Raw genomic sequence first — 72,089 nt, 5'->3', positions numbered from 1 at the left:
ACTAGTGTGGCCATGTCTAGGGGCAGGTTCTGATTGGTTGTGGGTTGTATTTAAGGCAATGAGGTCTGCTGCCTCATTGCCGGTTATAGCTTCTGTGCTCCAGTCTGCTGACCTGCTTGTTCCAGTTCCTGTTTCCTGTATCTACGTTTTGACTTCCCATGTATGACCCTTGGCTTCGTATTTGACTTCGCTTGTGTTTCCTGTGACCCTGATCCTTGGCTCGTTTACCCGTTCTGCTACTTTGCCTGTGACCTCTGACCTCAGCTTGTTCATTATTGCTGTTACCTGCTGCCGACCTTTGACCTCTGCGTGGACCTGACTCTTCTTGCCTGGGTTCTCCCCAGCCGGTACACACTTCACGACCCTCTGTCATTCTGCAGCCCAGTCTGTCCCCACCATCAGGGGCTCCAGTGAACACCTGACTGGCAGAGTAGACTCCGGGTTGTGTTGTGCCGGCTGGAGGGGTTCCTAACACACAGTTAAAAAAATCTGCATATTGGGAGCCTGATTAATCTTCAGACACAACTCCATTTTTGTGGTGTATCTTGTGCGAATTATCTCTCTGCATGTGCCAGTATGGGATTAATGCCAATTAACACATTTGCATGCAGTTCATGTCTGCACGCAAATGAAGCTTACAACTGCCTGTAAAATGAAGGGCAGAATGGAGGTGGGAAAGGGTGTACTTGATAGCTTATTTGTACACTGAAATTTAAAGTTGATATTTGTGTGCTACATGAAAAAACAGGCAGTATTTAACTTATGTGCAAAACAGAATACTAATTTGCACCCCTTGCATGGTAACATGGTTTTGTCCAGGAGACTGACATAAGAAGTTTCTCAAGTTAAGATCCTTAATGAATCAGGCCCCTAACCATTAAAAATAAGGGTACTTCAGCAAGAAAAAGTCAATACATTACACAGAAAAGCACCAAATATTCACTTAATTGGAAACTATAGTTTAGCAATTTAGCAAATTCAAATTGATTCAAAAATAAAAAATTACAATACATGTCTGTTTTTTAAGACAATTTTTTATTTTTTTTAAACTTTTTATTTATAACAGCAGATATGTATAAAGCACAAAAGTACATGTCATACATAGTGTCCAAGTACTCGGATTACAGAATACAAAATTTACAGGTAAGAAAAGTAAAAAACTTATAGGAATAACATAAAAGATATGCAAATACTTTTCACATCTAAGTACAAACCGAGATGGAATTAGTTACAGATCTACAAAGTGAATGTTGAGATAGGAAATTAAACCTAATTCTAATTGTACGTCATGCACCATTGGACATATCCAGCAAATATAACAAGCTGCCATGAGTTTTATGTTTTTTGGGGAGGTACGGGGGGAAGGCAGGACAGGGAGGGAACAGAGGGGTATATGTGATCAGAGGGAACACAAAAAGAATAGGAGGAATAGAGTTTATAGAGAATGAAAAAAGATAAGAAGGAGAGATCAGCTAAGGCTTATGATAGACCTGGCATAGAGCTGTTGTTAAAGCTATACCAAGAATCCCATATTTTGTGAAACGCAGGAACTGTGTCATGGAGGAGACTAGTCACATATTCCATGGATGTCGTGTGCCAAGTTCTTTTCATAACACCCTCTCTAGAAGGTTCTGAGGCTTTCTTCCATTCACTGGCTATTTGTAGCTTAGCTGCATTATAGATGCATTATAGATGTGTTGGATCAGCTTATCTGATGTTTTGGTGATGCCCTTGATAGGTTGGTATAGGAGCACCGAAAGTGGATTCTTAGGCACATTAATTGAGGTAACCTGTCGAACCAATGTTATAACTTCGTCCCAGAATTTAGCTACCAAAGGGCAGTCCCACCAAATATGAAGGAAAGAGCCCACCGCCCCACAATCCCGCCAGCATAGATCTGAAGTTTGAGGAAAGATAGAATGGAGTTTTTCAGGTACCATATACCATCTGGTGTATAACTTGTATGCGTTTTCATGAATAGCTGTATTAATAGATGACCTCTTTCACGAATGAGCGACCATCCCTCCTCGTCTAGGGTCACCCCAAGATCCTGTTCCCAAGCCTGCTCAAACGGTTCCTTAGGAGAGGATGAGAAGGACACGAGAGAACTATACAAGATCGAAATATAGCCTCGGCGACCCGGGCTATAGATACATAGATCTCTCGAAGGGTGTTGGCAACCGCAGCCTAGATGAGTGGGTCTGGGCTTGAATAAAGCTTTTAATTTGCACATAATGGAAATAAAGGTTGCTTGGAAGTGCATGTCTCTCGCACAGATCTGTGAAAGAGCGTGGAGCATGCTCACCCATCAAATGAAAGAAACGGTCTAGCCCTGCCCTCCTCCATGGGTAGGCAAAAGCATTAATACACCCTTGTGGAAAACGAGGGTGTCTCCACAGCTGGGTGAGAGGTGAAGGGTATGGGGCTAATGTATATTTTTTGTTCAGTTTGTCCCATACCTCCAGCGAATGGAGGGCGTAACGAGGGCTGAGGCTGGTCTGACACTCCTAGGGATCCAAGGTAAAATCTCCTATATCTGGAGACAACAAATCTTCAATATCCACCCACCTCCTGGTTCCCAGTGGTGAGAGCCAAGAGATGAGATGAGTCAATTGTGTAGCTTGGTAATATTTGTCAAACAGGGGAAGGCCCACGCCACCATTGTATTTAGATTTAGCTAGACAAAGTTTACTGCGTCTGGGCCTCTTACCCTGCCACACAAACTCACTACATATAGATTGAATAGAGCTCAGGAAAGAGTCAGGGACTTTAACCGGAAGGGTCTAAAATAAATATAAGAGGCTGGGTAAGACATTAATTTTGATGGCATTGATCCTTCCGAACCACGAGATGTAAAGAGGACCCCAGGCCAGTAAGTTGTGTTTTATTGTGGACAACAAAGGGGGGTAATTAGCCTGAAACAAAGTTTTGTAGGAGCTTGTTATATAGACACCCAGATATCGGATTGCTCTGGGGCACCACTGAAACTCAAAATTAAGCTCTAAGACTTTCTTTATGTGAGGTGAAAGATGTAGCGCAAGCGCTTCTGATTTGGAGTTGTTTACTTTATATCCCGAGAGAAAACCAAAATTTTGCAGTTCAGCGAATAAATTAGGAAGGGAGGTTTGAGGTGATGATAATGTGAGAAGGACATCATCTGCAAACAGCGATATCTTATATTGACTACTCTTGACCTGGACTCCCCTCACATCCGGGTTCAGTCGAATCCGAGCAGCAAGTGGTTCAATGTATAGTGCATAGATAAGAGGGGAGAGAGGGCAACCTTGTCTCGTCCCATTCTCAATGCCAAACACGGAAGAGCTCAAACCATTTGTCGACACTGAGGAGGATGGGCTATGATATAAGGCTTGAATACCTTGAAGGAAATTGCCAAACAATCCAAAAGATTTGAGGGTTTGAAACATAAATGGCCAGGAGAGCCTATCGAAGGCTTTCTCTGCGTCTAGTGCCAGGACCACAGAAGGAAGTTTGGTTTGATTTATGTAAGAGATCAAATCTATGGTTCTCCTAGTATTATCTAGAGACTGTCTGTTTGGGACAAATCCAACTTGGTCTGGGTCTATAAGGTGCGGCAGATGGTTGTTCAATCTATTCGCCAGAATTTTGGCGAATAGCTTAATATCCACGTTTAGCAATGAGATGGGCCGATAGTTAGCACAAACTGTGGGATCCTTATTTGGTTTGGGTATTACTATAATATTGGAGCGTGTGGTGTCTCTGTGAAACTGCTCCCCCCGTAGGATTGAATTGAAAATAGTGAGTAGGTGCGGGGACAAAATCTGCTTAAAAGTTTTATAGTAAGAGGTGGTGAATCCATCAGGACCAGGGGCTTTGGAAGTCTTTTGGGATTTAAGAGCTGCCTTAAACTCCTCCTCACTGATGTCTTAGTTTAGTTTGGAAGCTATGTTCTTGTCTAGCTTTGGAAGGTGACATGTCTTTAGGAATTGGTGGATTATAGACGGTGAGGGGGGTACCGGGGCACCCTCTTTATTCAAATTATATAGAGATTTATAGTATCTGTAAAAAGAGTCGTTGATGACCTTCGGGTCGTAACTCAACATACCCTTTTTGTCTCTCACTGCCATTATTGCTTGCGCCGCTCGTTTTGCCCTCAATTTGTTTGCTAACATAGTGTCAGATTTGTTACTTTTCTCATAAAATTTTTGATTGAGCCAACGGAGGGCTCTCTCGGTCTTTTCCGCTAACAAAGATTGAATTTTACCTCTAATGGAGAGGATTTGCTTATAAACTAGTTTTGAATGATTTTGTTTCTGAGTACCCTCGAGCTGTTGCAACTGGGCAGTAAGAGAGTTTAGTCTCAAGGTTTGTTGCCTTTTACGAAACGAGGCGAACTTGATAATGGCCCCTCTGATGACTGATTTATGCGCCTCCCAAATCGTGGGAAGAGGGGTGTCGGGCGTTAAATTAAGATCAAAATATTCTTGGAGGCGAGACTCAATCTGTTCTTTAAACACGGGGAGCTTAAGCAGAGACTCGTTTAACCTCCAGGATGCATTGCTTTTAGACTTATCCAACAAATCAAACGAAGCTGTGATTATTGAGTGATCCGACCACGGGTTGACGAGTATGTCGGTATGAGTGAGAAGTTGTATAACTTTACTACAACCCATGATCATATCAATTGTGGAGTAAGAATTGTGTGGATGCGAGTAAAATGGATAGTCACGAGAGGAAGGGTTATGGGCTCTCAAGGAGTCGCACAGACCAGCCCCAGCCATATGTTTGATCAGCGCTTTTGTTTGGGTGGTAGGTGGGGAGACATGTCGCGTTCCTGACCTATCCAGAAAACTCAGAAAAAAAATTGTAAAAAAATCTAGATTGTCCTGTACTAGGGGCATACATATTCGCCACAGTAATAGTTTGATGTCCTACCTGATCCACCAATATGATAAAGCGGCCCTCTTGATCTAGACTAGACGCTGTAAGCTGAAAGGGCACAGAGTTCCTAATCATGATGGCAACTCCACACCTCTTGACTGGAAGGGAGGCATATTCCACAATGGGAAATCTACGGGAGGACAAGGAGGGATGATCGCTCTGCTTGAAATGAGTCTCCTGTAAAAAAACAAAATCAGCTTTCAAACCTTTAACGGTTCTATGTAGTAGTGATCTCTTTTGTGGTGTGTTGAGCCACTTAACATTAATGGAAGCAAAAGTCAAAGACATGATGCTCTGCTAAAGTATCCAGGGACGTACCCAGTTAATCAAGAAGAGCAAGAAGGAGCAAGTAAAGCTTAGGTAGTAAAGGAAGAAGAGAAAGAAGAGATAAGAAAGGGGAAGGGGGATTGCTGGTAAAGGGATAAGGGTAGTTAGTGGTCGACCACCTCGCCCAGCAAAGTGTGGGGTAAGAGGTGACCACTGAGGTTGAGCCCACAGAGAAGTGGGAATCCGAACCGGCTCAATAAGAGCGGGTCGGATGGGCTCAGGAGTTGGGTTTCAAGTTACTAAGATTAAGGTATTGTAAACAGGGAGATTATGAGGACTTATCTGTCCACACACTCCTATGACCCAATGTATATGGGGTGCGCGGCCGGGCTGAAGAACCTAGCCCAACCCACCCAAAATCAGGTATTACAAACAGAAACATAAATCCTTATAAAGAGTTACGATAAGACAATAACGTAGCTGTAAAAGCAATTTAAGCATTTTTAAAGACTTAGTCTAAAAAAAAAAAAAACGAAAAAAACAAACAAACAGAATTCCAGTGGACCTTAAGTCTCCAACCGAACTTTGGCATCAGGAGGCAGCCATGTCCCTCGAGCAGTCCAACTAAATTCAATGGCACCGACCGTAAACCAAGCCGTAGTGCCCACCAGGCACCATCACTCCCAATGTGTAAAACAGCAAGAAAGCTCAAGAGACATGGCCGTCCCTCATCTACAGGAAATTATCCTAGAGAACAATTTGAGAAACAAAATGTAAACAGAACTTGAACACATTTGACCGTGCAATGATAAGGATAACACACGAATATATAAGCAGCACGTCATATATGTCATATTTATATAACAGACTATCTAATATAAATTTAGTAGTTCAGGTTCTACTAATCAACTGCACATAGTTCCCTCCATTTGGAGATAACAAGGCCAGTGGTACCTGTCCAGGATGACCAAGTTCAGTTTATGAGGCCGTCACAATTACCAGGAATCCATCTGAACTCAGGCTCCGTTTCAGAAGACTAACGGATAGAATAAGCACCTGCTAACAAAAGAGGTGAGAAGCTTCTGTCACTGACTAGATATCGGATCCGGGACCGGGCAGCCCAGATCGAGTTTACGTAGCAAGTCCTTGGGCTAGATTTACTAAGCTGCGGGTTTGAAAAAGTGGGGCTGTTGCCTATAGCAACCAATCAGATTCTAGCTGTCATTTTGTAGAAGGCACTAAATAAATGAAAGCTAGAATCTGATTGGTTGCTATAGGCAACATCCCCACTTTTTCAAACCCGCAGCTTAGTAAATCTAGCCCCTTGCCTTCGATCGGATCCCTTATGGTGATTTGGCGACCACTTACTTCTACAATTAAGCGGAAGGGAAAACCCCACTTATATTTATATCCATGCTCTCGTAGAGATCTTGTGACGTCCTTTAATTCCCTGCGCTTCAAGATTGTAGAAGGAGCCAGATCTTGGAAGATTTGATTCTTGGAATCTTCAAATAGAACGTAAGGAGATATCCTGCTCGCTATTGTTATGCTCTCTTTGGTTTTAAAGGACAAGAACTTAAGGACCACATCCCTGGGAGGTTCTGAGTCTTTAGGCTTAGGGCGCAAGGCTCTATGTGCCCGTTCAATGCATATGGTTTGTTCTGAGAGCTCAGGAACCAATTTTTGTAATAAACGGACCAGATAGGGTTCCAACTGGTGATGGTCCACTGATTCCGGGATATTGCGAATCCGAAGATTATTCCGGCGTTCTCTATTTTCAAGATCTTCTGATTTCTCTTTATAGAACAATAGCTCCCTATTCAGGTAGTCAATATCTTGCGTTGTTTCCTGCAACACTTTAGAATTGGATTCCACTTTGTGTTCAATAGAGGCAGTACGCTTAGTCAACTGCGCAATTTCGCCCCGTAGATCCGCCGACAGTTTTTGAAATTCAGTTGTGAAGGTATTCTGGAGTGAAACCATCATAGCCTGAATGAATGGTGGCTAAAGCGTCTGCAGAATCAGTCGGATTTCCCCCATAGGCTTGGGGAGACGGAGGGGCAGAGGTGGTACGCACGGGAGAATCCTGTCTTGACATGTGTTGAAGGATACCCGACTGTGTCCCCCTTTTCCCTCTGGAGCTGTTTTTATGCATGATTAATAGCAGGATAGCAGGTAGGATTTATAGATAAGAACAAACATGTCTCCGGGCTGACCGGGCCAGATAGTGTTATTTAGGTGGTCATGCCGAGAAAACAAATGCCCACTCAAATATAGAAGGTAGGAGATGTTGTTTAAAGCTTGAGTGATTAAAAAGTCATTTGGTAGTGTTGCGCTCGCTTCGGTTGATCTTTCACTGTTTAGCCACTAGATAGCAGTATAGGCTAAATAACAGGAAATCTGTATTATACCCCAGGCAAATGACAACACTTTCAGTTGCAGATTTTGATTTAGACAGTAGAGGGTGGTAAATCCTCACACTTCTTATAGGAACACAATTGAATTGGATTTATTTAATGTTAACCTCTTAATGCCTTAGTCTTGTTTGTATCTGTGGACTTCGGGTAGCTGGTGCTACAGTTTCACTCAATCACACACTGAGGAGTTCGTACCAATTTGACTATTGACTGCACAAGCCCCTCTCCGTTAGTAGTTTTGTACAATATGCCCTGGTATGTTATATTTATCGGGCATCACCAAACATGTTTTCCATAATTTGGGCACACCTCACTGCTGCAGGCACAGAGCGTTAATTCCCCTGTCTCATCCCACTGAGGAGTTTTGCAAGTCTCGGTTATTATATTTTTAGGAGGTCACTGCTTGTGGAAAGTTAGTTATGTAGCCGCCGGTGCCGGCTAAAATCTGGTCTGACGGGGCCTGACTCCGTTTGGAGTGTATTAATGAGGACACATCTGAGCTTAGGGGGAGAGGAGGCATACACTCACCGCGCTGCCAGACTGCGTGTAGGCCCGCGCCGACCGGAAGTCACACCCCAAAAACCGGAAGTTCGGCCGGCCGGGTACCGATGGGGCTGGAGACCGCAGAAGAGGCGCTGGACGAGGGGTCACAGGTGGCGTCAGCACCGGATACAATGAGGGTCCGAGAGTGTGGGCACCAGGGCCTCCGATGGGGACAGGCAGCAACAGAAAAGAGCCAGATAGGCGGGGACCAGCTCCGGAGTTTCCCACTAACAATGTGCCGGGTACACAGGCAGGGATGGTTCACACATAGCCCCGAACTGCTCTCCAGGTATTCCAGACTTGCCGGTCACAATGAGGCAGGTATCTCTCTGAGGCCTCCGGCCACGCCCGACCAAAGCTGATGGCGCCTTCCCCGTTGGGTAATCCGGGTTACAAGTGGGTCTCTGTGTTCCCAGGAGGTTCTGAAGGCTGTATTGTCGGTCAGAGGAGCAGTTGAAATCGTTTTGGGGTCTAATTTAAACCAGCGTGCACGGAGCTCTCTTCAGCTGCTGCCGTTCACGATGGCTGCCAGGCCACGCCCCCCAGACTAAGACAATTTTAAAGTTAAATTATACAAATGAATATAATTTCAAAATTGTCATATGTGCACTAAGTAAAACATCACATTTATACATCTTACAAGATTCAGTCTTGTAAAAAGAAGTCCCATTACTTTCAGTGTGCACATATTGAATGGTAGCATCCTAGCAAAATAAAAATCAGCTACTGTAATTTTAATGTAACTTTTCAACACCATGTTATCTTTTGTGTGCATGCTGTAAATCATGCACTTTGTTTCTACTCCCCTTTCAGGTATCCTTGCTGAATTCCTTTTTCAGGCTGAATGTTTGCAGCCTCATTAGCTCCAAAGAGAAAAATTTGCTCCAAAGAGAAAAAACAAGTCCCCCAGCACTCAATTTACAGCTTCTTATATTTATAAAAGTGAAGAACATTTTACTAGATGTACATAAACAAATGAAAATATCCCCGGCACCACTGGATCACAGTAGAAAACAAATTCTTTCTTTGTCCATGTACACTAATTCATTCCACACAGGATCTTTATGAAACCAAAGGATATATTTATCTGAAACAAAATATTGGTAGTGTACTTGGGCAAGTGCTTCGTAAAAGTATAGTCTGCTCACACAGTAATTCCGTTTTCTCATCAATAATTTTTATTGAATAAAGCTTTGCAGGTTATTGGGGTACAGAAAAAAGAAAAGGGTACAAAACAAAGGGGCACTTGGGAGGGGTGACCCCTCACAGAGGGGCGGGGGGGGGGGGATTTGCTCAATGAATCTTACCATATAAGAATAAGTGATACATGTAACAATAGGATATACTAGACTATAAATTGGCTATTACATTCAGTATAGCTAAACCGGTTAGAGTGAACATTACTAGCAATGGGTATATTAAGTCTCCTGGAAGGCTTCATGTAGAGGTTATAGTGAGAGGGCCGGGGAAGAGGAGGTAGAGCCCTCAGTTGTATATTCATGCCACTTGAACCATTTCATTATGGGAGTTAAGGCTGATGTGGAATATGGCATATCAATCGTCTCCATCTCAAAGCTGTGCTGGACTTTGGATATGATTCGAGTTAGAGCAGGAGGACCAGGAGCTTTCCAATTTTGGGCTATGGCCGCTCTGGTTGCTATCAAAATGTGGCCCAGGAGGTAACAATCTTGCTTAGGAACTGATGTGGGATAGAGATGGAGCAAAGCCACTGCCGGGTCTAGGTCTATGGACAGCCTCAGTACCACCAAAATAAAATCAAACCCTTCCTGCCAGAGAGGTTGGATGCATGGGCATGCCCAGAAGACATAGAAAATGTCACAATATGGGTGCACTGGTGCCAGCAAAATTTGGATTGAGAGGGCCAAATAACATGGAGCCTGGCGGGTGTGAGGTAAAGTCTGTTAATTATTTAAACGTGCAACTCATTGTGATTTACACACCTAGACATACGATGGGAAGTGGTGTATATGGTTTCCCATTGCTGCGTGGAGAGAGAGAGAGATTAACATCTGACTCCCAGCGTGTCTGACAAGATGCTGTAGGGACAATAAGTAGGGATTGGAGGTGCTGGTACCAAAACATTATGCTGCCTCTAATAGAGCCTTTTGTCAATCTATCTAGCAACTGGGCCGCGGGCGATTACAAAGAATGGGGGGGGCTTGGAGACTGCTCCTATTCAGTGACGGATTTGGGCATATTTGAATAGGTTTTTAGAGGGTATATCAAAGCGTTCCTGGAGTAGGGAGAAGGGAAGAAAAAGATCTTGGGCGTACAGGTCTTTAAGAGCAGACAATCCTTTAGAACGCCTGGAGGCAAAATTAAGGTCTGGGATAAGTTTAGATAAAGCTTGAAGGGACATATTATGAGTAGGAAGTGAAAAATCCTTATGATGGGCCATTTGTCGGTCCCATGTCAGCAGAGTATCCGAGATGGAGAGGAGTTGGTGAGTAGGTACAGGATGTGCACTCTTAGGCAGAGCCGTAACTAGGGTGGTGCGGGCGGCGCAAGCCCGAGGGGGGCGCAGCAGCCGCCCGCTACCTTCCCTTCTGGCACAGAGTAAAAAATAAATTAAAAAAAAATAAAAATAAAAAATAATTGTGGCCCCTCCCCCGACTCAAGGCACCCCCCCCCCCGTGACTCGTGCGGGGGAGGGGGGGTGCCGCGAGTCGGGGGAGGGGGGGAGGTCTGATGCCGTGAGAGGGGGGAGGGGCTAGTGTGGTAGCTGGCTGACACATGACCCATGTGCTGCAGAGAGCGCGCGGCGCGGATTGAAGGTGAGTGTTATTAGTGTGTGTGTTTTAACGTGTACCTCCCATGGAAATACATGTACTGCAGAACTAGTGAGCTCACACATAGGATCAGATCATTTGTGATGATTCATCGCATACGCCAGTGTTACAATTTTATTAAAGTATGAAGAATTATACACGTAGCAGTACTTCATGCTTCATTGGGCCGTTTGCTTATTCCAGTAGGAAAATATATTTTTCACATTTACAAAGGGCTTTTGTAAATGATATAAGAGAAAATGTAAATGTTTATATTTCTGGACCAAAAAAGATGAATTGATTCAATTATGGGCCAGTATTTTGTGCCCAAACACCAGCCAAATTACAAGCAGATTAGAATTACAGACTAATCTAGTTGATAAAATGTCAAAATATTAAGACCATTCTGCATAAATTAGTAATTAAGCAATGGGCAACAGCTAGTTTTTTTTAAATCTCTACTTTCACATAACTGATTTGTTTAACTCTGTATAAAGTATAAACACTTCTATAATTTACCACAGTATTGGTGTGCTACATGAGTAGCAAATGTGTATACTTACTTCCCTCAATAGTGTAGAGAAAGCATATAGATTGCATAGACATGTGGGTTGACAGAATTAATAGTAAATGCTAAAGTTGCATTTCCCTATTTGTACACAATATAATAATGTAATTAAGGGGCCTATTTATCAAGCCTTATATCATGCATCAATGTCTGTTTCTGCATAGTTTAGGTAACATTATTTTACACAGGAGATACCAGAGATATCTACTGCATTAGGCAAACTACAGAACAATACCACAGGTTGCCGCGAGAGGGGGGAGGGACTAGTGTGGTGGCTGGCTGATGTGCACCACATGACCCATGTGCTGCAGAGAGCGCGCGGCGCGGATGGAAGGTGAGTGTTATTAGTGTGTGTGTTTTAGTAAAAAAGGGAAAATTAAAATATCTGTACAGTTGTAAATCCCATCTTATTCCCGCATTTGTGCACATTTATCCAAATAAAAATTGATGATTCTGTTGACAGCTGTTTAGTATTTTACAAGTTGATTGATGCTATCTATAGTTGTCCCATTTGATTGCTGATTGCATCAAATTCATTGTTTGATTGTTGCTTTTTTTTATATATAGATTGAGTGTTAAGTGTATAAAAAAACAGCAGAAAGAAAAAATTAAGTTTAAGTTTTATAATGGACATCACAGGTAATTTACTTACTTGTAAGATATGTAGCATACCTACTTTTCCACAAATATGTATATTTATTCGTAAACATAAGATCCATGCCAAAATTACGCATTTGGGAACTTCTTCCATGCACACATGAGTTCGCATGACCATTTCTGGCGTTGTGGCACGCATGGGATTGTGCATATTAAAAAAAAATACAAATGTCAGTTCTGCCTTCTTTATTAAATTTTCAGGTTTTCTCTTAAATAGCTGTGCGGATTGGTGTAAAAGGGAGGTTTTGAAGCTCTGTGAATGAAAAGAGAAGTTGATTATGTTATGTTTTGTCAATGCAGAGTGTGTGGTCAGCATATATATGTGTGTGTGTGGGGGTCAGTATATGAATGTAGCGTGTGTGGGGGCCAGTGAATTAATGCACTGTGTGGGGGGGGGGGGCAGTGAATTAATGCACTGTGTGTGTGTGGGCCAGTGAATGAATGTAGTGAGGGAGGGAGGGGGTCTTAATATAATGTAGGTAGGCTATTAATTTAATTGTGGAGTGCACGTGGCGGCTAATTATTGGGTGCTATTTTATTTGTGGGGTGATGGTGGGGCTATTTAATTTAATAGTGGGTCCTATGAATTTAAGATGGAGTAATTGGACCTTTAATTTAATGCTGGGGTGGTGAGCTATTAATTGATTGTGGGGCTGTTTGGGGAGAATGAGATCTATTTATTAAATGTGATTATTAATTATTTAATGCCTGGGATTGTTGTGGCAAATGCTATCTAATGTCAGGGTTGGTTGGAGAGAAAGAGATCTATTTAACAAATGTGAATATTATTATTTTAGTGTTGTGGCTGGAGGGAGGCCTAATTATAAAACATGAGTGCTATTAATTTAACACTGGGACTGTTTGCAGTTTTCTACATTTTATGTAGAATTTACCCATTTTTCCCCCCCCCAAATAGGGCCTCCAATATTCCAGAATGCAGACAACCAGCAAATGAGCTAAAGACACCAGCAGCCACAAGTGGTGACAGTGACAAGAACAGGTAGGAGAGAGCAGGACAGTCTTCCAACTGTCCTGAATCTGGTGGGACAGTCCCAAATTTAGATGACTGTCTCACTTAGAACAGTTGGGAGGTATGTCCCGCTTCACCGTGTACTGCTCGTGAAGGCAGAACTGTGCACCTAACAGTAGTGCACACTGTATTGCCTGTTTATTTGTCTAAAATGATAACCATGCTACATCATAGGAGCCCCCCTGCCTTAAGTCCCCCGGGCCCCCCAAAGCCTTAATCCAGCTCTGTATGTGAGGGGCCACTGTGTGTGTGTGTATTATGTGTATGTGAGGGGCCACTGTGTGTGTGAAGGGGGAGGCCCAAACCACTATCTTGCCTAGGGCCCCATGAGGTGTAAATCTGGCTCTGATAGATATATATATCATGCATTTGCAAATATGTGTAACAGAATTCTTTCAGTAAAGTTCTAGCCACACCCCCACATTAGGTTGGCCACACCCACTTGGCAAATGTCACTCCCACTTCGAAGGGGGGCGCCGGTGCCCTGTCTCGCCCAGGGCACCGAAATGTCTAGTTACGGCACTGCTCTTAGGGGTCCACAATAGATCTGGCAGGGGAAAGGCCGAGAAGGAGGCCTGTTGGAGGTCCACCCATGGCTTAGCATTAGGGGCGAGGAACCAATCCCTAAGGTGTGATAATTGACATGCTTCCTGATAGAGAGTCAAATTGGGAAGTTTTAGACCTCCCTGACCTCTTGGGAGAGTCATACGATGGTAAACCATTAGTGGGCATTTCCACTTCCAGACATATGCTATCATTAGTTTGTATAGTTGATCTAAGTATTTTTTTAGGAACAACTTAGGGCATGGTATGAAAAAGATACATCAATTTTGGGAGAAGCATCATTTTAATGGTGGCAATGTGGCCCAGCCAGAAAACCTCATAATTGAACCAGTTCTCACTTAGTGTAGTAAGATGCGTAATTAGCATTGCATAATTAGTCTCAAATATTTCAGCAGTAGTGGCCAAAATATGGATGCCCAAATAAGGCAAAGATTTTTGTACCCATATAAAAGGGAACTTCCTCTGTAGAGGTGTAAGAGTTGATAAGGGGATATTTATGGGCTCCGATTTAGTGATGTTGGGTTTATGAAAGGAGGCAGAACTATAGCAATCTAAAATGAGCTGGAGGCAGGCCAACGAGGTCCTCGGGCTGGTGACAAACAAGAGCACATCGTCCGTGTCAAATCTAATGTATGATATCCGTGGATTAATGCCGAGCCTATACACAATCAAAGGAAATCTTCCTGCATGCATGCATTACGATCGATCGGAGAACAGAATATACACAACATCATCTCTTCTGTATAGACTCTGCTCTGTTTTTAATGCATATCAGGTTATACATTTATAGTACTTTTGAGGAACTTGTTGATGTGCAAAAATAGTTGATGAATCACAAGATCAGTTTCCTGACAAGCCTGCAGTTGTACTTGTTCTAGCATTATGGTGCAATTTTCCAAGAAGCCTTAAGGTAGTACGTTATTTGTAATCAGCTACTTCTGCAGATGCCATTTTTACTTCTGCTTCTAAAATTCTCTGCAAAACATCTTATAAATTCTAGAATATATCCCTGAGCATATTAAAATGTGAAGCATTCTTAAAGGTACACTACATTTCATATAAAATACATTATCATTCGCAAAGAAACATAATTTGTGAGGGGAGAGTGATCCCTGGGAAGTCGGGTGCTGATCTAATTGTTTGGGCCAGGGGTCCAATAGAAAGTGCAAACATCAGAGGAGATAAAGGACAGCCCTGTCTAGTACCATTTGAGATGGAAAAGGGAAGGGATAAAAAGCTGCTACTAAAAATTCTAGCTGTAGGACCTTGATAGAGAGCTAAAATGGAATGAAGAATATCACCCTAGAAGCCAAACTTTACTAGGACTTCTTTCATATATAGCCAGTGAAGCCTATCAAAGGCTTTTTTCACATTTAAAGATAACAGAACCAGCTCTGTTGCGGAATCTTGTACTAAGTTTATCACATTTAAGATACGTCTGGTGTTATCTGATGCTTGGCGACCAGAAATGAATCCCATTTGGTCCAGATGGATAAGCTGAGGAAGGAATGGGTTCAGCCAAGTGGCGATTAGTTTAGCAAAAATCTTTAAGTCTGTGTTGAGTAAGGCAATGGGTCTATAGTTTTTACAATCTGTTTGATCCTTGCCTGGCTTTGGGATCGTAATGATCTGTGCCGCCAACATTTCTGCTGGGAAGTTATCCCCGTTCATCACCTTATTATACAGAGCCGTGAGTAGTGAAGCCAGGATCTCTCTAAATGTGGTATAAAAGGAGTTGATTTATCCATCCAGCCCAGGGGTCTTATCCTTCAGCAGTGTCTTAATGACTAGTTTGATTTCCTGTTGTGAGAAGGGGAGGTTAAGGGATGCCAGGTTATCAGCATCAAGGGTTGGATGGTGTAGATGTAGCAGAAAAGCAGCTATTAAAGTCGGTGTTGGTTGTGACAGACTAGGGTCAACTCGCAGGTTATAAAGGTCAATATATTATTTAGCAAACCGGTTCACTATGTCAGAGGGGTTGTATGATTTATTCCCATGGGAATCATTGAGCATTTTAATTCTATTACAAGCCTGCTTGCCTCTAAGTTTCTGCACTAACAGTCTACTGGCCCTATTACCTAAAGCATTGAAATTCTGTTGTAGTTTAGTTAAGGCAGATTTCATACATGAGACAAACAAGGTGTTGAGTTGCTTCCTAATACCACTCAATTATTTTTGGAGTGATCGGGATGGATTGTTCTGATTTTGGCACTCAAGGTGGGCCAGCCGGGATTCAAGATCTTTATGGCAGTGGAGATATTGCTTTTTCAAGCGGGCACCTATTTGGATAGCTTTACCCCTAACAACCGCCTTCAAAGCACACCAATGCGTAGAGTGGGATGTATCATCTGTACTGTTAGTCTGTAGGTAGAGCTCCAGGGCTTCTGAGAGGGTAACTCTGGGTTCCAGGGACTTAAGAAGGTAGGATGGCATTCTCCAGGGTCTAGGGAGAACCCTAGTTTGTTGGAGGTTCCAAGACCACTCTACTGATGCGTGATCTGACCATGTAATAGGAGGAATTTTCACCGAACCTTTATGTTGTAGGGTCCATTTGTCAGTCAAAATCAAATCAATCCTTGAATATGAATTATGGACTGCTGAATGATAGGTATATTCCCTAGCACCTGGAGAATAGACCTGCCATAGATCATAGAGATTATACTCTAACAATAACTTACGAAAGGCCAGGGAAGGGCCAACTACAGCTCTTGCATTAAATGAACTGGAGGTCTGAGATTTATCTGTTTTAGGATCTAACATTAACTTGAAGTCTCGCAAAATAATTAGATGACCCTGTCTCACTCTCAATACTTCCTCAAGCACTGTGTTAATAAAGGGTACCCTGACAAGTATGAGGAGCATACAAAGAGACTATGGTCACCTGTTTCTCGTCTATGAGTCCTTCTAGTAAAAGGTAGCAGCTCGATTTATCTTCAACTTTAATATGGAGAGTAAATTACACCATTCCTTTTGAATGGACCTTTGGTAGAGTAGGAGATCGGAAAACGGGGGTCTCAAAACGTGGGGGGGAGTTTAGAGGATAAATGGGTCTCCTGCAGGGCCACAACATCTGTTCTTCGTTTATGAAAAGTAGTGAAGGCTACTCTGCATTTGTTGGTGGAGATGAGGCCCCTAATGTACAAGGAGAAAAATGTAACCATTGACTGTGTAACAGAGGTGGAGTTTTTACAGAGGTAACCAGTTGAGAGATGGTGTCATTTGAGCAAAAAATGGGGAAGGGTGAAGGAGAGGGAAAGGGGGAATTACAAACCAACAAGAGGGAAAAAAACAAAACTAGCCCGAAAATGGGGACAGAGTATTTGCCACAGAGGAGAAGTAGTGGAAAAGTAGGTACATGTGGGGCTGGTGAGGAGGCTAGTAGCCGCCCATGTGACAAGCCAGTATAGGGGGAATATATAGAAAATATTAGTTTCAAACAATACTTGGTAGGTCATAATGGGGTTGAGAACTAAATGACACACAGTGGATACAGTTATGGAAAATCAAACATTAATATGACCTTATGAAAGTGTAACCTTTAAATAAGACCTAGACATAAGAAAGGAACAAATTTACGAATATGGTGAACAATGAACAACTAAAGATTATAATATAAAATGTCCTGCAGTTCAAACAAAAAGTGCATGTTTTTTCCAAAAGGTCAGAATATTATAAAAGTAAAAAAACATACAACATACAATACAAATATACAAATGTACAGTTTAGACACACATGTGAAAATAGTGCAAAATAAAATTTTGCTTACATTATAAACATTTTATATATAGAAAACATTTGAAATATTGTTGCCTTAAAATCAGGCAAACATAACTGTACTGTGCAAACTTTCATTACCTATAACTGACGGTAATGTGGGTACTCAGGGTTATGTGTACTAAACGGATACTTTGGGTTATGGGGAGTAGCCGGGTACTCAGGGTAATGTGGAGCCATTTGTGGAGGATGATGTGGGGTGTTTATTGGCGTACCTGGGTTAGGGGGAAATATTTGTTGCCCTCTGCTATATAAAGGGTAAGGGCCCTCAACGTGATATGGAGGTTGTGGTTGAGGTAGTGCAGGTCCTCAAAATGTTGGCAAAAGGCGATCTAGGTAAACCATCATAAATTTACAGTTTTCCCTCAAAATCCGCTCCTCTCGCTCCAACTCGCGCTCATTGTCCATGAAGCATCGGAGACGTGTGTTTTCTTGGGCTGTCATAGTCATTTCAATTTTCTTGAACTGCTCTACCATTACTGTGGTCATGGTTTTTGTTGCTTGTTCAATCTTATTTAGCTTCATCTTCCTTTTGGGAACATTGTAAACTACAAATGGGAAATAGAAAGTTAAATACATTCGAGACACCGTGGATGAGTAAATATTGCTGCAAAGTTAAATAGCAGTGTTGTAAGCTAATATGTGCTTGAGGCCTCCTCCCTCCTGCACACTAGCTTCACGCCAGCGTCGGACTGGCCCAGCGGTCTACTGGTAAAATAACCGGTAGGCCTGGCTACCTTACGGCCACACCCCCTTTTACACATGGGCGGAGCTTATCTGGAGGCCTCACCCGAGCACCCAGCTCCGCGCAAGCGCGGTAATTAGCTGCAAACCCGATCGAGAGGAAGTCACTGAAGTTGCAGCGTATATCCCCCGGCATATCTAGCACACATCGCCGACTTCACACAGCCGCCTTCGGACACCTCTTACCGTCTCCACCACGACCTGCTCCAAGCAGCCACAGTCATACAGAGGGAGACCACAGAGGGAGACCACGGAGTTCAGACTGCAGCTGACTGCACCACAGAATCCACTACCGAGCGCACACACCTTTCTAATAAGGTAATTGTAACCTCACATAAGATCAGAGGATCAGAGCAGCATCGCTGCTACGCAGCCATCCCTGGCACACACCAGCTGATATCCAAAACATTGGCATCATATTCCAGTCTTCTGGGACGTTTACCAACATCCATTGCATTTCTGTGCATCTATCAGTTATCTTTTGTGACTGTTAATGTGTATTTTGTTTATTCAATAATCTGTTCCCTCACACTTGTTTACTTAATCCCAGTCACCACATATATCCCACCGAGAGCATATACAAGTTTTTGCATCTAACAGCTACCACCAACTTCATCTCACCCTATTGTACGTGAGCGCCCTGTGGACCATTCCGTTTATAATTGAATGTGGGGGGGAGGGCTATCTATTAAATGTGAAAATTAATTATTTAATGCTAGGAATGGTAGTAGGAAATGGATGTATTAAACATAAATGCTATTAATTTATTGCTGGGGCTGTTTGGAGGGAGGGTAATAGGTTTATTTATTAAATGGGAATACTATTACTTTAATGTTGGGGTTGGTTGGAGGGAAATAGGTCTATGTATCACATGTGAGCACTATTACTTTAATGTTGAGGCTGGAGAGAGGCCTAATTATTAAATGTGGGTGCTGTTTATTTAATGGCAGGGATTGCTGGCGTTTCTAAATGTACCCATTATTTTTTTCAAATAGGGCCCTCAACATTCCAAGATCCAGACAAGCCGCAACTAAAGAAACCAGCAGCCACAGGTGGTAAAAGTGACAACAACAGGTAGGACAGTCTGTCAAATGATCTGAGTCTAGTGGTGGTACTCCAGGTGTTGTGAAACTATAAGTCCTAGCATAAGCTGCTTTATATTGGCAAAACATGCTGGGGCTTGTAGTTTCACAACACCTGGAGTGCCACAGGTTAGCCAATCCTGGTCTAGTGGGACAATCCTGATTTTTGGTGACTGTTCTGTCCAATCTGAGGGGCAGGTCAACACTGTGGGCTAGATTTACTATCAGGCGTGATGCATGGCGGCTTTAAGCCGCCATGCATCGCAGCGGTTTTCCGGCGGATTTGCATTGCAAACAGCCGGATTTACTAATGGGCGCATTTCAGCTTCGGCTTTGAATAGAACATGGCGCTTTTGCTTGAAATGACGGCGCTTTTGTGTAAAGGCGGTTTTTTTTTAAAATTACACCTGTCTCCTGGCCTGTTACTATTGGCTATTTTCAAAGTCTGGAGATTTGACATCACAAGCCCTATATAAACCACTGGCCTGACACTTTTTCTTTGATAGGGTTATGAGAGAGGAGTTAGTTGGTTTGAGCTTTGGTGACAGTTGGTGAGAGTTGGAGTTTGGTGGATTGGTGGAGCGATATTTGATTGAAGTGTGAGTAATCCTGTGCTATTTTTCTGTTTTGTACATTTATTTTCTCTTTTATTTTCTGTCTTGTATTTTTTGTATTTGACTTGTCCTTTGTGTTACTTGTGTGTGCCTGTCTGGAGAGTGTGTCTGTATTTAGTGTAGTTTGTCCTTTGTGTTTGTAAGTCTTTCTGTGTTTTCTGTGTTTGGCATTTATTTGTCATTATGTCCAGAGATAGGAGGGGAGAACAGGTTGAGGAGAGGGAGATGGAGGTTGAGGGGGCAGAGGAGAGAGAGGGAGAGGTTGAGGAGTCAGGAGAGGGCAGGAAGGCGAAGACAGGGAGAAATGTCCGATTCTCCCACGACGAAAATTGTGTTCTGGTGCACCACATAGTTCCCTGCTATGAGTTCATCCTAGGGAACCTGGCAGCCCGGACTCCTCTAAGGCGGCGTCACCAACTGTGGGGGAGAGTGTGCGATGCTGTGAATGCAGTGGGCCCACTAAAGAGGACAGTGGCGCACTGCCGCAAGCGCTTCTCTGACATCAAGAGGAGGCTTAAAGAGAAGATTGCCCAGGGAAGGAGGTCCACAAGACGCACGGGTGGTGGCCCCCCTCTTCGCATTGAATACACCAGCTATGAGGAGGAGCTGCGGCTGATAATGCCCCGTGAAATTGTGAAGGGAATTAATGTGCAAGACACAGATTCACCCTCGTTTGCCCAAGGAGTTGGTGAGTTATTTGTCCTTTTTACGATAACAATTTTAAAAATGTCTTTTTTTTTTTAAAAGTGCCTTTTTTTTTTTAAACATGTTTTTGTTTTTTTTAAATGTCTTTTTTTTTCTTAAAAGTGCCTTTTTTAGACAATCAGTATGTAAAGGGCTTAAAAATGTTTATGAACTGTTTTTACATTTGCAAACACATTTTTTCAATAAAATTTTTCTTTGTAAATTGTTTTTTGCTGCAAATACATTGTATGCTTCGTCTAATACATCCAGATTCGCCAGGACGCCAGTTGACTCCCAGTCCAAGGTCTACACCTCCACCTTCAGCAAGAGATTCTGGCTCTGAAGAGCAAGCAGGTGCGTGTTCTCTGTTTGGGGGAGAAATAATGGACTTGGATGTTTTTGTGTACAAATGTTGGTGTCCATGTTATGTTTAGTGATTTTTATATGGTTTGCAATGAGAACATAGGGCAACATTTTCTAAACTGAGGGTTTGGAAACCTAGAGATGTTGCCTATAGCAACCTATCAGATTTTAAAAATATTTTATTTAATGCGCTCTTCAAAATGTCAGCTACAATCTGATTGTTATATGATATGATTGCTATAGGCAACATCTCCACATTTTCAAACTCGCAGTTTAGTCTATATCCCCCATCATGTACTACACAGAGGGAGACCTAAAATAGTATTCGCTTACCCCAAAACACGGTCTTGCAGCATTTTGATACAAACACCCTCAATGTTAGCATTATTTTTTTTTTTCATTTTTAACCCTTCACTGTAACGCATAGGCAAAATGAGATTTTAATCCTAAAACATATGAGTAGCATCCTTCATCAGGTCGAGAGGACAACTAATCATGAAGGTAGACATTGGTAACCATTCTTTAGTTGTTAAATGTTTTTTTTGTTGGGTACATTGACCAGAATGCAATTTACAAACATGTTATTTCCTATATACTTACCTTGGTTATTTCACCACAGGAACCTCAGCATCTCTGCAAGGCCAGCACCAGTCTGCGCAGATGTCACCTACTGATGACCCACAAGGAGACACAGTCATCACTTTAGAGATGGTTGATGTCCCCGTGTCTATGCGCCAGGAACAAGCACCTGGCCCTGCGGAACAGGCATTCGAGCAACAACCTGCAGCTCCTCAGATGGATACAGGGCGAGAAATGGCCCAATCCATTGCTAATTTTCAGCTACAGCAGTGTCAGTTTATGGACAGCCAAACTCGGCACATGTCCCAAATCGCGGCCCAGTTGAGGCGGATACACCGCTCCAATAGCCAAATCCCTGCTGGAATAAACCGGCTGGCAAGCGCTTTGGAGCAAACCAACGTGCAGCTGGCCCAAATGACTGGGGCTGTGGACGCCATGCATTCCTCCGTTCGCGAGGGGAATGCAAATGTTATCCGGCTGACAGGCCAACTCCAGCAGGAACTCATTGCCGGCTTGCCGGCACCTTTTTCATCAGCCTCCACCAGTACTGCTAGTACGCCAAGCAGATCGGCACATAGCACTCCTCCAAGGAGAGGTGCTCGCACCAGGGGTGGGCGAGGAAGGGTAGAGAGTGGGGCTAAACATAGTGATATGCCAGCGAAAAGGCGGCGCTAGGGCAAACATTGTATTATTGGGGAATGTTTTGTTATGTATGTGTAAGCGTTATACTTTTTCTTTTATTGTGTTGTAATGCAATAAATGCAGTTCTATATATGCAGTTAATATATATATATTGGTATCAGTCTTTCTTTTCTGCACATTAAACAAGAGTATACTGTTTTCTTTAAAACGATGCACTAATTTCACGTACACATTGACCTCTGACTGTCACTTTCCAGGAATTTTAACAATTACAACATCCAGAGTACACACTATCCTCTGTTTAAAGGGTCCAATTTTAGTAAAAAATTCCATAAAAAAAAACATTGCACTGACATAAAAAAACAAAAACAATATATGTTTTTTATAGTATGCACTTACATTTAAAGTAGTTTGTAATTAGACGGTCTCAAATCTGCCTCCCTCCTCTGTGCTCTGCACATCACCAAATGGGACACGGGCCCCTACTTGTTCACTGTCCACTGCAATAATCGGTGGGGTAAGTTGATGTAAAGCTAGATTATGTATCAGACAGAAAGCCAGGATAATATCAGACACCTTTACAGGTGCATACATAAGCACCCCACCAAATATATCTAGAAACCTGGTTTACATGAGTACAAACATTGGTACTACGTCCACATCAGCCAAAGATTCCAGATTCAAACGCACTTTAAATGCACGTGGAGTGGCCGGTAAACCTTTACATCAGTAAATAGGATGCAATAATACAGGGTGAAAAAAAAAAAAAAATACCCTCAAATTACATGACAGTTTGCCCATTTCCCATATACAATCCTAAAGGAGGAAACTGCACAAAATGGCTCTTTCTCTTATGTTAAAAATGGCTAAATAGTTCAAACATCACACTGTTTGAACAATCTCGCTGCTCACAAGCAGCGCTTTCATTTTGGTCTATTGAATGGCGGTTTTCCGGCCACTTTATAAACCCCCTATTAGTAAATCCGGCTGTTTGTATGTTGAACATTGTTGAAACCGTCATGGCGCTTTATACAGAGGCGGGTTTGGAAACATAATTTGTGGCCGTTTGGACGGCGGGTTTAGCCTTAGTAAATCCGGCGATGGCTGAACCGCGGCCAAACCCGCCGAAAGTCGGCGGGTTTACAAACACGCCTGATAGTAAATCTAGCCCTGTGTATTCTTTATACACACACTGCATTCTTAATATACTTTACTAAGGTGCTAGCTGTCCTTCGTGGACTGACCACTCCCCCTCTAGCATCTGGTCCCGCCTCTATGATGGCTGACCACACCCCCTTTGGTGGGCCCCTAGTGTTGCATTCCCCGGTGGGCCCTTCATGCCCCAGTCCGACACTGCCTACATTCATATTTCAGCTCCTGATAAGTTCTTTCATTCCAATGATCACCCCCTCCATTGCCTGACACCGGCTAACACAACATCCAGCTTTTTAGACGACTACTGAGATCTATCCAGACCCGTCCCAGAAAGGAGAAAATTACAGTGTAGGGATTTCATTGGTGGAAATACAAGTCCTTTTTCCCAGTCACTAAAAATCCCCAAATTATGTACCTGATATTATGTACATACTGGCTATTTAGCTGCAAGTTTATCTACTGATTTTTTTTAACTGACAACTAGAACAGAGATACTCTCACTACAAGGAAATAAAAAGAACTTAATTAGTCAAACTTGTGAAACTATTATTTACAATATTCTTATTTAGAGACCCACAAACTTCAGTACATCCAATATAAAAGCAGAATATCTAAAAATAGGCAAAATATTGCCAAAATTATAAGACACGCCCAAAACCTCCTGGTGCAAAACTTTATAGGTTATATAATTTATCTACGTGTAAAACTGTTTTGGGAGCTTCTCTTTCAACTTCGTGTTCAAGTTTGAAACTGCACCTACATTGCATGATAAAGGTTCAATTTACACACTGTATTACAACTGTTGAGTAAAAATGTAACATTTATTTTGATTGGAGGTTTAAGTAAAATTGGTAATTAATCAATTAAAAGTTCTGCAGATGAGGCAGCAAAGGAATCATTCCCAGTTTAAATTGCATGAGGTCTTCGGCAGAGACACTGACAGTCCCTCAAAACCAGGAGGAGAACTAGAAGATGCTCCCATGCTTTGAGCAGTAGGTGTTGAACCAAACCCTGAGAAAGCTGATGTCCCAACACCTGAAGATGACGTTTTTGCAAAAGAAAATGAAGCTGGTGTCATTGTATTGCCAAAGTCCAACGTGGGCTTAGTACCGAATGCTGCTGCACTGGGAACACTAGAGCTGGTCTCTGCATTTGGTGCAGTGTTCACGGAGTCTGGTTTGAAGCTGAAGGCTGCAGCTGATGGTACTGCACTGTTGGTAGGAAAGTCTGCAGGAAAAGAAGAGTTATTACTATTAGAAATAAACAAATTCTATATTTTACACTATACAATAAAACATTGGTGCATTTTAATTAGTTTAAAAAACAAAAACGTGTAAAATATATTTGTTTTTTAGCTCTAAACAGAAGGTTTTGCAAGTTACAGAAATACAAAAACAATGTCCTACATAACTTGTGTTAAAAACTCCTCCCAACACCAAAAATTACAGTCTGATAAATTCCCTGAATCAGTTACCACCTATGTCCTTTACTAAATATATTTACAGATAGGGCCATAGCTAGGGCACAAACTTGGGGGGGTGGGGACGCTGGCTCAGATGTGAGTGAGGAGTGACTCAGCCGCAGTGAGTACTGACTATGACAGTCAGTGTAGCTCTGAGACACTCAAGTCACTTACATTATCCGAGTGCCCCAGGGCGCCTAAATATAGGGGTCAGCGTCTGGCAGCCACCTGTGTATATAATATTTGCCTCCCCACATCCCTATAGCCATCGCTGTGCTTCTGGTGGCTAGTCCCTCTCCCAAGACATTATTATATGTGCTGCGGATCAGAGCTCAATTTATCTCCTTCCTTCTCTCCTCCTGTCCCATGTCAGAAACTAAAATGAGCTGGTGAGGGAAGGACTTTTTTTTTTTTTTACATGTTATGTGGGTTCTATTAATATATTGTTGGGGTAGGGGCTAATATTGCACTGTGGGGCCTATTAAAGGTTAGGGCTCATTAGGAGAAATCTGATGCTATGATATTGGGGCTGTTTGGGGGAATATGGATATTTATTAAATGGGAATGCTATTATTTTAATGTCGTGGGTGGTGTTCGATTGGGAATAGATCTGTTTATTAAATTGGAACGCTATTTATTTCATTTTGGGGCTGAAGGAGGGAAAGGAGGCCTATTAATTAAACATAAACACTTCATTTACTGTCAGGCTGGTTGGGATGAAGGAGGCCTAATTATTAAACTTGGGTGCTATTGATTTAATTTCAGGCAGGTTGGGGGAGGGAGGACTAGAGCATTCACTCATTGCTCGGCTTTCCAGGATTTGAATAGTACCTATCTCTTTCCAAAACAGAGCTCCAACATTCCACAATCCGGGCAAGCAGAAATGGAGCTTAATGCACTTTGCAGCAGCAGGGACTGAAAGCTGCAAGAACAAGTAGGAGAGAGCTGCACAGTCTGCCATATGTTGCAATCCTGTGGGGTAAGTCCTAATTTTGATGGATTATCCTACACTCTGAGGACTGTCCCTCTGCTTGGGAAGGGGTAGCCATGTAAACCTAACAGTGGTTCATGCTGCATTTCTGTTTTGTTTTAAGAGGGAGAGTACGGAGTAGGGAATAGGGCTCAGCCTGGCAGAGAGATCAATAAAAAGTCACAAGAAAATGGACATGATCTGGGGAGGGAGGTGGTTGATGGGCAGCATAGCACTTAGTATGCGCCCAAAAAAGGTTGGCCCCTTCTCCGCAGCACACCCCTTGAAGACGGGATTTACTGTCACTCTGACAAAGATCTGGGGGCACCAGTGTTCTCTCTCATCCAGGAAACTAAAATGTGTAGTTACAGCTCTAGCTACAGATATTATTTCTCTACAGTAATGAATCTAAACATGCTGTTTGGAAGGTTAACACCTCTTTGAAGAGCAGCAACCAGTTTTTTCAACTGAAGAAGAAAGTGGTTTGTACACAATGTACGATAGCTGTGAAAACTTACTGGAAGAACCAAAGCCAGATTTCTGCAGTCCTCCAAACATTGGTGTTGGGTCAGTAGATGGCCTGGTGAGTTCCTTAAGCTGAGGAACAGAAGTACAGACTTTATTGTATTTTAAGCAAAACAAAGTTATAAAGTACTTAACAAGAAGATCTGTTTTTAATAAATCAGCAAGTAAAACATGAGCTCAATTGTATTTAAAACTGAAATATATGCAGGTATGTGTATTGCATAGCTGTGTAATGCAATCTTAAAAATATGCGTGTCAGTAACTTACAAAGGACCAATAAACCTAAACTACAAGTTATAATTAATAATTATTTAATTGTAATAATTTATTTAAAGAGCACCTTTCTCCCAATAGGACTCAAAGCACGTTGCATTGTTGCAGAGGGTGAGGCAGCAATCTTGGACATGCTCAGCTGCTACTGTATGTAATCATTCACACCAGTCCCTGTCCCATTGGAGGTTACTGTCTATATTCCCTACCACACATGCTAGAGTCTATTTTTGTCAAAGGAAATTTATACAAACGCGGGGAGAACATACAAACTCTAGGACATGGCAGGAATCGAACCCATGACCACAATGCTGAGAGGCAGCAATACTAACCACTGTGTCACAGTGCTGACTTCAATGGGATTACTGACAAGAAGTCTGACATAAGTACAAAAATCTCTTCTGTTCTGACAACCTTCTGAAACTGTTAGATATATATCCACAGTTATTAGTAGCCATCATATATAAGCTAACTTGTATTTTAGGTTTAGTTCAGTGGTGCACAACTGTTTTGGTTAGAAGGCCACATCGGAAGATTGTAGTCATTTGAAGGGGCTGAAATAAAAGTCAACTTTAAAAATGCAAAATATGTAGAATTTACTACAGTAAAAGGGGAACTGGTAGGTGTGCATTTCAAGCCTTCATCACTAGGCTCAGACAACTACTGTCCGGAGTTTCTATGCTGCATCAGACACTTCATGCTGGCATGGGGGGCAGGCACAGAGAGCACCACAGAGAGTTGTCAAAGCTGAAGTGCTGGAACTGGTAACAGTCACCAGTACGTCATAGTCTCAGTGAAATGGAGGACTGGTGCGGATATGAAATAAGTGGTAGGACATAAGATGATGCTCACACAATAGGAATTTAGAAAAAATAAAGAATGCTTGGGTGTAATTATCCTTTTAACTAAAGGGGTACAAAATAATAAAACATACAATGACAGCCACCCTGGCTAAGCCACACTTCTGTTTGGGACAATTATTGCTTTGAATTGCCATTATACACATTTAGAACAGTATTTTTCGTTTTACTTACATAGTTTTGAATATTCCCTTCTTTCTGAGACGTGGTACATTCCAGAAGCATCTCTTCAGACGAGACGTCTGTAAAACCTATGAAAAACACAATATAACAAGCTAATTCAGCAAACGGACCATATAATAGAAATATAATTCCAGCCACATATATATAACCTTCCGGAAATGTTATGTTCTAAAAGGAGAACAGAGGTTTCCCTAAGACTTGGTAACCACTAGAGACATCTTGTGGATCCTATAGATTATAAGCTCTCACAAGCAGGGTCCTCTCTAACCTCTGTCTAATGACAACACTTTCTTTCTCAATGTTGCATGTCCTGGTCCTGTTTCTGTGTATGAACTTGCTTTTGTATGACTCGTTATATTCACTATTCGGTGATGCAGATTTTTGTGGCACCTTTTATACATAAATGCTGATAATAAACAATATTCTAGGGGTAAATGTATCAATGTCCGGATTCTTCAACTCAGGCGCGTTCAGCGTCTTCGGCGATTAAATTTAAAGCGGCGCTGCATTGTAAAGGGAAACTTCCCTTTACAATGCAGCGCCGCTTTAAATTTAATCGCCGAAGACGCTGAACGCGCCGGAGTTGAACAATCCGGACATTGATACATTTATCCCCTAGTGTTTGAGGAACAGAAAATTTCCATAATAATAATAATATTAATATATAGCCAATTAGTCAAATCTAATAGCTAACACAAATGTTAAAGGCGCAAAAAAAGACATGCATCCACCGACATCAATAGCAATTATATATAAAAGTTAGACAACTATATTTTTTTAACCTGGAATGTTCCCAGATAGTTAGACAATATATGACTTGAATAAAACTTTGCTTTACTTTAGTATGATTACCTGATGAATGACATTTTTTCTTAAAGACTGCATGAACAGAGAACTGCCCAGAAGATTTTCGGATATCCAAATCTAGGAAGATTTCATCTCTATGTGAAGAGGATAAACACTGGTTAAAGTAGCAAAAGTTTGCCACATTGTAGATTTTGAAATACATGTATATCTAGATCAGTACGTCAAGTGTATCTGTTACGGACAGTCAAAATGATCATAATAGCCAAGTTTGAGCAACTGGTGGACAGTGGATCTTCATCCCATACTTCCATGGACTCTAAATGTATGTCATTGTTTTCAAATACCAGTGATTGCATCAACATTATATAGCATGCATAATACCCAATTTAACATCTAAGGGACTCAGTTGTATAAAATGAACACGTCCTGTAGAACTTAGAGCCCTGTGGATTTCCGGCACAAAGCAATCAGGACTGCGGTGCGGCTTCCTTACCCACAGTAACTGCTCTCCCCTGATCATTCGCTCATGTGACCTAATTCTCGTTCTTAACTAGTGACCACCACCTGTAAACAGGCTTGGAGCCATACAGCTGCCACACCACAGGGTACAGCAAAGCTCCCAACACTAACAGCAGGAGTCCCAGACATACAGCGCACCCAACTGCACCACAAGAGAGATGATCTCAGTCTGTTTCAGGCCCCAACAACTGTACCTGCAGACTTCCCCATCCCCTTGGTACCAGGATCTTCAATGACACATATAACGAACCTGTAACGGCCTAGTCTTACCTTGCTTTATCTCTGCTTACCATTAAGCTTGGCCTCCTTCATGACATTTATGTTCACCCAACAGTCAATTATGAAGGGTCCCAGAAATAGTTAAGTAGGACCCCAAATATTTTAAATGAAGGGTTCTGGAACCCACAAAATTGTGAACTGAAAATGTCAATTTGAAACCATTATATTTTGTACAAGTTCTCATGTCTAACCAACAAGCCTTATGTCAGTAGACAGTAAGGTGCCAGCTGTACTTCTGCCAACGTCAGCTCCTTATGCCTATACATGTACCAGCCTTACTCTCCGCTAGAAGAAGGAACCCTGACACATGCAACAAAAAGAAATGAAAAACAAGTGGTCTCTGATAAGGGACTAAGATCTTCTTGATATAACTGCAAGAAAGATGAAACAGATTAGATTCATCAATAGCAAATAAACAAAACGTAGTCTATTGTTATAAAGGATATAGTAAGCCTCTCAGTATGACTATTGTATATCTCAACCACATTAAGCACATGATGTTTAAAAAATGGTCAATGTGAATTTATTTTCTTCTACTTGGACAGCACTGATAATTATCTCTATCGTGACGATGGCTCTATAATAATATTCCTTCTCATTGCAGCTTGGAACAAACAGACAGACAGACAGGAATCAGCTGGCACAGATTTCCAGCATGTTTAGCAATGTCACATGTTTTTAGGTTATAACAATGAGTGTGTAGTCAACCACTGAAAATAGAGAAGTCACTGTAAAGGTTTCATTGTGGGACAGTGTAAGTGACCCAATTAGTAGTCATGTGTCTAACAAGGATAAATTGCATCAGACATAGAACCATATGTACAACAGACCATTTATTTTCTTTTAACCATGCTCTCTGCTGAAATCACCGGGATATTCCTTGCTACATGCATTGCTGTTCTCTCCCCAATTTTCCTCCCATTTTCCCAGCAAAACTACCTGTATCTGTTAGTAATAATAGAATGGCATCCAGGTGGAAAAATCTTAAGAAGTGCACAGTACAAAAAGATTAAAATCCAACTTCGTAGCACTTTAGAACCACCTCTTCCATTAAATTAAATGTTTCTATTTTTATTATATAATACTGCTCATTTTTGCTTCCTTCGTAATTTAAATTAATCACGAGACTAAGGAGACATCATGGCGTCTTTATTACATGTGGCACTTTTGTGTATTTGAAGATTTTTTTTTACATTGGGAGCCTAGAGCTCTCTCCGGAGAGCAGATGGTGTAACATGCACCTCATTAGATGTATAGCACAAGACCCGATCTCAACCAGCTCAGAGCTGGTGTAGAAGTAAAGTTATTTTGCGGAGTGGAAATGGCTGGGTAAATTATCGCAAAGAATACATTTAAAAAACACACCCTCCCCATCCCTTTATTTAATTTCAATAACTTCTCTCCACAAAACGAAATGTTTTGCATGCTCTGCAACACTGTCCCAACATGAGCGCCTACACTGCACTTAGCAAAGAAAGCTCTCACTCGGCCAAACTGCTGTTCCTACACATATGTCTTGCTACACAAACCTTATGTACTCTGGGATATCTAGGTGAACTGCACCACCAGAAAGGAGTTAAGGCTGCAGCTTGGCTAATTTGTAGATCATCAATGAAACAGTCTCTACAAGAGCTCTTTACAGCACTTAGTTCTCCCTTGGGGATACTGTTTGCTCTATTAACTTAATGGGGCACATTCAAGGAGCCGTGTTACTGCCAAAAGTATTATATAGGACCCCAAAATGTGACAAGTCATTGGGGGAGATTTACTGATGATTCCACGTCACGTGCAATTTTTCTCTCCAAGTCGTTGAATTTATTATCCCGCAGTTTTGAGGCTGCCAATTCAAATTTCTAAAATAGTGGCAGTTTTTATAAACCGACCTTTACTATATTTCCTCCATTGAGCCCAAAGGAGAAAAGTTATATAGAGCTACAACATAAGAACATTTTGTTTCAATACACCATTATGTGTTCCTTAAAATTACATTTATGCATGTACACAATTCTCATGTTCCTTTATGGCAACCTGTGACTCTTCAGCTTCTAGACAAGTTCCAGCATATCCATGACACACATCTGTAAAGCTGGGTACACACCTAAGCAATTATGGTGCAGATCACACGATTCACAACCTTTTGGTCAGATATTTGTCGAGTCTGTACGCTCCCACGATCATGTTTTATCTTACCAAACCACATTGTATCTGTTGACCTGGTTTTCTAAACTTCATGATCAATGATGGAACGATGTTGGGCAAATGTGGGAGGGTGTACGCACTCACGACTGGCAGATCTCTGTAGAGTGTGTACAGAGTCAGGATCTTATCAGCAGATGGTTATGAGAGAAGATCAGATTACAGATCTGGAGGTAAACCGTGTAGGTGTGTACACATGAATTGGTATGCTCATCGGGACTTTCAATCGTTAGTGAAACCGTTGCAGAAATTGTATCTGAAGTAAGATTGCATAGGTGTATACCCAGCTTTACACCCCATGCAAGGTTGTACGTTATTTTGTTATCCATTAATATCAGTTCTTATTGGTGTGACAAAAAAACATAAAAATGGAATTGGTAAGTAGAATACTGTAAACAAAGTCATCTTATACTGACAAACATATCTTTTATTATTTTTCAAAGTAAGCAGCGGTCATGTTATTTAGTTAAAGGTACAGAACAGTGCACCCTCTTACAACAATACATCCTAAAAAGGTTGAGTGTGTTTAGGTGAAGTTTCACACACATGTCTCCATAGACATTACACAGTACCACAAAATATAGGGATACTAGATTAAAAGCTTTCAATACTCACAAGAGGCTTTCATCACTGTCTGACTCAATATCCTCATCATAATCCTGGAACACAGAATATTCTGCTGAATAGTACTGGGATGAGAACAATCCTGAAGAAGAGTTTGGTTTAAAGTTTCTGCTTCTATCACCAGAACCAGAAAAGGACCCAAATGAAGTCTTGTCATTATCTCTGTTGGTCCACGTTGTTGACTTGAAGAAAGTTGAAGTCTGCACATATCTCTGGCCTGGTGCAGTCCATGTCGTTGAGCCAGCTTAAAAACAATTGTATAATAAAGTGCACATGTAAATACTTGCTCAACATACACCATCAAACAAGAAATGTACACACGTGCAATTCAACCACCATGGTCACAATTTAGAGGTAAATTCAGAATGATACAAGTTACCACTAGTAGGGTCAATATTTTTAAAGATTGTGTAGAGTGACAACATTGATGATTATAAGAGGTGAGCCAGTGAAAAGTTGGCTGAGTGATCCTGAGAATAACACATTTGCCAAGATAAACTTAGATACTTATGAGAGATCTTGGCTTCATTAGTTAATTCAGATGCATTCTGCATGCCTACATCGTTATTAGGTATCACACTGTAGTTCCCCCAAACCCGACACTGCCCTCCTCTGGTATGATCGCACTATACCTGTGTGGTGTGGCTGCTGCTGGTACCGGTTCTGGGCATGTTGCCGTCCATCTCTCGGGTGCTCGTTCCAGCATTTATCTCCAAAACGGCAGCGGCCCTGTAAGAAGAACTTACATATCGCATGTTGCCGTCCATCTCTCGGGTGCTCGTTCCAACATTTATCTCCAAAACGGCAGCGGCCCTCTAAAAAGAACTTACATATCGCCATAACTCCGTTTTCATGTAACTGCGCTACACAAATATTTGAAACTAAATACACATTGTGACGTAGAAGCTGCATAACTGCCAACCGCTGCCACCCGCGTTCTGTGGTCAGCAACGACCCTCATACTGTTCACTGTCTGCCCGTGTGACACTATGCCCGGGAGGAGATGGGTATTGGTATAAAAGCTTCGTCCTGTAGGGGGCGCACTTTGATAAGAAAGTGTGTAAATGTCATAGCAACCACTGGTCTGACCGTCAGATTTGTTAAAAAAAAAGAAAACTCTGGCATGTAAATTGCTCTGCGTTATGGAATGACAGGTGTCCCTTTACATTTTTGAACTTAAATTTGTCATTGGTTACCTTACAAAGGCTAACAAATTGGCTGTTAAGCCTACTGCTTAATAAATGCCCTAACGTAGCTTATTTTATTTTTTGTGTATTAACCTCCTGTGTACATCTGACACTTGCTCCTTAGGACTGGAGAGGTGGAATGGGGGAGGAAAGATGTGGTCTCCGATGGCTAGATGGGCCGGCCGACACTTCTTGGATTAGTGCACCTCTGCTGTGCGACGGACGAGGGCTCTTCTGCTTCCTCCCTCTTATCTTGTGCAGTGTGCCCTGCAATGTGGACACAGTTTTTACAGTTTTTATTTATTTTTCTGACTAGGGTTGGGGGGTGGGGTGCCGCGATTTTCGCGGGAGGGGGGTGCACGAATTTTCGCGCGGGGGTGCCGTAACTTTCGCAGGGGGTATGCAGATTTTCGCACCATGGTGCAGCGATTCTCGCGGGTGGGGGGCAGGGTTTTCACCAGTGTGGGAGAACCAGGGGGGGAGTTGGTGCTGGAAGAGGGTGAGAACCATGAAGTAAGAGGGTGAGAACCATGGAGGAAAGGGGTGCTGGAAGAGGGTGAGAACCATGGAGGAAGGGGTGCTGGAAGAGGGTGAGAGCAAGGGGGGAAGGAAGAGGGTGAGAACCATGGAGGAAGGGGGTGCTGGAAGAGGGTGAGAGCAAGGGGGAAGGAAGAGGGTGAGAACCATGGAGGAAGGGGGTGCTGGAAGAGGGTGAGAGCCAGGGGGGAAGGTATAGGGTGAGAACCATGGAGGAAGGGGGTGCTGGAAGAGGGTGAGAGCCAGGGGGGAAGGGGTTGCTGGAAGAGGGGTGAGAGCCAGGAGGGAAGGGGGTACTGGAATAGGGGTGAGAGAGCCAGAGGTAAAGTGGGTGCAGGAAGAGGGGTGATAGCCAGGGGGGAAAGGGGTGCAGGGAGTAAAGTGAGAGGGACAAAGAAGAAGATGGTGCAGGGGCATAGGTAAAAGAAAGTGTAAAGGGAGAGACATCTTAAGAATGGGAATGTCAGGCAAGCAGCCATCATAAAACACAAGTAGTAATGAAGAATGGGAATGCACAGAGAGGACAAGAAAAAGAAAATAAAAGAAAATAAAAAATCAAGCCTTCATACTCCATTCACTTATATTTTCCATACCCCCACTTCTAAATTTCCACTTTGACCACTGCCCTCGGTCCCTGCTCCCGCCTGGCTGTGTGAGCTGACAGCTGCAGATCCCTCATTGCCCAGCGTGCCCAGTAGGAATACAGAACACAGGATGCCATAATCAGGTAAGTTCATATACGGACGGACGAGGGCTCTTCTGCTTCCTCCCCCTTATCTTGTGCAGTGTGCCCTGTAATGTGGACACAGTTTTTACAGTTTTTATTTATTTTTCTGACTAGGGTTGGGGGGTGGGGTGCCGCGATTTTCGCGGGAGGGGGGTGCACGAATTTTCGCACAGGAGTCGCGGGGGTGCCGTAACTTTCGCAGGGGGTATGCAGATTTTCGCACTGTGGTGCAGCGATTCTCGCGGGTGGGGGGGGGGGGCAGGGTTTTCACCAGTGTGGGAGAACCAGGGGGGGAGTTGGTGCTGGAAGAGGGTGAGAACCATGAAGTAAGAGGGTGAGAACCATGGAGGAAGGGGTGCTGGAAGAGGGTGAGAACCATGAAGGAAGGGGTGCTGGAAGAGGGTGAGAGCAAGGGGGGAAGGAAGAGGGTGAGAACCATGGAGGAAGGGGGTGCTGGAAGAGGGTGAGAGCAAGGGGGGAAGGAAGAGGGTTAGAACCATGGAGGAAGGGGGTGCTGGAAGAGGGTGAGAGCCAGGGGGGAAGGTATAGGGTGAGAACCATGGAGGAAGAGGGTGAGAGCCAGGGGGGAAGGGGTTGCAGGAAGAGGGGTGATAGCCAGGGGGGAAAGGGGTGCAGGGAGTAAAGTGAGAGGGACAAAGGAGAAGATGGTGCAGGGGCATAGGTAAAAGAAAGTGTAAATGGAGAGACATCTTAAGAATGGGAATGTCAGGCAAGCAGCCATCATAAAACACAAGTAGTAATGAAGAATGGGAATGCACAGAGGGGACAAATAAAAGAAAATAAAAAATCAAGCCTTCATACTCCATTCACTTATATTTTCCATACCCCCACTTCTAAATTTCCACTTTGACCACTGCCCTCGGTCCCTGCTCCCGACTGGCTGTGTGAGCTGACAGCTGCAGATCCCTCATTGCCCAGCGTGCCCAGTAGGAATACAGAACACAGGATGCCATAATCAGGTAAGTTCATATATTTTCTCATGTGCAATGTCTTTTAACCATCCTTTGTTGAACTGGGGGGCACTACTGTGTATCCAATGATGTTTAAAACACTATGCATTGCTCATTATTGCGCTGTAATTTTCTTGCATATTTATCTGTACAGAGACTTTTAATTAAGAGGAAAAAACACTGCTTGTCATAAATTTTATCTGTGATTGTGTCAATATATCTATTTTTGTTTGCATTGTAAATGGTGTATTAAGCTGCTCCTGGGACTCACACTCTAGTATCTGATATGCTGTACCAATTTTTATTTGTAAATAAGTTTTTTGTCTAGGCAATACTGTATGGCATAATGTTATTTGGGGGCACTACTGTATGGCATAATGTTATTTGGGGGCACTAATGTGGCATAATACTGTATGGTATATGATTTGTGGGCACTACTGCATGGCTAAATATGAATTGAGGGTAATATTATGTGGCATAATATGACCTGGGGGCACTACGGTGTGGCATAATGTGAACTTCTGCCAAAGGCAAGTCTCTCATTGTTGAATATGACAAGGGCCCAAAGAAGTTGCTGTACTGGGTCCCAAAATTCCTCTTTTCAGCCCTGCCTGTGAGTCAAGGGGGTAGATGTCTCCAGGTAAATAATCTAAATGTTTCCTATCTAATCAAACTGATGGATCACATCCAATTATCTCTCACCCACCTCCTCTATCCCCCTTAATTAATATACTGTGTTATTTAAAATGAATAGAAAAGACGCATAACCAGTTACAGTGGTAAAAAAAATATATTTTTCTTTGACATTTTTCTGTAGTTGGAAATACTTTTAATGCAGCCGCGTGGGTTCAAATGATCATTCAATAGTTATGTTTTTTCTGATATATTTGTTAGAGTTTTATTTCATGTGGAATGATTCATGAAAATTCTGCCATTACTATTTAATTGAGGGAAAAGGATACCTGTTACCTATATGTGTGTAAGTATTCTGTTGTTGCTATTTTGTGGGAGATTCGCGTTCCTGACCTATCCAGGTCCTCCGACAGTATAGTATTAAAAGCTCCGCCTATCAGGAGAAGACCTCTCTGTATTTTACTTAACTAAAATTTGTTAAAAAATCTAGATTGTCCTGTATTAGGGGCATACATATTCGCCACAGTAATAGTTTGATGTCCTACCTGACCCACCAATATGATAAAGCGGCCCTCTTGATCTAGACTAGACGCTGTAAGCTGAAAGGGCACAGAGTTCCTAATCATGATGGCAACTCCACACCTCTTGACTGGAAGGGAGGCATATTCCACAATGGGAAATCTACGGGAGGGACGACAAGGAGGGATGATCGCTCTGCTTGAAATGAGTCTGCTGTAAAAAAACAAAATCAGCTTTCAAACCTTTAACGGTTCTATGTAGTAGTGATCTCTTTTGTGGTGTGTTGAGCCCCTTAACATTAATGGAAGCAAAAGTCAAAGACATGATGCTCTGCTAAAGTATCCAGGGACGTACCCAGTTAATCAAGAAGAGCAAGAAGGAGCAAGTAAAGCTTAGGTAGTAAAGGAAGAAGAGATAAGAAAGGGGAAGGGGGATTGTTGGTAAAGGGATAAGGGTAGTTAGTGGTCGACCACCTCGCCCAGCAAAGTGTGGGGTAAGAGGTGACCACTGAGGTTGAGCCCACGGAGAAGTGGGAATCCGAACCGGCTCAATAAGAGCGGGTCGGATGGGCTCAGGAGTTGGGTTTCAAGTTACTAAGATTAAGGTATTGTAAACAGGGAGATTATAAGGACTAATCTGTCCACACACTCCTATGACCCAATGTATATGGGGTGCGCGGCCGGGCTGAAGAACCTAGCCCAACCCACCCAAAAACACGTATTACAAACAGAAACATAAATCCTTATAAAGAGTTACGATACGACAATAACGTAGCTGTAAAAGCAATTTAAGCATTTTTAAAGACTTAGTCTAAAAAAAAACAAACTAAAAAAACAAACAAACAGAATTCCAGTGGACCTTAAGTCTCCAACCGAACTTTGGCATCAGGAGGCAGCCATGTCCCTCGAGCAATCCAACTGAATTCAATGGCACCGACCGTAAACCAAGCCGTAGTGCCCACCAGGCCCCATCACTCCCAATGTGTAAAACAGCAAGAAAGCTCAAGAGACATGGCCGTCCCTCATCTACAGGAAATTATCCTAGAGAACAATTTGAGAAACAAAATGTAAACAGAACTTGAACACATTTGACTTTGCAATGATAAGGATAACACACGAATATATAAGCAGCACGTCATATATGTCCTATTTATATAACAGACTATCTAATATAAATTTAGTAGTTCAGGTTCTACTAATCAACTGCACATAGTTCCCTCCATTTGGAGATAACAAGGCCAGTGGTACCAGGATGTCCAGGATGACCAAGTTCAGTTTATGAGGACGTCACAATTACCAGGAATCCATCTGAACTCAGGCTCCGTTTCAGAAGACTAACGGATAGAATAAGCACCTGCTAACAAAAGAGGTGAGAAGCTTCTGTCACTGACTAGATATCGGATCCGGGACCGGGCGGCCCAGATCGAGTTTACGTAGCAAGTCCTTGCCTTCGATCGGATCCCTTATGGTGATTTGGCAACCACTTACTTCTACAATTAAGCGGAAGGGAAAACCCCACTTATATTTATATCCATGCTCTCGTAGAGATCTTGTGACGTCCTTTAATTCCCTGCGCTTCAAGATTGTAGAAGGAGCCAGATCTTGGAAGATTTGAATCTTGGAATCTTCAAATAGAACGTAAGGAGATATCCTGCTCGCTATTGTTATGCTCTCTTTGGTTTTAAAGGACAAGAACTTAAGGACCACATCCCTGGGAGGTTCTGAGTTTTTAGGCTTAGGGCGCAAGGCTCTATGTGCCCGTTCAATGCATATGGTTTGTTCTGAGAGCTCATGAACCAATTTTTGGAATAAACGGACCAGATAGGGTTCCAACTGGTGATGGTCCACTGATTCCGGGATATTGCGAATCCGAAGATTATTCCGGCGTTCTCTATTTTCAAGATCTTCTGATTTCTCTTTATAGAACAATAGCTCCCTATTCAGGTAGTCAATATCTTGCGTTGTTTCCTGCAACACTTTAGAATTGGATTCCACTTTGTGTTCAATAGAGGCAGTACGCTTAGTCAACTGCGCAATTTCGCCCCGTAGATCCGCCAACAGTTTTTGAAATTCAGTTGTGAAGGTATTCTGGAGTGAAACCATCATAGCCTGAATGAATGGTGGCTAAAGCGTCTGCAGAATCAGTCGGATTTCCCCCATAGGCTTGGGGAGACGGAGGGGCAGAGGTGGTACGCATGGGAGAATCCTGTCTTGACATGTGTTGAAGGATACCCGACTGTGTCCCCCTTTTCCCTCTGGAGCTGTTTTTATGCATGATTAATAGCAGGATAGCAGGTAGGATTTATAGATAAGAACAAACGTGTCTCCGGGCGGACCGGGCCAGATAGTGTTATTTAGGTGGTCATGCCGAGAAAACAAATGCCCACTCAAATATAGAAGGTAGGAGATGTTGTTTAAAGCTTGAGTGATTAAAAAGTCATTTGGTAGTGTTGAGCTCGCTTCGGTTGATCTTTCACTGTTTAGCCACTACATAGCAGTATAGGCTAAATAACAGGAAATCTGTATTATACCCCAGGCAAATGACAACACTTTCAGTTGCAGATTTTGATTTAGACAGTAGAGGGTGGTAAATCCTCACACTTCTTATAGGAACACAATTGAATTGGATTTATTTAATGTTAACCTCTTAATGCCTTAGTTTTGTTTGTATCTGTGGACTTCGGGTAGCTGGTGCTACAGTTTCACTCACACACTGAGGAGTTCGTACCAATTTGACTATTGACTGCACAAGCCCCTCTCCGTTAGTAGTTTTGTACAATATGCCCTGGTATGTTATATTTATCGGGCATCACCAAACATGTTTTCCATAATTTGGGCACACCTCACTGCTGCAGGCACAGAGCGTTAATTCCCCTGTCTCACCCCACCGAGGAGTGTTGCAAGTCTCGGTTATTATATTTTTAGGAGGTCACTGCTTGTGGAAAGTTAGTTATGTAGCCGCCGGTGCCAGCTAAAATCTGGTCTGACGGGGCCTGACTCCGTTTGGAGTGTATTAATGAGGACACATCTGAGCTTAGGGGGAGAGGAGGCATACACTCACTGCGCTGCCAGACTGCGTGTAGGCCCGCGCCCACCGGAAGTCACACCCCGAAAACCGGAAGTTCGGCCGGCCGGATACCGATGGGGCTGGAGACCGCAGAAGAGGCGCTGGACGAGGGGTCACAGGTGGCGTCAGCACCGGATACAATGAGGGTCCGAGAGTGTGGGCACCAGGGCCTCCGATGGGGACAGGCAGCAACAGAAAAGCGCCAGGTAGGCGGGGACCAGCTCCGGAGTTTCCCACTAACAATGTGCTGGGTACACGGGCAGGGATGGTTCACACATAGCCCCGAACTGCTCTCCAGGTATTCCAGACTTGCCGGTCACAATGAGGCAGGTATCTCTCTGAGGCCTCCGGCCGCGCCCGACCAAATCTGATGGCGCCTTCCCCGTTGGGTAATCCGGGTTACAAGTGGGTCTCTGTGTTCCCAGGAGGTTCTGAAGGCTGTTTTTGTCGGTTAGAGGAGCAGGTGAAATCGTTTTGGGGTCTAATTTAAACCAGCGTGCACGGAGCTCTCTTCAGCTGCTGCCGCTCACGATGGCTGCCAGGCCACGCCCCCCAGACTAAGACAATTTTAAAGTTAAATTATACAAATGAATATAATTTCAAAATTGTCATATGTGCACTAAGTAAAACATCACATTTATACATCTTACAAGATTCAGTCTTGTAAAAAGAAGTCCCATTACTTTCAGTGTGCACATATTGAATGGTAGCATCCTAGCAAAATAAAAATCAGCTACTGTAATTTTAATGTAACTTTTCAACACCATGTTATCTTTTGTGTGCATGCTGTAAATCATGTACTTTGTTTCTACTCCCCTTTCAGGTATCCTTGCTGAATTCCTTTTTCAGGCTGAATGTTTGCAACCTCATTAGCTCCAAAGAGAAAAATTTGCTCCAAAGAGAAAAAACAAGTCCCCCAGCACTCAATTTACAGCTTCTTATATTTATAAAAGTGAAGAACATTTTACTAGATGTACATAAACAAATGAAAATATCCACGGCACCACTGGATCACAGTAGAAAACAAATTCTTTCTTTGTCCATGTACACTGTTTCATTCCACACAGGATCTTTATGAAACCAAAGGATATATTTATCTGAAACAAAATATTGGTAGTGTACTTGGGCAAGTGCTTCGTAAAAGTATAGTCTGCTCACACAGTAATTCCATTTTCTCATCAATAATTTTTATTGAATAAAGCTTTGCTGGTTATTGGGGTACAGAAAAAAGAAAAGGGTACAAAACAAAGGGGCACTTGGGAGGGGTGACCCCTCACAGAGGGGCGGGGGGGGGATTTGCTCAATGAATCTTACCATATAAGAATAAGTGATACATGTAACAATAGGATATACTAGACTATAAATTGGCTATTACATTCAGTATAGCTAAACCGGTTAGAGTGAACATTACTAGCAATGGGTATATTAAGTCTCCTGGAAGGCTTCATGTAGAGGTTATAGTGAGAGGGCCGGGGAAGAGGAGGTAGAGCCCTCAGTTGTATATTCGTGCCACTTGAACCATTTCATTATGGGAAATGAGGCTGATGGGGAATATGGCATATCAATCGTCTCCATCTCAAAGCTGTGCTGGATTTTGGATATGATTCGAGTTAGAGCAGGAGGACCAGGAGCTTTCCAATTTTGGGCTATGGCCGCTCTGGTTGCTATCAGAATGTGGCCCAGGAGGTAACAATCTTGCTTAGGAACTGATGTGGGATTGAGATGGAGCAAAGCCACTGCCGGGTCTAGGTCTATGGACAGCCTCAGTACCACCAAAATAAAATCAAACCCTTCCTGCCAGAGAGGTTGGATGCATGGGCATGCCCAGAAGACATAGAAAATGTCACAATATGGGTGCACTGGTGCCAGCAAAATTTGGATTGAGAGGGCCAAATAACATGGAGCCTGGCGGGTGTGAGGTAAAGTCTGTTAATTATTTAAACGTGCAACTCATTGTGATTTACACACCTAGACATACGATGGGAAGTGGTGTATATGGTTTCCCATTGCTGCGTGGAGAGAGAGAGAGATTAACATCTGACTCCCAGCGTGTCTGACAAGATGCTGTAGGGACAATAAGTAGGGATTGGAGGTGCTGGCACCAAAACATTATGCTGCCTCTAATAGAGCCTTTTGTCAATCTATCTAGCAACTGGGCCGGGGGCGAGGACAAAGAATGGGGGGGGCTTGGAGACTGCTCCTATTCAGTGACGGATTTGGGCATATTTGAATAGGTTTTTAGAGGGTATATCAAAGCGTTCCTGGAGTAGGGAGAAGGGAAGAAAAAGATCTTGGGCGTACAGTTCTTTAAGAGCAGACAATCCTCTAGAACGCCAGGAGGCAAGATTAAGGTCTGGGATAAGTTTAGATAAAGCTTGAAGGGACATATTATGAGTAGGAAGTGAAAAATCCTTATGATGGGCCATTTGTCGGTCCCATGTCAGCAGAGTATCCGAGATGGAGAGGAGTTGGTGAGTAGGTACAGGACGTGCACTCTTAGGCAGAGCCGTAACTAGGGTGGTGCGGGCGGTGCCGTCGCCCAGGGCGCAAGCCCGAGGGGGGCGCAGCAGCCGCCCGCTACCTTCCCTTCTGGCACAGAGTAAAAAATAAATTAAAAAAAAATAAAAATAAATAATTGTGGCTCCCTCCACCGACTCAAGGCACCCCCCCCCCCCCCCCGTGACTCGTGCGGGAAGGGGGGGTGCCGCGAGTCGGGGGAGGGGGGAGGTCGGATGCCGTGAGAGGGGGGAGGGGCTAATGTGGTAGCTGGCTGACACATGACCCATGTGCTGCAGAGAGCGCGCGGCGCGGATTGAAGGTGAGTGTTATTAGTGTGTGTGTTTTAACGTGTACCTCCCATGGAAATACATGTACTGCAGAACTAGTGAGCTCACACATAGGATCAGATCATTTGTGATGATTCATTGCATACGCCAGTGTTACAATTTTATTAAAGTATGAAGAATTATACACGTAGCAGTACTTCATGCTTCATTGGCTGATTCCAGTAGGATATAAGAGAAAATGTAAATGTTTATATTTTTGGACCAAAAAAGATGAATTGATTCAATTATGGGCCAGTATTTTGTGCCCAAACACCAGCCAAATTACAAGCAGATTAGAATTACAGACTAATCTAGTTGATAAAATGTCAAAATATTAAGACCATTCTGCATAAATTAGTAATTAAGCAATGGCAACAGCTATTTTTTTTTAAATCTCTACTTTCACATAACTGATTTGTTTAACTCTGTATAAAGTATAAACACTTCTATAATTTACCACAGTATTGGTGTGCTACATGAGTAGCAAATGTGTATACTTACTTCCCTCAATAGTGTAGAGAAAGCATATAGATTGCATAGACATGTGGGTTGACAGAATTAATAGTAAATGCTAAAGTTGCAGTTCCCTATTTGTACACAATATAATAATGTAATTAAGGGGCCTATTTATCAAGCCTTATATCATGCATCAATGTCTGTTTCTGCATAGTTTAGGTAACATTATTTTACATAGGAGATACCAGAGATATCTACTGCATTAGGCAAACTACAGAACAATACCACAGGTTGCCGCGAGAGGGGGGAGGGACTAGTGTGGTGGCTGGCTGACGTGCACCACATGACCCATGTGCTGCAGAGAGCGCGCGGCGCGGATGGAAGGTGAGTGTTATTAGTGTGTGTGTTTTAATAAAAAAGGGAAAATTAAAATATCTGTACAGTTGTAAATCCCATCTTATTCCCGCATTTGTGCACATTTATCCAAATAAAAATTGATGATTCTGTTGACAGCTGTTTAGTATTTTACAAGTTGATTGATGCTATCTATAGTTGTCCCATTTGATTGCTGATTGCATCAAATTCATTGTTTGATTGTTGCTTTTTTTTATATATAGATTGAGTGTTAAGTGTATAAAAAAACAGCAGAAAGAAAAAATTAAGTTTAAGTTTTATAATGGACATCACAGGTAATTTACTTACTTGTAAGATATGTAGCATACCTACTTTTCCACAAATATGTATATTTATTCGTAAACATAAGATCCATGCCAAAATTACGCATTTGGGAACTTCTTCCATGCACACATGAGTTCGCATGACCATTTCTGGCGTTGTGGCACGCATGGGATTGTGCATATTAAAAAAAAATACAAATGTCAGTTCTGCCTTCTTTATTAAATTTTCAGGTTTTCTCTTAAATAGCTGTGCGGATTGGTGTAAAAGGGAGGTTTTGAAGCTCTGTGAATGAAAAGAGAAGTTGATTATGTTATGTTTTGTCAATGCAGAGTGTGTGGTCAGCATATATATGTGTCTGTGTGGGGGTCAGTATATGAATGTAGCGTGTGTGGGGGCCAGTGAATTAATGCACTGTGTGGGGGGGGGGGCAGTGAATTAATGCACTGTGTGTGTGTGGGCCAGTGAATGAATGTAGTGAGGGAGGGAGGGGGTCTTAATATAATGTAGGTAGGCTATTAATTTAATTGTGGAGTGCACGTGGCGGCTAATTATTGGGTGCTATTTTATTTGTGGGGTGATGGTGGGGCTATTTAATTTAATTTAATAGTGGGTCCTATGAATTTAAGATGGAGTAATTGGACCTTTAATTTAATGCTGGGGTGGTGAGCTATTAATTGATTGTGGGGCTGTTTGGGGAGAATGAGATCTATTTATTAAATGTGATTATTAATTATTTAATGCCTGGGATTGTTGTGGCAAATGCTATCTAATGTCAGGGTTGGTTGGAGAGAAAGAGATCTATTTAACAAATGTGAATATTATTATTTTAGTGTTGTGGCTGGAGGGAGGCCTAATTATAAAACATGAGTGCTATTAATTTAACACTGGGACTGTTTGCAGTTTTCTACATTTTATGTAGAATTTACCCATTTTCCCCCCCCCCAAATAGGGCCTCCAATATTCCAGAATGCAGACAACCAGCAAATGAGCTAAAGACACCAGCAGCCACAAGTGGTGACAGTGACAAGAACAGGTAGGAGAGAGCAGGACAGTCTTCCAACTGTCCTGAATCTGGTGGGACAGTCCCAAATTTAGATGACTGTCTCACTTAGAACAGTTGGGAGGTATGTCCCGCTTCACCGTGTACTGCTCGTGAAGGCAGAACTGTGCACCTAACAGTAGTGCACACTGTATTGCCTGTTTATTTGTCTAAAATGATAACCATGCTACATCATAGGAGCCCCCCTGCCTTAAGTCCCCCGGGCCCCCCAAAGCCTTAATCCAGCTCTGTATGTGAGGGGCCACTGTGTGTGTGTGTATTATGTGTATGTGAGGGGCCACTGTGTGTGTGAAGGGGGAGGCCCAAACCACTATCTTGCCTAGGGCCCCATGAGGTGTAAATCTGGCTCTGATAGATATATATATCATGCATTTGCAAATATGTGTAACAGAATTCTTTCAGTAAAGTTCTAGCCACACCCCCACATTAGGTTGGCCACACCCACTTGGCAAATGTCACTCCCACTTCGAAGGGGGGCGCCGGTGCCCTGTCTCGCCCAGGGCACCGAAATGTCTAGTTACGGCACTGCTCTTAGGGGTCCACAATAGATCTGGCAGGGGAAAGGCCGAGAAGGAGGCCTGTTGGAGGTCCACCCATGGCTTAGCATTAGGGGCGAGGAACCAATCCCTAAGGTGTGATAATTGACATGCTTCCTGATAGAGAGTCAAATTGGGAAGTTTTAGACCTCCCTGACCTCTTGGGAGAGTCATACGATGGTAAACCATTAGTGGGCATTTCCACTTCCAGACATATGCTATCATTAGTTTGTATAGTTGATCTAAGTATTTTTTTAGGAACAACTTAGGGCATGGTATGAAAAAGATACATCAATTTTGGGAGAAGCATCATTTTAATGGTGGCAATGTGGCCCAGCCAGAAAACCTCATAATTGAACCAGTTCTCACTTAGTGTAGTAAGATGCGTAATTAGCATTGCATAATTAGTCTCAAATATTTCAGCAGTAGTGGCCAAAATATGGATGCCCAAATAAGGCAAAGATTTTTGTACCCATATAAAAGGGAACTTCCTCTGTAGAGGTGTAAGAGTTGATAAGTGGATATTTATGGGCTCCGATTTAGTGATGTTGGGTTTATGAAAGGAGGCAGAACTATAGCAATCTAAAATGAGCTGGAGGCAGGCCAACGAGGTCCTCGGGCTGGTGACAAACAAGAGCACATCGTCCGTGTCAAATCTAATGTATGATATCCGTGGATTAATGCCGAGACTATACACAATCAAAGGAAATCTTCCTGCATGCATGCATTACGATCGATCGGAGAACAGAATATACACAACATCATCTCTTCTGTATAGACTCTGCTCTGTTTTTAATGCATATCAGGTTATACATTTATAGTACTTTTGAGGAACTTGTTGATGTGCAAAAATAGTTGATGAATCACAAGATCAGTTTCCTGACAAGCCTTACTTGTACTTGTAAGTACTTGTTCTAGCATTATGGTGCAATTTCCCAAGAAGCCTTAAGGTAGTACGTTATTTGTAATCAGCTACTTCTGCAGATGCCATTTTTACTTCTGCTTCTAAAATTCTCTGCAAAACATCTTATAAATTCTAGAATATATCCCTGAGCATATTAAAATGTGAAGCATTCTTAAAGGTACACTACATTTCATATAAAATACATTATCATTCGCAAAGAAACATAATTTGTGAGGGGAGAGTGATCCCTGGGAAGTCGGGTGCTGATCTAATTGTTTGGGCCAGGGGTCCAATAGAAAGTGCAAACATCAGAGGAGATAAAGGACAGCCCTGTCTAGTACCATTTGAGATGGAAAAGGGAAGGGATAAAAAGCTGCTACTAAAAATTCTAGCTGTAGGACCTTGATAGAGAGCTAAAATGGAATGAAGAATATCACCCTAGAAGCCAAACTTTACTAGGACTTCTTTCATATATAGCCAGTGAAGCCTATCAAAGGCTTTTTTCACATTTAAAGATAACAGAACCAGCTCTGTTGCGGAATCTTGTACTAAGTTTATCACATTTAAGATACGTCTGGTGTTATCTGATGCTTGGCGACCAGAAATGAATCCCATTTGGTCCAGATGGATAAGCTGAGGAAGGAATGGGTTCAGCCAAGTGGCGATTAGTTTAGCAAAAATCTTTAAGTCTGTGTTGAGTAAGGCAATGGGTCTATAGTTTTTACAATCTGTTTGATCCTTGCCTGGCTTTGGGATCGTAATGATCTGTGCCGCCAACATTTCTGCTGGGAAGTTATCCCCGTTCATCACCTTATTATACAGAGCCGTGAGTAGTGAAGCCAGGATCTCTCTAAATGTGGTATAAAAGGAGTTGATTTATCCATCCAGCCCAGGGGTCTTATCCTTCAGCAGTGTCTTAATGACTAGTTCGATTTCCTGTTGTGAGAAGGGGAGGTTAAGGGATGCCAGGTTATCAGCATCAAGGGTTGGATGGTGTAGATGTAGCAGAAAAGCAGCTATTAAAGTCGGTGTTGGTTGTGACAGACTAGGGTCAACTCGCAGGTTATAGAGGTCAATATATTATTTAGCAAACCGGTTCACTATGTCAGACGGGTTGTATGATTTATTCCCATGGGAATCATTGAGCATTTTAATTCTATTACAAGCCTGCTTGCCTCTAAGTTTCTGCACTAACAGTCTACTGGCCCTATTACCTAAAGCATTGAAATTCTGTTGTAGTTTAGTTAAGGCAGATTTCATACATGAGACAAACAAGGTGTTGAGTTGCTTCCTAATACCACTCAATTATTTTTGGAGTGATCGGGATGGATTGTTCTGATTTTGGCACTCACGGTGGGCCAGCCGGGATTCAAGATCTTTATGGCAGTGGAGATATTGCTTTTTCAAGCGGGCACCTATTTGGATAACTTTACCCCAAACAACCGCCTTCAAAACACACCAATGCGTAGAGTGGGATGTATCATCTGTACTGTTAGTCTGTAGGTAGAGCTCCAGGGCTTCTGAGAGGGTAACTCTGGGTTCCAGGGACTTAAGAAGGTAGGATGGCATTCTCCAGGGTCTAGGGAGAACCCTAGTTTGTTGGAGGTTCCAAGACCACTCTACTGATGCGTGATCTGACCATGTAATAGGAGGAATTTTCACCGAACCTTTATGTTGTAGGGTCCATTTGTCAGTCAAAATCAAATCAATCCTTGAATATGAATTATGGACTGCTGAATGATAGGTATATTCCCTAGCACCTGGAGAATAGACCTGCTATAGATCATAGAGATTATACTCTAACAATAACTTACGAAAGGCCAGGGAAGGGCCAACTACAGCTCTTGCATTAAATGAACTGGAGGTCTGAGATTTATCTGTTTTAGGATCTAACATTAACTTGAAGTCTCGCAAAATAATTAGATGACCCTGTCTCACTCTCAATACTTCCTCAAGCACTGTGTTAATAAAGGGTAACCTGACAAGTATGAGGAGCATACAAAGAGACTATGGTCACCTGTTTCTCGACTATGAGTCCTTCTAGTAAAAGGTAGCAGCTCGATTTATCTTCAACTTTAATATGGAGAGTAAATTACACCATTCCTTTTGAATGGACCTTTGGTAGAGTAGGAGATCGGAAAACGGGGGTCTCAAAACGTGGGGGGGGGGTTTAGAGGATAAATGGGTCTCCTGCAGGGCCACAACATTTGTTCTTCGTTTATGAAAAGTAGTGAAGGCTACTCTGCATTTGTTGGTGGAGATGAGGCCCCTAATGTACAAGGAGAAAAATGTAACCATTGACTGTGTAACAGAGGTGGAGTTTTTACAGAGGTAACCAGTTGAGAGATGGTGTCATTTGAGCAAAAAATGGGGAAGGGTGAAGGAGAGGGAAAGGGGGAATTACAAACCAACAAGAGGGAAAAAAACAAAACTAGCCCGAAAATGGGGACAGAGTATTTGCCACAGAGGAGAAGTAGTGGAAAAGTAGGTACATGTGGGGCTGGTGAGGAGGCTAGTAGCCGCCCATGTGACAAGCCAGTATAGGGGGAATATATAGAAAATATTAGTTTCAAACAATACTTGGTAGGTCATAATGGGGTTGAGAACTAAATGACACACAGTGGATACAGTTATGGAAAATCAAACTTTAATATGACCTTACGAAAGTGTAACCTTTAAATAAGACCTAGACATAAGAAAGGAACAAATTTACGAATATGGTGAACAATGAACAACTAAAGATTATAATATAAAATGTCCTGCAGTTCAAACAAAAAGTGCATGTTTTTTCCAAAAGGTCAGAATATTATAAAAGTAAAAAAACATACAACATACAATACAAATATACAAATGTACAGTTTAGACACACGTGAAAATAGTGCAAAATAAAATTTTGCTTACATTATAAACATTTTATATATAGAAAACATTTGAAATATTGTTGCCTTAAAATCAGGCAAACATAACTGTACTGTGCAAACTTTCATTACCTATAACTGACGGTAATGTGGGTACTCAGGGTTATGTGTACTAAACGGATACTTTGGGTTATGGGGAGTAGCCGGGTACTCAGGGTAATGTGGAGCCATTTGTGGAGGATGATGTGGGGTGTTTATTGGCGTACCTGGGTTAGGGGGAAATATTTGTTGCCCTCTGCTATATAAAGGGTAAGGGCCCTCAACGTGATATGGAGGTTGTGGTTGAGGTAGTGCAGGTCCTTAAAATGTTGGCAAAAGGCGATCTAGGTAAACCATCATAAATTTACAGTTTTCCCTCAAAATCCGCTCCTCTCGCTCCAACTCGCGCTCATTGTCCATGAAGCATCGGAGACGTGTGTTTTCTTGGGCTGTCATAGTCATTTCAATTTTCTTGAACTGCTCTACCATTACTGTGGTCATGGTTTTTGTTGCTTGTTCAATCTTATTTAGCTTCATCTTCCTTTTGGGAACATTGTAAACTACAAATGGGAAATAGAAAGTTAAATACATTCGAGACACCGTGGATGAGTAAATATTGCTGCAAAGTTAAATAGCAGTGTTGTAAGCTGATATGTGCTTGAGGCCTCCTCCCTCCTGCACACTAGCTTCACGCCAGCGTCGGACTGGCCCAGCGGGCTACCAGTAAAATAACCGGTAGGCCTGGCTACCTTACGGCCACACCCCCTTTTACACATGGGCGGAGCTTATCTGGAGGCCTCACCCGAGCACCCAGCTCCGCGCAAGCGCGGTAATTAGCTGCAAACCCGATCGAGAGGAAGTCACTGAAGTTGCAGCGTATATCCCCCGGTTTATCTAGCACACATCGCCGACTTCACACAGCCGCCTTCGGACACCTCTTACCGTCTCCACTACGACCTGCTCCAAGCAGCCACAGTCATACAGAGGGAGACCACAGAGGGAGACTACGGAGTTCAGACTGCAGCTGACTGCACCACAGAATCCACTACCGAGCGCACACACCTTTCTAATAAGGTAATTGTAACCTCACATAAGATCAGAGGATCAGAGCAGCATCGCTGCTACGCAGCCATCCCTGGCACACACCAGCTGATATCCAAAACATTGGCATCATATTCCAGTCTTCTGGGACGTTTACCAACATCCATTGCATTTCTGTGCATCTATCAGTTATCTGTTGTGACTGCTAATGTGTATTTTGTTTATTCAATAATCTGTTCCCTCACACTTGTTTACTTAATCCCAGTCACCACACATATCCCACCGAGAGCATATACAAGTTTTTGCATCTAACAGCTACCACCAACTTCATCTCACCCTATTGTACTTGAGCGCCCTGTGGACCATTCCGTTTATAATTGAATGTGGGGGGGAGGGCTATCTATTAAATGTGAAAATTAATTATTTAATGCTAGGAATGGTAGTAGGAAATGGATGTATTAAACATAAATGCTATTAATTTATTGCTGGGGCTGTTTGGAGGGAGGGTAATAGGTTTATTTATTAAATGGGAATACTATTACTTTAATGTTGGGGTTGGTTGGAGGGAAATAGGTCTATGTATCACATGTGAGCACTATTACTTTAATGTTGAGGCTGGAGAGAGGCCTAATTATTAAATGTGGGTGCTGTTTATTTAATGGCAGGGATTGCTGGCGTTTCTAAATGTACCCATTATTTTTTCCAAATAGGGCCCTCAACATACCAAGATCCAGACAAGCCGCAACTAAAGAAACCAGCAGCCACAGGTGGTAAAAGTGACAACAACAGGTAGGACAGTCTGTCAAATGATCTGAGTCTAGTGGTGGTACTCCAGGTGTTGTGAAGTCCTAGCATAAGCTGCTATATATTGGCAAAACATGCTGGGGCTTGTAGTTTCACAACACCTGGAGTGCCACAGGTTAGCCAATCCTGGTCTAGTGGGACAATCCTGATTTTTGGTGACTGTTCTATCCAAGCTGAGGGGCAGGTCAACACTGTGGGCTAGATTTACTATCAGGCGTGATGCATGGCGGCTTGAAGCCGCCATGCATCGTGGCGGTTTTCCGGCGGGTTTGCATTGCAAACAGCCGGATTTACTAATGGGCGCAATTCAGCTTCAATTTGAAGCCGCCGGCGATGTCACGGTGGGATGTAATGCTCAAAGCCGCCGGCGGCTTTGAATAGAACATGGCGCTTTTGCTTGAAATGACTGCGCTTTTGTGTAAAGGCGGTTTTTTTGAAAATTACACCTGTCTCCTGGCCTGTTACTATTGGCTATTTTCAAAGTCAGGAGATTTGACATCACAAGCCCTATATAAACCACTGGCCTGACAATTTTTCTTTGATAGGGTTTTGAGGAGTTTTGAGAGAGGAGTTAGTTGGTTTGAGCTTTGGTGACAGTTGGTGAGAGTTGGAGTTTGGTGGATTGGTGAGCGATATCCTATTGAAGTGTGAGTAATCCTGTGCTATTTTTCTGTTTTGTACATTTATTTTCTCTTTTATTTTCTGTCTTGTATTTTTTGTATTTGACTTGTCCTTTGTCTGTGTTACTTGTGTGTGCCTGTCTGGAGAGTGTGTCTGTATTTAGTGTAGTTTGTCCTTTGTGTTTGTAAGTCTTTCTGTGTTTTCTGTGTTTGGCATTTATTTGTCATTATGTCCAGAGATAGGAGGGGAGAACAGGCTGAGGAGAGGGAGATGGAGGTTGAGGGGGCAGAGGAGAGAGAGGGAGAGGTTGAGGAGTCAGGAGAGGGCAGGAAGACGAAGACAGGTAGAAATGTCCGATTCTCCCACGACGAACCTCAGCATCTCTGCAACGCCAGTGCCAGTCTGCGCAGATGTCACCTACTGATGACCCACAAGGAGACACAGTCATCACTTTAGAGATGGTTGATGTCCCCGTGTCTATGCGCCAGGAACAAGCACCTGGCCCTGCGGAACAGGCATTCGAGCAACAACCTGCAGCTCCTCCGATGGATACAGGGCGAGAAATGGCCCAATCCATTGCTAATTTTCAGCTACAGCAGTGTCAGTTTATGGACAGCCAAACTCGGCACATGTCCCAAATCGCGGCCCAGTTGAGGCGGATACACCGCTCCAATAGCCAAATCCCTGCTGGAATAAACCGGCTGGCAAGCGCTTTGGAGCAAACCAACGTGCAGCTGGCCCAAATGACTGGGGCTGTGGACGCCATGCATTCCTCCGTTCGCGAGGGGAATGCAAATGTTATCCGGCTGGCAGGCCAACTCCAGCAGGAACTCATTGCCGGCTTGCCGGCACCTTTTTCATCAGCCTCCACCAGTACTGCTAGTACGCCAAGCAGATCGGCACATAGCACTCCTCCAAGGAGAGGTGCTCGCACCAGGGGTGGGCGAGGAAGGGTAGAGAGTGGGGCTAAACATAGTGATATGCCAGCGAAAAGGCGGCGCTAGGGCAAACATTGTATTATTGGGGAATGTTTTGTTATGTATGTGTAAGCGTTATACTTTTTCTTTTATTGTGTTGTAATGCAATAAAAGCAGTTCTATATATGCAGTTAATATATATATATATATATATATATATATATATATATATATATATTGGAATCAGTCTTTCTTTTCTGCACATTAAACAAGAGTATACTGTTTTCTTTAAAACGATGCACTAATTTCACGTACACATTGACCTCTGACTGTCACTTTACAGGGATTTTAACAATTACAACATCCAGAGTACACACTATCCTCTGTTTAAAGGGTCCAATTTTAGTAAAAAATTCCATAAAAAAAACCATTGCACTGACATAAAAAAACAAAAACAATATATGTTTTTTATAGTATGCACTTACATTTAAAGTAGTTTGTAATGAGACGGTCTCAAATCTGCCTCCCCCTCTGTGCTCTGCACATCACCAAATGAGACACGGGCCCCTACTTGTTCACTGTCTACTGTAATAATCTGTGGGGTAAGTTGATGTAAAGCTAGATTATGTATCAGACAGAAAGCCAGGATAATATCAGACACCTTTACAGGTGCATACATAAGCACCCCACCAAATATATCTAGGAACCTGGTTTACATGAGTACAAACATTGGTACTACGTCCACATCAGCCAAAGATTCCAGATTCAAACGCACTTTAAATGCACGTGGAGTGGCCGGTAAACCTTTACATCAGTAAATAGGATGCAATAATACAGGGTGAAAAAAAAAAAAATACCCTCAAATTACATGACAGTTTGCCCATTTCCCATATACAATCCTAAAGGAGGAAACTTTGCACAAAATGGCTCTTTCTCTTATGTTAAAAAAGGCTAAATAGTTCAAACATCACACTGTTTGAACAATCTCGCTGCTCACAAGCAGCGCTTTCATTTTGGTCTATTGAATGGCGGTTTTCCGGCCACTTTATAAACCCCCTATTAGTAAATCCGGCTGTTTGTATGTTGAACATTGTTGAAACCGTCATGGCGCTTTGTACAGAGGCGGGTTTGGAAACATAATTTGTGGCCGTTTGGACGGCGGGTTTAGCCTTAGTAAATCCGGCGATGGTTGAACCGCGGCCAAACCCGCCGAAAGTCGGCGGGTTTACAAACACGCCTGATAGTAAATCTAGCCCTGTGTATTCTTTATACACACACTGCATTCTTAATATACTGCACTAAGGTGCTAGCTGTCCTTCGTGGACTGACCACTCCCCCTCTAGCATCTGGTCCCGCCTCTTTGATGGCTGACCACACACCCTTTGGTGGGCCCCTAGTGTTGCATTCCCCGGTGGGCCCTTCATGCCCCAGTCCGACACTGCCTACATTCATATTCCAGCTCCTGATAACTTCTTTCATTCCAATGATCACCCCCTCCATTGCCTGACACCGGCTATCACAACATCCAGCTTTTTAGACGACTACTGAGATCTATCCAGACCCGTCCCAGAAAGGAGAAAATTACAGTGTAGGGATTTCATTGGTGGAAATACAAGTCCCTTTTCCCAGTCACTAAAAATCCCCAAATTATGTACCTGATATTATGTACATACTGGCTATTTAGCTGCAAGTTTATCTACTGATTTTTTTTAACTGACAACTAGAACAGAGATACTCTCACTACAAGGAAATAAAAAGAACTTAATTAGTCAAACTTGTGAAACTATTATTTACAATATTCTTATTTAGAGACCCACAAACTTCAGTACATCCAATATAAAAGCAGAATATCTAAAAATAGGCAAAATATTGCCAAAATTATAAGACACGCCCAAAACCTCCTGGTGCAAAACTTTATAGGTTATATAATTTATCTACGTGTAAAACTGTTTTGGGAGCTTCTCTCTCAACTTCGTGTTCAAGTTTGAAACTGCACCTACATTGCATGATAAAGGTTCAATTTACACACTGTATTACAACTGTTGAGTAAAAATGTAACATTTATTTTGATTGGAGGTTTAAGTAAAATTGGTAATTAATCAATTAAAAGTTCTGCAGATGAGGCAGCAAAGGAATCATTCCCAGTTTAAATTGCATGAGGTCTTCGGCAGAGACACTGACAGTCCCTCAAAACCAGGAGGAGAACTAGAAGATGCTCCCATGCTTTGAGCAGTAGGTGTTGAACCAAACCCTGAGAAAGCTGATGTCCCAACACCTGAAGATGACGTTTTTGAAAAAGAAAATGAAGCTGGTGTCATTGTATTGCCAAAGTCCAACGTGGGCTTAGTACCGAATGCTGCTTCACTGGGAACACTAGAGCTGGTCTCTGCATTTGGTGCAGTGTTCACGGAGTCTGGTTTGAAGCTGAAGGCTGCAGCTGATGGTACTGCACTGTTGGTAGGAAAGTCTGCAGGAAAAGAAGAGTTATTACTATTAGAAATAAACAAATTCTATATTTTACACTATACAATAAAACATTGGTGCATTTTAATTAGTTTAAAAAACAAAAACGTGTAAAATATAAAAAATTTTTAGCTCTAAACAGAAGGTTTTGCAAGTTACAGAAATACAAAAACAATGTCCTACATAACTTGTGCTAAAAACTCCTCCCAAGACCAAAAATTAGTCTGATAAATTCCCTGAATCAGTTACCACCTATGTCCTTTACTAAATATATTTACAGATAGGGCCATAGCTAGGGCACAAACTTGGGGGGGTGGGGACGCTGGCTCAGATGTGAGTGAGGAGTGACTCAGCCGCAGTGAGTACTGACTATGACAGTCAGTGTAGCTCTGAGACACTCAAGTCACTTACATTATCGGAGTGCCTCAGGGCGCCTAAATATAGGGGTCAGCGTCTGGCAGCCACCTGTGTATATAATATTTGCCTCCCCCATCCCTATAGCCATCGCTGTGCTTCTGGTGGCTAGTCCCTCTCCCAGGACATTATTATATGTGCTGCGGATCAGAGCTCAATTTATCTCCTTCCTTCTCTCCTCCTGTCCCATGTCAGAAACTAAAATGAGCTGGTGAGGGAAGGACTTTTTTTTTTTTTACATGTTATGTGGGTTCTATTAATATATTGTTGGGGTAGGGGCTAATATTGCACTGTGGGGCCTATTAAAGGTTAGGGCTCATTAGGAGAAATCGGATGCTATGATATTGGGGCTGTTTGGGGGAATATGGATATTTATAAAATGGGAATGCTATTATTTTAATGTAGTGGGTGGTGTTCGATTGGGAATAGATCTGTTTATTAAATTGGAACGCTATTTATTTCATTATGGGGCTGAAAGAGGGAAAGGAGGCCTATTAATTAAATATAAACACTTCATTTAATTTCAGGCAGGTTGGGGGAGGGAGGACTAGAGCATTCACTCATTGCTCGGCTTTCCAGGATTTGAATAGTACCTATCTCTTTCCAAAACAGAGCTCCAACATTCCACAATCCGGGCAAGCAGAAACGGAGCTTAATGCACTTTGCAGCAGCAGGGACTCAAAGTTGCAAGAACAAGTAGGAGAGAGCTGCACAGTCTGCCATATGTTGCAATCCTGGGGGTAAGTCCTGATTTTGATGGATTATCCTACACTTTGAGGACTGTCCCTCTGCTTGGGAAGGGGTAGCCATGTAAACCTAACAGTGGTTCATGCTGCATTTCTGTTTTGTTTTAAGAGGAAGAGTACGGAGTAGGGAATAGGGCTCAGCCTGGCAGAGAGATCAATAAAAAGTCACAAGAAAATGGACATGATCTGGGGAGGGAGGTGGTTGATGGGCAGCATAGCACTTAGTATGCGCCCAAAAAAGGTTGGCCCCTTCTCCGCAGCACACCCCTTGAAGACGGGATTTACTGTCACTCTGACAAAGATCTGGGGGCACCAGTGTTCTCTCTCATCCAGGAAACTAAAATGTGTAGTTACAGCTCTAGCTACAGATATTATTTCTCTACAGTAATGAATCTAAACATGCTGTTTGGAAGATTAACACCTCTTTGAAGAGCAGCAACCAGTTTTTTTAACTGAAGAAGAAAGTGGTTTGTACACAATGTACGATAGCTGTGAAAACTTACTGGAAGAACCAAAGCCAGATTTCTGCAGTCCTCCAAACATTGGTGTTGGGTCAGTAGATGGCCTGGTGAGTTCCTTAAGCTGAGGAACAGAAGTACAGACTTTATTGTATTTTAAGCAAAACAAAGTTATAAAGTACTTAACAAGTAGATCTGTTTTTAATAAATCAGCAAGTAAAACATGCGCTCAATTGTATTTAAAACTGAAATATATGGAGGTATGTGTATTGCATAGCTGTGTAATGCAATCTTAAAAATATGCGTGTCAGTAACTTACAAAGGACCAATAAACCTAAACTACAAGTTATAATTAATAATTATTTAATTGTAATAATTTATTTAAAGAGCACCTTTCTCCCAATAGGACTCAAAGCACGTTGCATTGTTGCAGAGGGTGAGGCAGCCATCTTGGACACGCTCAGCTGCTACTGTATGTAATCATTCACACCAGTCCCTGTCCCATTAAAGGTTACTGTCTATATTCCCTACCACACATGCTAGAGTCTATTTTTGTCAAAGGAAATTTATACAAACGCGGGGAGAACATACAAACTCTACAGAGAAAAGGACATGGCAGGAATCGAACCCATGACCACAATGCTGAGAGGCAGCAATACTAACCACTGTCTCACAGTGCTGACTTCAATGGGATTACTGACAAGAAGTCTGACATAAGTACAAAAATCTCTTCTGTTCTGACAACCTTCTGAAACTGTTAGATATATATCCACAGTTATTAGTAGCCATCATATATAAGCTAACTTGTATTTTAGGTTTAGTTCAGTGGTGCACAACTGTTTTGGTTAGAAGGCCACATCGGAAGATTGTAGTCATTTGAAGGGGCTGAAATAAAAGTCAACTTTAAAAATGCAAAATATGTAGAATTTACTACAGTAAAAGGGGAACTGGTAGGTGTGCATTTCAAGCCTTCATCACTAGGCTCAGACAACTACTGTCCGGAGTTTCTATGCTGCATCAGACACTTCATGCTGGCATGGGGGGCAGGCACAGAGAGCACCACAGAGAGTTGTCAAAGCTGAAGTGCTGGAACTGGTAACAGTCACCAGTACGTCATAGTCTCAGTGAAATGGAGGACTGGTGCGGATATGAAATAAGTGGTAGGACATAAGATGATGCTCACACAATAGGAATTTAGAAAAAATAAAGAATGCTTGGGTGTAATTATCCTTTTAACTAAAGGGGTACAAAATAATAAAACGTACAATGACAGCCACCCTGGCTAAGCCACACTTCTGTTTGGGACAATTATTGCTTTGAATTGCCATTATACACATTTAGAACAGTATTTTTGGTTTTACTTACATAGTTTTGAATATTCCCTTCTTTCTGAGACGTGGTACATTCCAGACGCATCTCTTCAGACGAGACGTCTGTAAAACCTATGAAAAACACAATATAACAAGCTAATTTAGCAAACGGAGCATATAATAGAAATATAATTCCAGCCACATATATATAACCTTCCGGAAATGTTATGTTCTAAAAGGAGAACAGAGGTTTCCCTAAGACCTGGTAACCACTAGAGACATCTTGTGGATCCTATAGATTATAAGCTCACACAAGCAGGGTCCTCTCTAACCTCTGTCTAATGACAACACTTTCTTTCTCAATGTTGCATGTCCTGGTCCTGTTTCTGTGTATGAACTTGCTTTTGTATGACTCGTTATATTCACTATTCGGTGATGCAGATTTTTGTGGCACCTTTTATACATAAATGCTGATAATAAACAATGTTCTAGGGGTAAATGTATCAATGTCCGGATTCTTCAACTCCGGTGCGTTCAGCGTCTTTGGCGATTAAATTTAAAGCGGCGCTGCATTGTAAAGGGAAACTTCCCTTTACAATGCAGCGCCGCTTTAAATTTAATCGCCGAAGACGCTGAACACGCCGGAGTTGAAGAATCCGGACATTGATACATTTACCCCCTAGTGTTTGAGGAACAGAAAATTTCCATAATAATAATAATATTAATATATAGCCAATTAGTCAAATCTAATAGCTAACACAAATGTTAAAGGCGCAAAAAAAGACATGCATCCACCGACATCAATAGCAATTATATATAAAAGTTAGACAACTATATTTTTTTAACCTGGAATGTTCCCAGATAGTTAGACAATATATGACTTGAATAAAACTTTGCTTTACTTTAGTATGATTACCTGATGAATGACATGTTTTCTTTAAGACTGCATGAACAGAGAACTGCCCAGAAGATTTTCGGATATCCAAATCTAGGAAGATTTCATCTCTATGTGAAGAGGATAAACACTGGTTAAAGTAGCAAAAGTTTGCCACATTGTAGATTTTGAAATACATGTATATCTAGATCAGTACGTCAAGTGTATCTGTTACGGACAGTCAAAATGATCATAATAGCCAAGTTTGAGCAACTGGTGGACAGTGGATCTTCATCCCATACTTCCATGGACTCTAAATGTATGTCATTGTTTTCAAATACCAGTGATTGCATCAACATTATATAGCATGCATAATACCCAATTTAACATCTAAGGGACTCAGTTGTATAAAATGAACACTTCCTGTAGAACTGCTCTCCCCTGATCATTCGCTCATGTGACCTAATAGTGACCCTCACCTGTAAACAGGCTTGGAGCCATACAGCTGCCACACCACAGGGTACAGCAAAGCTCCCAACACTAGCAGGAGTCCCAGACATACAGCGCACCCAACTGCACCACAAGAGAGACGATCTCAGTCTGTTTCGGCCCCAACAACTGTACCTGCAGACTTCCCCATCCCCTTGGTACCAGGATCTTCAATGACACATATAACGAACCTGTAACGGCCTAGTCTCACCTTGCTTTATCTCTGCTTACCATTAAGCTTGGCCTCCTTCATGACATTTATGTTCACCCAACAGTCAATTATGAAGGGTCCCAGAAATAGTTAAGTAGGACCCCAAATATTTTAAATGAAGGGTTCTGGAACCCACAAAATTGTGAACTGAAAATGTCAATTTGAAACCATTATATTTTGTACAAGTTCTCATGTCTAACCAACAAGCCTTATGTCAGTAGACAGTAAGGTGCCAGCTGTACTTCTGTTTTTATAAACCGACCTTTACTATATTTCCTCCATTGAGCCCAAAGGAGAAAAGTTATATAGAGCTACAACATAAGGACATTTTGTTTCAATACACCATTATGTGTTCCTTAAAATTACATTTATGCATGTACACAATTCTCATGTTCCTTTATGGCAACCTGTGACTCTTCAGCTTCTAGACAAGTTCCAGCATATCCATGACACACATCTGTAAAGCTGGGTACACACCTAAGCAATTATGGTGCAGATCACACGATTCACAACCTTTTGGTCAGATATTTGTCGAGTCTGTACGCTCCCACGATCATGTTTTATCTTACCAAACCACATTGTATCTGTTGACCTGGTTTTCTAAACTTCATGATCAATGATGGAACGATGTTGGGCAAATGTGGGAGGGTGTACGCACTCACGACTGGCAGATCTCTGTAGAGTGTGTACAGAGTCAGGATCTTATCAGCAGATGGTTATGAGAGAAGATCAGATTACAGATCTGAAGGTAAACCGTGTAGGTGTGTACACATGAATTGGTATGCTCATCGGGACTTTCAATCGTTAGTGAAACCGTTGCAGAAATTGTACCTGAAGTAAGATTGCATAGGTGTATACCCAGCTTTACACCCCATGCAAGGTTGTACGTTATTTTGTTATCCATTAATATCAGTTCTTATTGGTGTGACAAAAAAACATAAAAATGGAATTGGTAAGTAGAATACTGTAAACAAAGTCATCTTATACTGACAAACATATCTTTTATTATTTTTCAAAGTAAGCAGCGGTCATGTTATTTAGTTAAAGGTACAGAACAGTGCACCCTCTTACAACAATACATCCTAAAAAGGTTGAGTGTGTTTAGGTAAAGTTTCACACACATGTCTCCATAGACATTACACAGTACCACAAAATATAGGGAAACTAGATTAAAAGCTTTCAATACTCACAAGAGGCTTTCATCACTGTCTGACTCAATATCCTCATCATAATCCTGGAACACAGAATATTCTGCTGAATAGTACTGGGATGAGAACAATCCTGAAGAAGAGTTTGGTTTAAAGTTTCTGCTTCTATCACCAGAACCAGAAAAGGACCCAAATGAAGTCTTGTCATTATCTCTGTTGGTCCACGTTGTTGACTTGAAGAAAGTTGAAGTCTGCACATATCTCTGGCCTGGTGCAGTCCATGTCGTTGAGCCAGCTTAAAAACAATTGTATAATAAAGTGCACATGTAAATACTTGCTCAACATACACCATCAAACAAGAAATGTACACACGTGCAATTCAACCACCATGGTCACAATTTAGAGGTAAATTCAGAATGATACAAGTTACCACTAGTAGGGTCAATATTTGTAAAGATTGTGTAGAGTGACAACATTGATGATTATAAGAGGTGAGCCAGTGAAAAGTTGGCTGAGTGATCCTGAGAATAACACATTTGCCAAGATAAACTTGGATACTTATGAGAGATCTTGGCTTCATTAGTTAATTCAGATGCATTCTGCATGCCTACATCGTTATTAGGTATCACACTGTAGTTCCCCCAAACCCGACACTGCCCTCCTCTGGTATGATCGCACTATACCTGTGTGGTGTGGCTGCTGCTGGTACCGGTTCTGGACATGTTGCCGTCCATCTCTCGGGTGCTCGTTCCAGCATTTATCTCCAAAACGGCAGCGGCCCTGTAAGAAGAACTTACATATCGCATGTTGCCGTCCATCTCTCGGGTGCTCGTTCCAACATTTATCTCCAAAACGGCAGCGGCCCTCTAAAAAGAACTTACATATCGCCATAACTCCGTTTTCATGTAACTGCGCTACACAAATATTTGAAACTAAATACACATTGTGACGTAGAAGCTGCATAACTGCCAACCGCTGCCACCCGCGTTCTGTGGTCAGCAACGACCCTCATACTGTTCACCGTCTGCCCGTGTGACACTATGCCCGGGAGGAGATGGGTATTGGTATAAAAGCTTCGTCCTGTAGGGGGCGCACTTTGATAAGAAAGTGTGTAAATGTCATAGCAACCACTGGTCTGACCGTCAGATTTGTTAAAAAAAAAGAAAACTCTGGCATGTAAATTGCTCTGCGTTATGGAATGACAGGTGTCCCTTTACATTTTTGAACTTAAATTTGTCATTGGTTACCTTACAAAGGCTAACAAATTGGCTGTTAAGCCTACTGCTTAATAAATGCCCTAACGTAGCTTATTTTATTTTTTGTGAATTAACCACCTGTGTACATCTGACAGTTGCTCCTTAGGACTGGAGAGGTGGAATGGGGGAGGAAAGATGTGGTCTCCGATGGCTAGATGGGCCGGCCGACACTTCTTGGATTCCTGCACCTCTGCTGTGCGACGGATGAGGGCTCTTCTGCTTCCTCCCCCTTATCTTGTGCAGGTTGCGACTAAATCCCCTTCGGCTTAGGTACCCGGTACCTACACTGCATGGGAAATAGCACACTCAGTGTGAGACAGCTAAATCCCCTTCACCGAAGGTACCTTTTGGCCCCCTGCTGGCCGGGTCATGAATTGGAAGGGGATTTAGCCAGCTCAGTGTGAGACAGCTAAATCCCCTTCACTGTAGGTACCTGGTACCTACACTGCATGGGAAATAGCACAGTCAGTGTGAGACAGCTAAATCCCCTTCACCGAAGGTACCTTTTTGGCCCCCTGCTGGCCAGGTCATGAATGGGAAGGGGATTTAGCCAGCTCACAGTGAAATGTCTAAATCCCCTTCAGTGTAGGTACCTGGTACATTGACTGTATGGGAAATAGCATTTAGCCAGCTCTTAGCCACACTTATACTGTCTTATATTATTATTATTTTTTTTGGTGATGGTAATATCAGTACTAAATAATATGAAAACCGAAAGTATAATATGTGCATTTTGTTTTTTTTTAATTAGTTAGGCAGTCACCCTAAAAAACTAATATTTATTTTAGCCTTTTTTCTTGTTATTGCAAAAATGTACATAATGTGAGAACCTTTTAATAGTTAATTTCTCTTGTGGTTACTCCTTAATCATTTATATGGATGTTTAGAGATCTAAAAAACAAGTTAATATTAGAATGAAAAAGAGATAAACTTAAGATACAGGGTCATAAATTTCTGGAAATGACAGCAAGAAATGCAAATTGAAAGGTCAATTCAAAGTAAAGGATAATGTGTAGATATCAGGCCATAATAAAAGTTATTTACAATTATTATTGTATGTTAGAACCTTAATGCACATTATAATGCATTAGATATATACGAAGAGCACAATTTTTCCTCTCTATTCACAGAACTTGTTTTCACTAGCAGATAATTATAGTTGGCAGCTCGTTTGTTTGGTGTTACTTATTATTCTCTATGTCTGGAGCATGTAGATTTGCTTACAGGAGATGACTATTATACTTGTATGCTTTGTACTGGATGCTTTAGGTTATGTATTAATCATACATGCACACTATCCCGTTTTGTCCTGGAGACTTCCTAATTCTGAATAGGTCTTCCACTCCCGGGAAAGCAGTTTGTTTTCCCGCATCCTTCCGCTTCCTAGTGAAGTGGGCAGGATGGGATCCTGTATGATGTCAGTCCTGGCAATCCCTGTAATGTTGGCTTTCCCACCTGGGTGATATAGCTACACAGTAATATCAAGGAACTTTTTTAACTCACAGCATTCCACTATTCCAATGTAATATAAAGCATTAGAAAACCATCGACATAACAAATATTAACTATATATAAATTTAATTTAAAAAAAAACAATGATAACAGTCATAAACGTATTTTTTTTTAATTTGCAATATATACACAAAAAAATGTAAATGGAATATAATACAATGTTCCTTTCAACTCAAAATTGCAAGGTAATTTTTATTCTCAATAATGACAACGTAATTTATACATTGTAGCTTATCTTTTTTTGTCTTTACATTGCGGACAGTAAAACATTTTTCTTTTTGTTGTGACACATTTGTCATCCTTTGTTAAGCCAACACAAGTGAAATGATACCACTGTTTACAAAGGTCACACTCCACCATTCCTTCTTTAGGCTTATGGATCTTGCAGAGGCAATGTGTTGTGAGTTGTATTTTTTTTTTTAACATTGTTTTGGCCTTGTTTAATTGAATATGTGGAAACATGGTAATGTTATTTTCTTCAATGCATTTGACTAAATGTTTCCTCATCTTGTCTTGTTCTAAATGTATTTTATTTAAATTCAACCCATTTGCCAGTGACACAGCATTGGCCAAGGCAAATACCCCACAATCATTTGCACCATCCTGTTTTTGGCAACATACCAAATTAATGTCAAGTACTGAATATTCACCAGTAAATAGCGGAGCATATAAACACAACATCTGTTCTTTAAGAGTCTCTGGTATTGATGGTTTTAGGGAGTCATAAACAGTCACTGAATTTTGAGACCTGTGTGACACCACCCAGTGAGCACCCAAATGGTGTATTTGCAGAATATTTTCACAGTCAATCTTAGAAACACTCCCATGTGCCAGTAACACTGTATCCTGCAGACCGGCAACAGAAGGGAATTTCTTTGATATTAAATACTGGGAGATATTCATGACATTGTCATCTAACCAGGCGTCATTGGATACAGCTTCTTTATCAGCAGTAGTTAATTTTATCCCATTGACTGTGACCCATGGACTCTCATTAACTGTAGTGCCTGAGTGGACAGTGTGAAAATCTTGTGATTCAGCAATTTGCGGATCTACTTCTACCGATTGCCATACATCTACTCTAAGCATATCAGCTCTTGATCCAACTCTCTGGGACGCTGGATGCTTAGGCTTTCCATATTTTCTTTTTGGCAAAGGCTCAAATTTTTCAATATTTTTTCTTTTTTTGGGTGTTTCTATCAATGGTAAGCCTTGATCTTTTGGGATGTCTAGTTTAATTTCTTCAAGTAAAGTATTAAATTTTATATCCCAATTTTCCAGATATGTTTCTTCTTTCAACAGATAAACTGTGTCTGTAATATTTTTTAGTGTCTGTACACAATTAATAATAAGTGTTGTTCTTTTGGTCCTCCTTCGTGGTTCAAAGTGTTGAAGATCTTCAAGTGGTGACATCGTGTGCATGATACCTTCAGAGGGGTATTCAGCTTCATCTCCCCCTCTTACAGTATGGTCAGAAAAACAATCTGTGTCTAGTATAAATAATGCATTGTTTGAGTAAGATGGGTTAATTTTTTCCCATCCCCATCCCTCTACAAATTGAAAAATACAACACATGTGTTTACAAGGTAATAGAAATTTGATCCAATCTTCACATGTACATTCTGGACATTCTGCTCCCAGATTTACTGTATAATACTTTTCTTTATCGTATTCACTGTTGACTTTGAAAATGCCACTTGTGTGATCTATACAGGAAACATGTGTTCCATCGAGGTTACTTGACAATCTCCTCATAACGTGGTGAATAAATTCTCTTGGACGATTTTTCAGAAAATTTGGAACATCTTCATGGTATTTCAAGAAACTTTCGGAACTTCTCAAATTTAACTGTACATACCTATGTAAAAACAAATGAAAATCTATCTTATTACAACTATTAATTATGTTTTGCAAAAATTTACAACTGAGGTCATGTCAGGCTCTTTTTCAGCATTTATGAAGTGTAAGTGGCGTGTGTTTGAATTTCATACAAAGTAAGGTCATTTTTGGGTAAGTGACGTGGACGTGCCCACCACATTGTGGATACACCTCCTCTGCTAGTGCATTTAATTACAAGGAGGAGTGCCTGTTTAAATAGCACTTTGCCCCACATTTAGGATGACAGGCCTGCACATAACATAATAGAAATTACCCATGACATTTTACAAAGCAAGATGTAATTTTCTTAATGTATTTCTTCCTTGAAATACATTTTCCAAATATACTTTAAAAAAAGATGTATTACATTTTTGTGGCACAAGCCATTACTATAAATAGCAGACCCAAAATGTACTGAAAACACAAATCTTACTTCTTGTAAGTATTAGGAAAAAAACTACTGTGAAGCACTGTAATCATGTCACTGAGAGTGCAATTCTTGTAGCCATCCAGGTATGTATATTTAAGAGTCTCGTTTTGGCGCTCAAGTCCATTGTTTGTGTTAATTGCAATATGTAGTAATCCAGACCTGAAAACATGTGCCCATTTCTGTAGTGAGGGAGAGAGAAACATCATAAACAAATCATATTCATTTTAAATTGAAAAAATATTTTATTTTTCCCCCCAAACAATATAACCTTTATTAAAAAGATGAAACCAAACAAGTGAAGGATAGAACTGTTATTGAAATGGTCCATTATCAACTTATGAGGAATGTTAACAATGTATGCAGAGTGTTCCAACGTTCATATTAACGTCAACTGTCAGGAGTTCAATTAATATGTGTCTTCTATCCTGTCACTTGTTTATTAAAATACACAGAACATGTAAAGGCCAGTTCTAACAGAAAAGTTGAGGTGTTGTATATAGCAATTGGTAAAATTTTAGCTATCATGTAGCTACTACTTTCTAGAAAGTAAAAGATTGCAGTTTTTGTTTTGCTACGGGCAATACCTCCACCTTTAATTTTTAAATGATTGTTAAACCCCCCTCGTCATGTATTGTCCTTAAAAATAACAATAAAACTTTTACCTTTATTTCAGGCATCCACTTGTTTGAGAACCACTGCCGCAGTGCATCGCAGTTTTTCCAAATCTGGCAATTAGTCAGTATATTGAGAGCAACGTTGTGTTCCTCTATGTTTGTAGCAAGTGCTACACTACGCAGCATATTCAATATAACACTGCGACAACTGTGTACTCCATGTTGTTTTTTGGTCACCCATTCCATCCAAGCTTTCTCACGATGAAAATCGCAAAGTAATATTTGTGTATCTAAAATGTAAAAATACTGTTTATTGCAGTGAATTTATCAGATATACCCTTTGAATTAATACTCAAAAATCATTAAAGTTAGTTGATATTGACATTTTATTTGTATTATTATTTGCTAAGATTTGCTGAATGAAAACTTAATTAGAGCTTTCATGTTTTAAAGCTAACTTTAGTTGTGAAGTTTACTAAGTTAGTAAAAGGTTTGCTGGTACTTTTAGCCTACTTAAAAGGGTAATTCCATCCAAAACTAATAAATGTTTGGATTGTGTTAGCTGAGAAAAAAAAAAATTGGATATGGTTACTTGTTTATTTTGTCTCACACTTACCTTGATTTTTTGGGATAACTATGCATTTTTGCGAGATTATTTTTATGAAATGTAATTGATGCTGTTTAAAAATATAGATATTTAAAAAAAAAAAAAAAGATGCATAGCAAAAATAATTATACAGTAATTTGACTAACCTTTAAATAACTGAGATATTGCATTTATCTCCTCTAGGCAAAAGTCGACCAAAAAACATTTTGGATTCCAGTTTAAGTTCCACTTTTTGAAAATTTCCAAGGCCTCCTGTATGCATGCTGATGTTTCTTGTTGTATTACGAATGCTCCAACTATTGCATAGCATACATTTGTCCGAACACAAAGGAAAAACAGTGGAAGCGCATACCTTGTTGTTCTGTATGTAGCATCTAACAGTGTGATCTGGTTTCCATACATTTGCAATAATTTTTGTTGCCATTCAGCTTGGTAACATAATATAAAACTTTGTTTATTTGTCATTTCCTCAGAGGTTGTATTAGGACGACAAAAAATATTTAATTGTGGGATTTGTTCTTTCCATTCTTTTAACTGGTTCAAAACATTTTCCTGATCCAAACTTGAGTTTCGACCTTCCTGTTTCGCTTTAAACATGAGATTGGCTAGGTCTTTTCTTGTGGGGTAAAAGCGTCTCCGTAAAGCTACAGGGGGATCATCACCCGGGAAAAGTTCTTGTGTTACAAACGCGTTAATGTGACGCATCATCTCATTTATTTTTCTAACCCCATTTCTGTGCAAACTGATTACTTTTTCTTGAACTCTTCTGTCGACCTTTTCCTGTAGGTTTGCTAACTGTTAGAGATGATAATTTAATTTTAAAATTTATAAAACACAATAAATATTACTGACGGAAATAATGTTAAACATTAAAACCATATCAATAAAAACATTTCATTCTTACTAAAACAAAATAACATGATAAGTTTATTACAATCTTACCTCTCCACTAGTTGCATGGAATTTATGTTCAGATAAATGTGGAAATCTAATTACGTAGGCATGATTGCCTTGTATTGTGTCACTTTGAAAGGCTTCTTTTACTTTCTTTGATGCATTACGTCTTCTTTTTTGTGTATCACTTTGGATCTATTAAAAAAAAGATAATTATTTGCTGTATGTGCATACCCGCACTGGCCTATCTCAATCACTGTTTTTATGTTTACATACTATATATGTAGAGTGTGTGTTTGTGTGTGTGTATATATATATATATATATATATACATAAAAATCCACAAATTAGTTTACCTTTGCCCTTCTAAAAATATGTTTGCAAAATTTCTTTACCAATGTTTTACATTTTATTGGTCTGACAATTAAGTTGTAACAATGTAATTCAATGTAATGTGCTTAACACCGATTTTACCATAAAATCTGGGTATCTGATAATGTGCAATACATTGATTTCAGCTGGACAGCCCATTTTTTTGGTATGCTGTATAATACGCCTCCTTTTGGTGAAGGTATGATCTTCTCCCTATTAAAAGAATAATTGAAAAGAGCACTATATTAAACAATATATGTATGTTGTATTTTATTGTTATAACGCCTCTTTGACTTCATTAGCTGTGACCATGCTAATGAGGATACCTCTCCCCATTAAAAATGTAAGACAGAGAGTTGTTTGATGGCTCCACAGTACAATCTTTCAGCAATGTTCTACACATTCATTCTTCACATTTATTGTACTGCCTATCGTAGTGTTAAGTGTAGTTGTTCCCTAGTTCATTCTCAGCTAATTGAATGCTGTTAAAATACTGCTCGTTTGAGGGCACAAAGGCATTGATTGCAGCGCTTCAAATAAATGATATTAGCCAGCACTATTAAAAGACAGGCAATGCGTGGAAAACATTTTATAATTCAAAAAATAAGAGATACCTGGGTGATTTGTCTTTGATCTCCATAATTTTTTTTCTTCACAATGCTGAAGTCTCTACCCAAATGACACTGTAGAGTTTTTCTCCCAACCACCACGTATGGAATTCCAGAAAACTTAATTAGTTTGCCATACTGGATATCATTACTTTTCCATTGAATTCTAGATCTTGCATTTGGTTTGAAATCTTAATGGAAGTGATAAAAATTACAGTATTGTATTGTACATTTTAAACATGAACAACAATGTATTAGGCGTTTTTCTATATAAATGTATATACTGAAGATAAAAAAGGAAACCATAATTATTACTATATACAATTTCAAATAAAAATTACAGATTGTAAATTTTAGGTATATTAAAATAAAATGTACCCTCTTTGCCAAATTCTTTACTCTTCTGATGTATAATGAAGTTAGATTGTGTATTTTCCTCAAATTCACATATTGCTCTCTGCAACATGTCCAATGAATGAAAGATTTCACTTTGACAGCTTTCCCTATCTCCACCTTTACAATGCTTATCCTACAAAACAAAACAAATTATGCTCATCATGTCCCAAAAATATGAAATCCAATGCTAGATTTTATATCACTTGTGCAAATTATTTTACCTTTTTTTCACATTGATTTGATGATTCAATGTCTTGCATGTGTTGGATGGCAGGTGTTACCAGTTCTGGTATTTCTGCACTAGTAGCCGAATGCATTTCTACACTAGACTAAACCTATATAAAATAAGAATCAGCTGCTAATCACAGATGATTTAAAAAAAAAAAAAGTTGGATTTGGAAAATATAAAGCAATATGTGATATAACTTTGCATGGAATTATCATCTAACAAATGAAAGAACTTACCTTATGACAGAAAAAAAGACTGATCTGGTCTTTCAGCTTAGAGCTTCTACTAACCCCAAAATTATTTTTGGATTTGAAGACACTACAGGACATTGCAGGACACAAGTTTTATAGGAGAAGGTGGGGTGAGAGACAGGTCACCAGCTGTAAATTAGGACTCATTTGTTATCTAAACAAATATAAATGAAACATATAAAAAGAAGGAAAAATAACAACAAATGTAAAGTCTCTAAGAGGTCAACATTCAATTTTAAGGATGTCCTAATAATCCTTATCATTCTTCAGTCGTCTAACAATTTATTCCTGTGCGGTGAAGAGGGGTCAGGTAAGGTACAGGTCAAGAGCCATAAATTAGCTCTCAATTACTATAATAACACATCTAAAGAAAACATAGAAACCAAAAGATAATTAACAAAAAATATAAAGTTTTTAAGAGCTCAACATTCAATTGTAAGGATGTCATAATCATCCTTATTATTCAGCAGTTGAATCTGAATTTATTTGTGGTGTGAGGTCCATATTGACATTTTCATTGTGAACATGTATTAGTGTTTATCCTTAAAGCATACATAAAATATAGGGTATCAATATTTAACACATTCAAGATTGTAAGCTTTGAGCAGGGTTCTCTTACCTGTGTCTGTCTGTATTACCCAGTATTGTTTTATTAATGTTTGTTCACAATTGTAAAGCGCTCCAAAATTTTATTGCGATCTATAAATAAATGTTGATGATAATGTGATTGACAGAGATAGTGGGCTGAAGCTTGCTATCCGTTATTGAAATATAGTGGTGTAGTACATGCGACAAGCACTTTCATGATCACTTCCACCATATCTTAAATAACAACATTGAGACAGGGGATGGGGTACTCAGGTTTAATACATGACACTGTGCAATGCATCACCAACACAGGGAAATAGACACTGCTGACAGTGGGTAGGCATTACTGTTGATGTAAACACCTGAAACTTACCTTATTATTCCACAGTAACAGAACAAGAGTGGGGGAGTCCGCTGGTCATGCCATCCATTGTCTATTTGGGAACTGTAGTTGAATTCAATTAATGGTTTTTTTTTTCCTCCCCAAAACACAACACTTCTTATTCTGGATCATATGAAAAACGCTGTACAAGTTCTAGATTCCCAATATAGGTGTACAATTAAAGTTTATTATGCTCGGGTCCTTCTTGTCATTAGATGTGGTGTTCTACACGTGGCACTACACCCAAATATTTTTGAAATTTGAGTAATTTTTAATATTTTAACAGCTATGAAAAAGTAATTATTGACAGGCAAAAGTAATGTAGGCATTGAAGAATACACTCGAAAGTGTCCCAACTAGTTCTCAAAATATAAAGGCATATTATATTGTCACTTTTTTAAAAGATAATTAAGAGAACTTATAGATGTACATATTTTGTTGTACACTGCTTGGTAGAACTGTTATACTTTATGCATTTATCTAATATTTTGACATGTTTTTAGGACACAAGCGGAAAGTGTGAAGGTTTCTTATACACGGCTTACATATACACATGTAAGAAATATCTACTTTACATGGGATGGGTGGAGGGTTGATTTAAGACTACTTTTCCAAGTCTGGTGGATTTAACACAAAAGAGAATGTGCTACATATAAACCAGTGTCCGGCCAAGTTATGGCCAGTGATCCTACCTGTGTAAGTTAATGTACATTCTGGATTATTGTGCACCTTTTTCACAGACGGTTGGATGACACTCAAGACAATGAATGTGCCGGTCTATGCAGCCGGAGGGATCAGTTAGCCCCTCCAGTGTCATCCACTTCTGGGGGGGGAGGGGACATTGGTCGGCACAGCAATCACCGACTTTCAATAATAAAAATGCCGTTGATTTTGTGAAAGCAAATCATTTAAACAGAAAATAAATATGTACGATTTGTAATGTGGAAATAAATACCTAGTTTATAACACTTATACCTCAAATACACTAAAATGCTGCTTTAAGTATGTTTTATTAACATCACATATTAAATTATTATTAGCAAATAGTGAAATATAGATTACAACATTCAGCTCTATGTAGTATGAGACAGTACACTCAAAAGTCTGATAATGTTCATTTAAAGTGTTAGCTAATATATTCCACGTTCTGTTTTTTGGCATAACAAGCGAGAACATAACTATCACTCTTTACATCAGGCATTATCATGGGAGATAATAAAATGAAGTTCGGGAGTAGAAATAAAATGTCTTCATGTTTCTTGTGTTTTCCTTTATTAATATCGCTTGAGGAATGGATGCTTTAAAGAAACAAAACCATAACAATCCTCAAACACGTGTCCTTTTAAACTATGTAAAGTGGTTCTGGGAGAAACGAGTCAAAAGCAGTAATTTAACTAGTCAATAAACAGCTGATCATTGAGCTGGATCCGGCAGTTAGAGATTCTTGACAGACATTCTGTTGAAGAGTTCCAGGGGCAGCTTTGAAGAAGGGT

General features: G+C 41.2%; 3 protein-coding genes across 3 annotated transcripts; all 3 read right to left on the bottom strand.

Moving 5' to 3' along the window:
- Positions 1-24,194: 24,194 nt before the first annotated feature.
- Positions 24,195-33,604, bottom strand: LOC142158706 (nucleoporin NUP42-like). Its single transcript, XM_075212926.1, has 6 exons — positions 32,720-33,604; positions 32,079-32,331; positions 28,515-28,603; positions 27,654-27,730; positions 26,343-26,421; positions 24,195-24,619 (listed from the first exon to the last, which is right to left on the bottom strand). Exons 1-6 carry the CDS (start codon positions 32,997-32,999, stop codon positions 24,288-24,290), a joined length of 1,110 nt encoding a protein of 369 aa, XP_075069027.1. The 5' UTR covers positions 33,000-33,604; the 3' UTR covers positions 24,195-24,287.
- Positions 33,605-54,508: 20,904 nt separating this feature from the next.
- Positions 54,509-61,594, bottom strand: LOC142158705 (nucleoporin NUP42-like). Its single transcript, XM_075212924.1, has 6 exons — positions 61,263-61,594; positions 60,622-60,874; positions 58,774-58,862; positions 57,913-57,989; positions 56,593-56,671; positions 54,509-54,933 (listed from the first exon to the last, which is right to left on the bottom strand). Exons 1-6 carry the CDS (start codon positions 61,540-61,542, stop codon positions 54,602-54,604), a joined length of 1,110 nt encoding a protein of 369 aa, XP_075069025.1. The 5' UTR covers positions 61,543-61,594; the 3' UTR covers positions 54,509-54,601.
- A 4,060-nt stretch (positions 61,595-65,654) lies between these two features.
- On the bottom strand, positions 65,655-68,936 carry LOC142157944 (uncharacterized). Its single transcript, XM_075211449.1, has 6 exons — positions 68,757-68,936; positions 68,245-68,355; positions 67,819-67,965; positions 67,023-67,671; positions 66,318-66,559; positions 65,655-65,834 (listed from the first exon to the last, which is right to left on the bottom strand). The coding sequence occupies exons 2-6, from the start codon at positions 68,299-68,301 to the stop codon at positions 65,655-65,657; spliced, it is 1,275 nt and encodes a 424-aa protein (XP_075067550.1). The 5' UTR covers positions 68,302-68,355; positions 68,757-68,936.
- Positions 68,937-72,089: the final 3,153 nt, after the last annotated feature.

This window comes from Mixophyes fleayi, chromosome 5, assembly GCF_038048845.1.
Source record: "Mixophyes fleayi isolate aMixFle1 chromosome 5, aMixFle1.hap1, whole genome shotgun sequence".
Classification (NCBI taxonomy): Eukaryota; Metazoa; Chordata; class Amphibia; order Anura; family Limnodynastidae; genus Mixophyes; species Mixophyes fleayi.
The sequence above is the reverse complement of the archived record's forward strand: the minus strand, read 5'-3'. Positions and strand labels throughout refer to the sequence as shown.

Excerpts from the sequence above, each read along its gene's own strand:
- LOC142157944 (XM_075211449.1), bottom strand. The coding sequence starts at position 68,301 with ATGGGCTGTCCAGCTGAAATCAATGTATTGCACATTATCAGATACCCA. Across the intron at positions 67,966-68,244 it reads TCAGATACCCAGATTTTATG|ATCCAAAGTGATACACAAAA; the intron begins GTAAAATCGGTG and ends TTTTTTTAATAG. Across the intron at positions 65,835-66,317 it reads AGTGGATGCCTGAAATAAAG|AAATGGGCACATGTTTTCAG; the intron begins GTAAAAGTTTTA and ends CCCTCACTACAG.
- LOC142158706 (XM_075212926.1), bottom strand. The coding sequence starts at position 32,999 with ATGCAGCTTCTACGTCACAATGTGTATTTAGTTTCAAATATTTGTGTA. Across the intron at positions 27,731-28,514 it reads GAAAAAATGTCATTCATCAG|GTTTTACAGACGTCTCGTCT; the intron begins GTAATCATACTA and ends TGTTTTTCATAG. Across the intron at positions 24,620-26,342 it reads ATCTGGCTTTGGTTCTTCCA|ACTTTCCTACCAACAGTGCA; the intron begins GTAAGTTTTCAC and ends CTTTTCCTGCAG.
- LOC142158705 (XM_075212924.1), bottom strand. The coding sequence starts at position 61,542 with ATGCAGCTTCTACGTCACAATGTGTATTTAGTTTCAAATATTTGTGTA. Across the intron at positions 57,990-58,773 it reads GAAAACATGTCATTCATCAG|GTTTTACAGACGTCTCGTCT; the intron begins GTAATCATACTA and ends TGTTTTTCATAG. Across the intron at positions 54,934-56,592 it reads ATCTGGCTTTGGTTCTTCCA|ACTTTCCTACCAACAGTGCA; the intron begins GTAAGTTTTCAC and ends CTTTTCCTGCAG.